The sequence below is a fragment of the Eulemur rufifrons genome, chromosome 7 (genome assembly GCF_041146395.1).
Source record: "Eulemur rufifrons isolate Redbay chromosome 7, OSU_ERuf_1, whole genome shotgun sequence".
NCBI lineage: Eukaryota > Metazoa > Chordata > Mammalia > Primates > Lemuridae > Eulemur > Eulemur rufifrons.
In genome coordinates this window covers 260,351,858-260,423,946 of record NC_090989.1, presented here as the reverse complement: position 1 = coordinate 260,423,946, position 72,089 = coordinate 260,351,858, and the positions used below count along the sequence as shown (strand labels likewise).

At 36.1% G+C, this 72,089-nt stretch overlaps 4 protein-coding genes across 4 annotated transcripts; 2 read left to right on the top strand and 2 right to left on the bottom strand.

Annotated features, from left to right (window-relative positions):
* The first annotated feature begins 2,990 nt into the window (after window positions 1–2,990).
* Window positions 2,991–3,947, top strand: LOC138387459 (olfactory receptor 13C9). The gene has a single exon (XM_069474509.1). It carries the CDS (start codon window positions 2,991–2,993, stop codon window positions 3,945–3,947), a length of 957 nt encoding a protein of 318 aa, XP_069330610.1.
* Window positions 3,948–23,481: 19,534 nt separating this feature from the next.
* LOC138385986 (olfactory receptor 13C2) lies at window positions 23,482–24,453 on the top strand. The gene has a single exon (XM_069472146.1). It carries the CDS (start codon window positions 23,482–23,484, stop codon window positions 24,451–24,453), a length of 972 nt encoding a protein of 323 aa, XP_069328247.1.
* Window positions 24,454–37,776: 13,323 nt separating this feature from the next.
* Window positions 37,777–38,712, bottom strand: LOC138385985 (olfactory receptor 13D1-like). Its single transcript, XM_069472145.1, has one exon. It carries the CDS (start codon window positions 38,710–38,712, stop codon window positions 37,777–37,779), a length of 936 nt encoding a protein of 311 aa, XP_069328246.1.
* A 15,814-nt stretch (window positions 38,713–54,526) lies between these two features.
* LOC138387458 (olfactory receptor 13C8) lies at window positions 54,527–55,489 on the bottom strand. The gene has a single exon (XM_069474508.1). The coding sequence runs from the start codon at window positions 55,487–55,489 to the stop codon at window positions 54,527–54,529; it is 963 nt and encodes a 320-aa protein (XP_069330609.1).
* Window positions 55,490–72,089: the final 16,600 nt, after the last annotated feature.

Below are 72,089 nucleotides of genomic sequence, written 5' to 3'. Positions count from 1 at the left end.
ACTTAATCTTGAGTACATCTTTGAATTTGTGAAAATGGAAATGAAGAAGAGCAATGAGTCTTTAGCTAATTGGAAGAACTTTGACTTATATTTGCATGAGTATTTTTGGGGTTTTGAATATTTAAATTTTTTGTTGTTGGTAATGCATTTGTATGGTGACTTTGGATGTAATATTTGGAAGATACACACACACATGCATTTAGATTTTAGATGAATGAACTGAAATAGCCCTCATTTTGAAATGTTAACCTCTGAGTTCCTTGTTTTAAATTACAGTGGATTTTTGATCTAATGATATAACACTATTCACTGTGAAGTGAGTAGTCTTTGGTATTGATTGATGTACATCCATCTCATATCAACGATGTGATGCAAAAGAGTAGGTTGAGTTGCATAAAAAGAGACCAGATACCTGAGGTCTGACTGATGAAATTTTTAAAGATACTCTTGTACGAAGGCGATACTGGGGACAGAGATGTAAAAGAATTTGAGAGAAGAACAAGTCAATAAAAGATGGAAGGAAACAAAAATAGTGCTAACCACATGTAATGTACTTTGTATGCATTTCTTTATTTATTCTCCCAAGAATCCCATACTAGAGCTATTAAAATCCCCTTGTTACAGGTGAGGATATTGAGACTCGGAGAAGTTAAGTAAATTGTCCAAGTTCATATAGCTAGTGACTGGCCAAGATAGGATTTAAATGTTCTTTGGATTAGACAAAATGGATTTGACATGATAATAACTATATGGTGGCATTGGAATGATTCTCACAGACCGCTTCTCAGTCGTCTTTTACCAGGGAATTGGGATTTGGGTGGCTTATTTATAACAGCATTAAAAAGGTGAATCTGGGACTCAGCTAAAAAAAGAAGCATGCTTCTTTAGGGTATAAAAGAATACCAAAGTATAAAGGGTGGGGTTGATGGAAATAAGGGTGAAATAGGATGAGAGAAGTACCTACTAACAGCCAAAGGCAGGTCTGGCTAATTAGAAACTGGCTGAAATAAGTTCAAAGGACTCCTTTTAGACCTTAAACTTGTGCCAGGTTTTTCAGTGAGACATAGTTTATGTGCTAAGTGCCTGTTTTTTTGCAGAAATTACATAATTACTTTTTGGAATACTTTCAATGGATTCTGTGTCCATGGACAAGGATACTGCTGGAAATTTGTGTGTGTGTGTAGGGGGTGATAAATGGCTATTTGTAAGGGAAAATTAAGAGATGGCTTGAGACTTTCTGAGGCAAGGTCTTTAGAGGCAAAATTCACCATTCCCGATTCCTGGGTGATAGCCGTGGATATTTCCCTGCAGAATCACCCAAAGTGAGAATGTCAGAAAATTTCCCGTTAGAAGATAAGTCTTTAGTCATAGGCTTTCTTTTGTGTCTTGTTCAATTGGACTTAGGTAGTAAAATGTCAGTTGAAAGGTATTTCTATTAGAGAAGGAGAAGACAAGCCACGGACTGGGAGACAATGTATCCCAGCAAATAACATACATAATAAAGGACTCGTATCCAGAAGATATGAAGAACACTCAAATCTCAACAAGAAAACAAACAACCCAATTAAGTTTTTTTTCTTCCAGGACAGGATCTCACTCTGTTTGCACAGGCTAGAGTGCAGTGGTATCATCATAGCTCACTGCAAACTCAAACTCCTGGGCTCAAGTTATCTTCCTGCCTCAGCCTCCTGAGTAGCTGAGACTACAGGCAGATGCCACCATGCCTGGCTAATTTTTTCTATTTGTTTTTTGCAGAGATGGGGTCTAACTATGTTGCTTAGACTGTCTTGAACTCCTGGCCACAGTGATCCTCCTGCCTCAGTCTCCCAACTAATTAAAATTTACAGGAGCTTTATTCATAATTGCCAAAGCCTAGACGTCCTTCAAAAGGTGAATGGATAAGGCAAAGTGAAGTACATCCATCCATGGAATATTATTGCACAGTCACAGCCTGAATGGATCTCGGAGGCTTTGTGCTAAGTGAAAGAAGCCCAACTCCAATGGCTCATATAATTCCATTTATATGACATTCTGGTAAAAGTAAACTGTAGGGACAGGACACATATTAGTGGTTGCCAGGATTTATGGGTAGGTGGAAGAGATTACTAAAAAATGCATAGCATGAAGGACTGTTTTGGGGTGATAGAAGAGTTTGGTATTCTGGTTAGGATGGTAGTTACATGAATCTATACATGTTTTTAAATTCACAGAACTGTACACTAAAGATAATAGTTTATGATATGTTATTTAATTGTATGGTAATTTTAAAAAGTAAAGTTAAAAGAAATTATCCTAGCCCCCACCAATAGAAAGGTGCTTGTACTTTAACAAGATTTCAGATTACAGAGCTTTATATGAATTGGACATGTTTTTTGGATAATCAGGTGCCCAATAAATGCTGGTTGGGTTCATTTCTGATTATTTTTCCTTCAGATTGACACATTCTTTCAGTGTTTGAATATATGTGGGTTATTGCTGAGTTCTCCTGACCTGGGAGCCAGGCTACCTTTTGAAAATAACCTACCAAATCTCTTATATAATACATTTTGTATTGCTTTTATAATTCATAGAAAAACTTTAGGTAAGTGTGGGCCACAATCATGCAGGCTTGAGTTTGAGCCTAAGCTGTGCTACATATTAGTTGTGACTTTAGGCTTAACTTTCTCACTTTAGGTTTCCTTATCTTTGAAATGATAATGTTGTGCGGTTTAAATGAGATAATGTATGGAAAAAATTACAAAGTTCCTGGTCCAGAGTGATTGATCAATACAATAGCTTTTCCCTCATACTTCTCTTCCTATGTTGTTTATTTCTTTTATTCCATTCCATTTTCTCCCTTCCTCATCTTTCCTATTTTGTTTTCTTCCTTAATCTTATTCGGTTCACGGCAAATTTTTATACTGATGCATTGGTAAAGTGGACTTACCATAGTAAATATTATGTGTATTTAAAAATTCTTTGACTTCTTACAGGCAAAATAGAATAGTAAAATGGAATGGGAAAACCAAACCATTCTGGTGGAATTTTTTCTGAAGGGGCTTTCTGGTTACCCAAGGCTTGAGCTACTCTTTTTTGTGCTAATCTTAATAATGTATGTGATCATCCTTCTGGGAAATGGTACTCTCATTATGATCAGCATCTTGGATTCTCACCTTCACACCCCTATGTACTTCTTCCTGGGCAACCTCTCTTTCTTGGACATCTGCTACACCACCACCTCCATTCCCTCTACGCTGGTGAGCTTCCTCTTAGAGAGAAAGACCATTTCCTTCTCTGGCTGTGCAGTGCAGATGTTCCTTGGTTTGGCCATGGGAACAACAGAGTGCGTGCTCCTGGGCATGATGGCCTTTGACCGCTATGTGGCCATCTGCAACCCTCTGAGATATCCCATCATCATGAGCAAGGATGCCTATGTGCCCATGGCAGCTGGGTCCTGGTTTGCAGGGGTTGTCAACTCTGCTGTACAAACTGCATTTGTGGTACAGTTGCCTTTCTGTAGGAATAGCGTCATTAATCATTTCTCCTGTGAAATTCTGGCTGTCATGAAGATGGCCTGTGCTGACATCTCAGGCAATGAGTTCATCATGCTCGTAGCCACAACATTGTTCACATTGATGCCACTGCTCTTGATTGTCATTTCTTACTCATTAATCATTTCTAGCATCCTCAAGATCCACTCCTCTGAAGGGAGAAGCAAAGCCTTCTCTACCTGCTCAGCCCATCTGACTGTGGTGATAATATTCTATGGGACCATCCTCTTCATGTACATGAAGCCCAAGTCTAAGGAGACACTTAATTCAGATGACTTGAATGCTACTGACAAACTTATATCCATGTTCTATGGGGTGATGACGCCCATAATGAATCCTTTAATCTACAGCCTCAGAAACAAAGATGTGAAAGAGGCAGTGAAACATCTACTGAGCAAAAGGTTCTTTAGCAAGTGAGTGGAAAATGTGCTGGATTATGAACACATTGGACATTGTGGAAACCTGAGACTTATATTAGAATTTTGGTTACTTTTACTGTTTTTTCAGCAGCTTCATATATTATGTTAAAATTTTTATAATTAGATATAGCATCTCAGAATTATTGCATGTTCACTACAGAGAATTTGCCAAGATACAAGACATTAAGATGAGGCAGAAAGAGAGGTTACCTGTTACTCTAATGCTAGAAGGTGGCCACTTTCTAACATTTTGAACAGTATCTTTCAAATTCTGTATTTTTTACTATATTAGAATTGGGTATAATGTACCTTTTTATGTTCACTTTTTTTTACATAATAATATTTCATAGGCAACATTTCTTTAAAAGTTTCACAATAAATCCTTCTATTGCTAAGAAAGCAAAACAGAAATCCCCCAAAAATATTGCACCCATTTTGTAGTGTGAGAACTTTGTGTTGTAGTTTCACATTAAACTCCAAATCTTTTTGAGCCATTACATTGTATTTTCTTGTTCAGTATTTAAACTTTTTTTTCTATGGAGCTCTAGGGATGCTGAGCTCTTGGAACTATGGAGGAAGTAAATAAATAGAGCTTAAGGGTGGGGCCTATGCAATCAATCAGGATATCCTAGCTTTATCTCCTTTCTTTGCTTCAGCTTATATGTTAGCTTTAGCATGCAGAATATTTTGAAAAATTAAAAATGGGCTTCAAAATCATTCTACTGGTCCAGATAATAACGTGGGCATGTGTTGTGTTCGGTGGAGTGTCATATCAGTGCCCATTTAGAAGAAGCCCGATTTCTTTCTATTCTGAGAGAATTCCAATACTTTTCCAAATCTTAGAAGAATATTTAAGCTCTTTATTTTTAGTGTGAATACCTGTATTCATGTTTTATCTCTGTTGCTAACTAGCTTTGTGATCTGAGGAAGCAGAGAATTGGATGGTAGATAGGCGGTGACATTATCTGTTTTTCTTGGTTTTCTCCTTAACTTTTACTCTATCTGAAGAACACTTCTAATTTACAGCCAAAGATGTATGAGAAAGTGTATTCAGGAATGAACCACATTCTAGGAAATCCATTTGACTGGATAAATTATATATTGATGGATCAGTGAATTTAGAGGATATTGGGCATAAACATATTTTACATAGACAAATAAGTTAAATGTTTGTGGACTCTTTGGGTAAAGTCATTCATTTTTATCTTCCCAAGTTCACTTTTTAATTTTAGTGGAAGGAATATCAAACAGTCACAAACTATATTTAATTATATCTAGTATTCATCATAGTTTTTTACAGATTAAATTTGATGGCAAGGGTTGAGACCATTGGTGTGTCAAATTCACACCCTAACAAAATAGGCTTTAAGAGCATATTAGTTCCCATGTACCAGATCATAGGACTTTTCCCCCCAAGAATTCCAGAAAGGTGGAAAACTCCTGGAAATCTGGCATTTTATGTTTGACATGTAGGCCATCTTGGATACTCAAATGCTAATTTTGTTTTTCTTCACAGCTTAAGTCCAACCACTTCCATAAACTCTCTGGGATGACTGATTTAGTTCCGAGTTTTATATCAGATTTATACATTTTTGATGAAAAATTAAAACAGGTAGAAATTGTAAAGTCTAAATTTCTCCTCACAGGAGAAAACAGGAGATTTTTTCTCTTACAGGATTGTAGAATTAAGGTCTGAAGAAAAGAAAAGCATGATACCTGTCTTGATGTATTCATGTGTTCAAATTTTTGGGGAAAATACACAATCATTACAATACTGATGTAATGCCTTATTTTAATACTTGAGCCTCTAGAGAGTTTTTCATTCAGAAAATTTATTTGGAAAGCTTATGGAGGATGATTTTCTTGTTGTTAGCAATTATTTTTGACTTGGGAATATAGATAAACTTATTTGGTACACCAGGTGTATATCTGTGTGTGTGTGTGTGTGTGTGTGTGTGTGTGGTGTATAGGGTGTATATATGTTGTGTGTGTGTGTTCCTGTGTGACGCTTCTACTAAATTGCAAAATCTGCAAAGGTAAAGATTTCTCTATATCTCCCACTTCTCTACTCCACTGCACTCAACTTAGAACATAATATATAGAATATGATTCAATATACATTTTAAATCCATGAGTGGGAAAACTATATGAAAGGAGGTACAACAGGAGAGAAGCACATACCTTTATATTTCACTCAAGTCCCCAAACAGGTTCATGGTTAGGAATTAAGAGCAGAGATATGGCAAAAGAACCAAAATTACATATCTTTTCACCCAACAAATTATTTCATCTTTTCAGTACACTTTTATGCCTGCCCAATTTCCAAATACTCTGAAGCTTTAGATCATGTTAGCTTTTCATGGTCCTGGAGGCTTCTGAAATGGATACTTAAAAATATAGCAATATATTGATTATCAGCTAACTCACATACATCATTTACTAAAATCCAGTGATGTGGGCAATAGTGTCACTATCTCATAGATGAGGCTACAAAGTTTAGGGAGTTAATGTCTCTTTGAAAACCTTTTACCAGTTTTTCCATCCAGAAATGTCTTTCTCAAGGACCTAGGAGCCATCCCTTTGGAAGGTAATAAGCAAGATAGTTCCCATATCTCCTAGGTCTTGTGGGAGACTAAGAGCCTAACTTCAGTGGGTGCCTTGCTCCAAGTTGTAAAATGTTCCCGTCTTGAAGATAGGAGAAAGTTTATTTTACCTTTGGGTAAAGCCAATTAGCTTTTAAAAACTATCTAGCACTTGTTTCAGGAGAGTTGAGATCAGAGGACATTCTGGCCTTTCTCCCTTATTACAATAGACTTTCTTACTGTTTAGCTTTGTCTGGTGCAATTTTTGCCTTCACAAAGCTTTTTTGATGTTTTGGTATATAATTTTCTTAATTTTCTTCATATCTTCATAACTTTGAAGATATGCAATCTGCTTTAGTGGAATGAGTAATATCTTTACAACTTCCCATATCCTTTTAAATTCAAAACTTTAGAAATGAAACAATATTGACTTTGCCTCTGAAAAATTAAAGGATGCATGCTCTTAGGTAACTACTTTTGCTCTTTCTTTCCATGTAGTTGTTGGTATTATAGTCAAATTTCAATTTTATTTTACGCAAATTTTATTTCAAGATTTACAGTAATTATATTTTTTGTTTTAGTTGCAATTCTACAATTATTTCTGAGTTTAGCTATATTCTAAGTTTATTACTAGTCTTTTCACATGACGATTTCCCCATAGAACATATATATATATGAGGATCTAAATACTTGAGAAAGTTTTCTTGCTTTCACATTGAAAAATACTGGACTGACATAGAATTCTTGAGTTACCACTTTTTCTGGTCCTCCCTTGGTACATAAGTCATTCACAGTAAGGCATCCAATATTACTGAAATGGGGTCTAATGCCATCTTGATGTTTTTTATTCTTTTGTAAGGTAATTTCTTCTTTTTATTTGGGTTCTTCTGCTTAGATATTTGAAGGTTTCCTTTTTTTTTTTTTTTTTAATCCCCTGGTACTTCATTTATTTATCAAGATGTGCCTTGTTTTTTGGTACTCTATTAATTTTTTTTTCTTGTAACATGTTGAACTATTTTTTTGAATTCAATTGAATTAAATTCAACAAATATTTATTGAATACCCTCTAGCTGCTTAGGATATATACATCAGTGAATGAAATACAGACCCTTGCCTCTGTGGAATATACATTCTTGCAAGGGAGATGGCCAATAAATAATACCATAGTGAGTGAATAAATAAGTAAGTAAATAAATATTTGGTAAGTTAGAAAGCACTAGGATCGATGGAAAAAGAAACCATGGAGCAGGATAAAGGAGGCTGAAATTGCTGGAGGTGGGAGAGATAAAGTTGCTGTATTAAAAAGTATAGTCAGATAACTTAGTTTTCAAATCAACAAAAGTAATGAAAGACAAAGAGGGTCACTATATAATGGTGAAGGGTACAGTTCAACAAGAAGACATAACAATTCTAAATATGTATGCACCCAACTTAGGTGTCCCCAGATTCATAAAGCAAACCCTACTTGATCTAAACAAAATGATAAACAGCAACACCATAATAGCTGGACACTTCAACACTCCGCTGACAGCACAGGATAGATCCTCCAAACAGAAAATAAACAAAGAAATAATGCACTTAAATAGAACTCTAGAACAAATGGACCTGACTGACATTTACAGGAAATTCTATCCAAGATCCACTGAATGTACGTTTTTCTCTTCAGCTCATGGGACATTCTCTAAGATTGACCATATCCTAGGACACAAAGCATGTCTTAAAAAATTTTAAAAAATGGAAATCATACCATGCATCTTCTCAGATCACAATGGAATAAAAGTAGAAATCAATCCTAACAGAAACTCTCATTTCTCCACAAAGTCGTGGAAGCTAAACAACCTTCTCCTGAATGATTATTTCATAAATGAGGATATCAAGATGGAAATTAAAAGATTCTTTGAACTAATTGACAAAGGAGACACAAGTTATCAAAATCTGTGGGACACAGCTAAAGCAGTCCTAAGAGGAAAGTTTATTTCCATAAATGCCTATATCGAAAAGACAGAAAGATCACAAATAGACAACCCAATAAATTGATTCAAAGAGCTGGAGAAAGAAGAACGGACCGACCCCAAACCCAGCAGAAGAAGTGAAATTAATAAGATCAAATCGGAACTAAATGAAATTGACAGCAAGAAAACTATACAGAAGATTAGTAAAATAAAAAGTTGGTTATTTGAAAAGATAAAATTGACATGCCATTGGCTAGACTAATGAGGAGCATAAAAGAAAAATCTCTAATAAGCTCCATCAGGAACATGAAAGGAGAAATTAAAACTGATGCCATGGAGATACAAGATATCATCTATGAATGCTACAAAAACCTTTATGCACACAAACTGGAAAATGTGGAGGATATGGACAAATGTTTAGAAACACCCAGCCTCCCTAGGCTCAACCAGGAAGAAATAGAATTCCTGAACAGACTAATATCAAGAACTGAAATTGAAACAGCAATAAAAAACCTTCCTAAAAAGAAAAGTCCCAGACCAGATGGTTTCAATCCCGAATTTTACCACACCTACAAGGAAGAACTGGTGCCTATCCTGCAGAAATTATTCCACAATATCGAGAAAGATGGAATCCTTCCCAACACATTTTTATGAAGCCAACATAAATAATCCAGGTACCAAAACCAGGAAAGAATGCAACAAATAAAGAAAACTACAGACCAATATCCGTTATGAATATAGATGCAAAAATTCTCAACAAAATCCTAGCACACCAAATCTAGGTGCTTATCAAGAAAATAATCCATCACGACCATCTGGGCTTCATCCCAGAGATGCAGGGATGTTTCAACATATGTAAATCTATAAATGTAATTCACCACATAAATAGAAGCAAAAACAAAGACCATATGATCCTCTCAATAGATGCAGAAAAAGCATTTGACAAAATTCAACACCCTTTTATGATAAGAATGCTTAACAAAATAGGTATAGACGGGGCCTACCTAAAAATGATACAAGCCATATATAGCAAACTCACAGCCAACATCATACTGAATGGGGAAAAATTGAAAGCATTCCTACTTAGAACTGGAACCAGACAAGGCTGCCCACTATCTCCACTTCTATTCAACATAGTGCTGGAAGTCCTTGCTAGAGCAATTAGGCAAGAGAGCGGAATTAAGGGTGTCCAAATGGGGACAGAAGAGATCCAACTCTCACTCTTTGCTGATGACACGATATTATATCTAGAAAACCGCAAGTAGTCAACCAAGAGGACTCCTGGGATTGATAAATGAATTCAGTAAAGTCTCAGGATACAAAAGCAATACACACAAATCAGAGACATTCATATACGCCAATAACAGTCAAACTGAGAACCAAATCAAAGACTCAATACCCTTCACAATAGCAACAAAGAAAATAAAGTACCTAGGGATATATTTAACTAAGGAGGTAAAAGACTTCTACAGGGAGAACTATGAAACACTGAGAAAGGAAATAGCAGAGGATGCAAACAGGTGGAAAACCATACCATGCTCGTGGGTTGGCAGAATCAACATCATTAAATGTCTATACTACCCAAAGTGATCTACAGATTCAATGCAATCCCTATTAAATTACCAACATCATTTTTCACAGATGTAGAAACAATAATTTTACACTTCATATGGAACCAGAGAAGACCTGTTTAGCAAAAGCAATTCTAGACAATAAGAACATAATGGGAAGTATTAATTTACCAGAATTCAAACTATACTACAAGGCAATAGTTATTAAATCAGCCTGGTATTGGCACAAGAACAGAGTCACTGACGAGTGGAACAGAAATGAGAACTCAGATATAAAACCATCCTCATAGAGCCATCTAATCTTTGACAAAGCAGACAAAAACATACACTGGGGAAAAGAATCCTTATTCAATAAATAGTGCTGGGAAAACTGGATAGCCACAGGTAGAAGACTGAAGCAGGCCCCACACTTTTCACCTCTCACAAAAATCAACTCACGGTGGGTAACAGACTTAAACCTAAGTTATGAAACTATTAGAATTCTAGAAGAAAATATGGGAAAAATTCTTATAGACATTTGCCTAGGCAAAGAATTTATGAGGAAGACCCCAAAGGCAATCACATCAACAACCAAAATGAATAAATGGGACCTGATCAAATTAAAAAGCTTCTGCACAGCCAGAGAAACTGTCACGAGAGCAAACAGACAACCTACAGAATGGGAGAAAATTTTCGCATGCTGCACATCCAATAAAGGGCTGATAACTAGAATCTATTTAGAATTCAGGAAAATCAGCAAGAAAAAAAACAAACAGCCCTATTAAATGTGGGCAAAGGACATGAACAGAAACTTTTCAAAAGAAGACAGAAGAATGGCCAATAAACATATGAAAAAATGTTCAATATCGCTAAGCATTAGGGAAATGCAAATCAAAACCACAATAAAAAAAGGAGATATAAAAATGGCTAACAAATATATGAAAAAGTGTTCAACATCTCTAATCATCAGGGAAATGCAAATCAAAACCACAATGAAATATCACTTAACTCCAGTGAGAATGGCCTTTATCAAAAAGTCCCAAAACTATACATGTTGGCGTGGGTGTGGAGAGATAGGTACACTCATACACTGCTGGTGGGACTGTAAACTAGTGCAGCCCCTATGGAAAGCAATGTGGAGATACCTTAAACAGATTCAAGTCTACCTACCATTCGATCCAGCAATCCCATTATTGGGCATCTACCCAGAAGAACAAAAGTCATTCTATAAAAAAGACACCTGCACTTGAATGTTTATAGCAGCACAATTCACAATCGCAAAGATGTGGAAACAACCCAAATGCCCATCAATGCATGAATGGATTAGCAAAATGTGGTATATGTATACCATGGAATATTACTCAGCTATTAGAAATAATGGCGATATGGCATCTCTTTGGTTCTCCTGGAGAGAGCTGGAACCCATTCTATTAAGTGAAGTATCCCAAGAATGGAAAAATAAGCACCACATGTACTCACCAGCAAACTGGTTTCCCTGAGTGCACATTTGGGAATAACACCAATTGGGTATCGGACAGAGGTCGGGGCTGGGTGGAAGGGATGGGTGTATACCTACTTGTTGAGTGCGATGCGCACTGCCTGGGGAATGGACACGCTTGAAGTTCTGACTGGGGGGGATGGGGTGGGGGGATGGGAGGGGTGCACACCTACATGATGAGTGTGATGTGCACTGTCTAGGGAATGGACACAACTGAAGCTCAGACTCGGGAGGATGGGGAGACATGGGCAATGTATATAGCCTGATCTTTTGTACCCCCATAATGAGCTGAAAAACAAACAAACAAACAAAATTGACTCTATGTTTCATATATTCAGAAATCAAGGTGTCAGGAAAAAGAAGAATAAAAATAAAGGTAAATTATAAAGTTATTTTTATTTTTAAAATTAATGTATTGTTATAATTGATGCAAATTTTGTAGGATATAAATCATGCATTTCAAATGTACATTTCAATGATTTTTAAAAAATAAATTTACCAAATTTGTTTATCAAAAAAAAAAAAAAAAAACCACAATGACATATCACTTATCTCTTGTGAGAATAGCCTTTATCAAAAAGTCCCAAAACAATAAATGTTGGCTTGGATGCGGAGAGACAGGAACACTCATACACTGCTGGTGGAACTGGAAACTAGTGCAACCCCTGTGGAAAGTAATACGGAGATACCTTAAACAGATTCAAGTAGACCTACCATTTGATCCAGCAATCTCATTATTGGGCATCTACCCAAAAGAACAAAAGTCATTCTATAAAAAAGACACCTGCACCACAATGTTTATAGCAGCACAATTCACAATTGCAAAGATGTAGAAAAACCCAAGTGCCCATCAATACATTAGTGGATTAATAAAATGTGGTATATGTATGCCATGGTGTACTACTCAGCTATAAGAAATAATGGTGATATAGCACCTCTTGTATTTTCATGGATAGAGCCAGAACCCATTCTACTAAGTGAAGTATCTCAAGAATGGAAAAATAAGCACCACATGTACTCACCAGCAAATTGGTCTCACTGATCATCACCTAAGAGCACATTTAGGAATAACATTAATCCGGTGTCTGGCAGATGTGGGGGGTGGAGGGAATGGGTGTATACATACATAACGAGTGCGATGCGCACCGTCTGGGGGATGGACACGCTTGAAGCTCTGATCAGGAGTGGGAGGGCAAGGGCAATATACGTAACCTAAACCTTTGTACCCCCATAATATGCTGAAATTAAAAAAAAAGTATAGTCAGCATAGACCTCATTTTCAAGGTGACATTTGAGCAAAGCATGTAATAAAACAAACGTTCAGGTATAGGGATTTGTGAGGAGAAAGTGTTCTAGGCAGAAAGAAAGCTGTGACAAGCCTCTATAAAAGGACTGCCCCTGATGTATTTGAGAACTTCCAAAAAGGTCGAAATGGCTGAAGCTGAGAGAACAAGGGGCATAACTGACATCAGAGATGTGACGGGACTGGGCAGAGTGTGTACGGGAGCCAGATCAGGTACATTCAAGTCTGTTATTTCATAGTGTTTTCTCGTACAAATTCTTTGATATTTTCCAATATATTTTGTTTGGTTTTTTAGAACTATAGTTGCTGTGTTGGATAGCCATTATTCTTCATATCAATGTTTGTTATAGTCACTCTAATCTCTTTGACCTTTTATAGTATGCATTCTGTATGATTTTCTCAAGTCAAATTTATACACTACTTATGCTCATAGGGAGATAATTCTGGGTAACACTGAATCCTAATCTATATTTTGAATCCTCAGTAAATAAGTATCATAAAAGCTGACATTTAGATTTAATAAAATATGAAAACTTTGGGGTATGCTGCCCCTTTGTTCTTATGATAAGAGAAAAACAAAAGTGAATGAAACTTTTTATTTTGTAGTTATAAAATAAGCAAGTGCTCATTGTTTTAGAAAAAATTAAATGCCATGAAGTAACCCTAATTATATTTACATTAAAAATAACTTGGATTCTGTTATTAAATGTAAATTATATAAAATATATATTAATAAATGGGGCATTTTGGTAGGGCATTTTGTAGCTTTTATTTACAATAAAGAGATATTCATTTCTTCATTGTGAATTTAGATTCTTCTATACTTGTATGTTTTGACTGCCTTTTGAAAAAATATGAGTGTGCATGTGTGTGTGTGCGTGTGTGATCTTTTAAGAAGTTGCTCACTGGAGGTCAGAAGAAGATTCTTAAAATGGCTGAACGACTCTTGCTAGAGGAAGGAATATGAACGTGGGACTTTTGGACAGTCTTCTTAAATAGTACAGCCTGTCTCAGTTAGGACTGGAAAATTGAGGGAAAAGTATATAACCAAATTTAGTATCAGAAACAACAGATGGGATAAGGAGAATACTTTGATGTGCCACCCAGATATCCCTTAAATAAAGAATATATTGCTCCGGCTGCAGGTGGTGCTGAGGGCACACGACAATTGGCAGTCAACCTGTTCATTGTCTCTTCCAAAGTCACACCCTTGGAGCTTTTCTCGAAGGTTGGTGCTACTACTGTCAGTGTTCTTCCTCTTTTAACAACCTGATTAACTTCAGTGCTTCCCTGTTTTAAGACTTGGTTTGATTCTTATCAATTGTGATCAAAAATCTTTCATGGACACAGAGCATATAGTTTCTAAAGATCTTTGTGAAAGAATTAAGTGATATATGCCTTTCAGAAGTGGTTTTCAGTATATTTCATACATTTGGGATGAAAGTTGAGATGCATTTAATGATTTCCTTGATCATTGGCTGAAGCTGTTGTTGGGCCTTCATCTCAGGTCAACCTTCTTTCTGCTCAATCTAACTTTCTTCTCTTCCCTTCTACAGATGTTGATCCCAAGGGCACTCATTGATAAAAACATTTTCCATGTATCTCAGGGTCTTCTTCCCAGATAAAATCTGTGACGGGAAAACTGACTTTGATTTTGCTAGAGTCCATTCCTAAATAGTAGTGGTACTCATATTTGTGCCTCCCATCCTCTGTGTATCCCTTTTATGCAAGAGTAAATTCCTATCTCCTAAAAGTAGAAGGCAGAACTCACATCCTTTGCAGCTAGTATAGACACGTGACTGTGTTCCATTAGTCAAACTCGTTCACAAGAGATTTCTAATCCAGAGTGAGTAATTTGGGGACACAGGCTATGTGCAGAAGTCTCATTGGGTTGGAGTTTTTATGGTGTTAATGGTTGCAAAGTCAAGTTCCTGACACTAAACCTAATGAACTTGTGCTGGAGGCGATAGTGTTTGAAATGTATTTGAGATGTTGGCATTTAATTCTCCATGGCAACAGCAGTGGTGGTTTCATCATCAGCTCAGGTTCTGTAGTAAAGTTTTAGGCCTTGTTCCTGAACATTAGCCTGTCTCTTTGGCACCCACTATTATTTTCAAATTCCCAACAGATATTAATCTTTGAGATTTGGGAACAATAAATTGGAATTCCAATGAATTCTTGGAAATTCCCTCAATCATCAGTAATTGTTAAAATGCTTCCAAAAACAACAATAGCAACAACAAAACTTCCAATATTCTTTCTGTATTTTACTCATTGTGGTAGACAGAATTCTGTGATGGCCTCCAAGATTCCTGCTTCCTGGTGTACACACCCTATATAGTTCTCTCCCTTTGAGTATGAGCAGGGCTTGTGAATATCATGGGATATTACTCCCCATGATTATGTTACATTATATGGCAGAAGGGATTTTTCAAATATAATTAAGGTCAAGGAAACCAATTTTCTGGTGAGTACATGTGATGCTTGTTTTTCCATTCTTGGGATACTTCACTTAATATAATGGGTTCCAACTCTCTCCAGGAGAACCATAGAGATGTTGTATCTTCATCATTCCTTATAGCTGAGTAGTATTCCATGGTATACATATACCACAGTTTACTAATCCAATCATGTATTGATGGGCATTTGGGTTGTTTCCACATCTTTGCTATTGTGAATTGTGCTGCTATAAACATTTGGGTACACGTGCCTTTGTTACAGAATGACCTTTTTTCCTTTGGGTATATGCCCAGTAATGGGATTGCTGGGTCAAATGGCAGGTCTACTTGAATCTGTTTAAGATACCTCCATAATGCTTTCCACAGAGGTTGCACTAGTTTGCAGTCCCACCAGCAGTGTATTAGTGTTCCTGTCTCTCCACACCCACGCCAACATGTGTTGTTTTGGGTTTTTTTGATAAAGGCCATTCTCACTGGGGTTAAGTGATATCTCATTGTGGTTTTGATTTGCATTTCCCTGATGATTAGAGATGTTGAACACTTTTTCATATGTTTGTTAGCCATTTTTATATCTTCTTTTGAAAAATTTCTATTCATGTCCTTTGCCCACTTTTTGATAGGGTTGCTTGATTTTTTCTTGCTGATTTTCCTGAGTTCTAAATAGATTCTTGTTATCAGTTCATCACCTAAATACAAACCTGGGAACGACACCAATTGGACATCAGACTGAGGTGGGGGGTGGGGGAGGGGATGGGGGTATGCCTACACAATGAGTGCATTGCGCACCGTTTGGGGAGTGGTAACACTTGAAGGTGCTGACTCGGGAAAGGGGGGGTGGGGGAAAAAATATGAAACTATTGTTTTTAACTTGCACTGTTCACTTAATAATTTATCATGAATATTTCCCACATTATTTCATATCATTGTACAAGAAATAATGTATACATTATGAGGACATACTGTATCTAACAAGATATACTGTTAGACTCTTTGATTCTGTAAAAAAAAAAAAAAAAAAAAAAAAAAATAAACAAAGAGTTCTCTTATGAACTAAAAAAAAAAAAAAAAAAAAAAACAAATATAATTAAGGTCCCTAACCAGTTGGCTTTGAGTTAATCAAAAAGATTATCCTAGGTGGACCTGGCCCAACCAAGTGAACTCTTAAAAAAGCCAGAGAGATTATAACTGAGAGACTCTTGCTGCCTTTGAAGAAGTAAGCTGCTAGGTTATGAGATGACCGTTTGGTTGGAACTTGAGGTGGGCTCCTAGAAGCTGAGCATAACCATTGGCTGACAGCCAGCAAGAAAATGGGGACTTTAGTTCTATGATACAACTGAATTCTTCCAATAATTTAAATGAATTTGGCAGGGGACCCGATGGTCCAGGTGAGAACACAATATAACCAACACCTTGATTTCATCCTTGTAAGACCCTGACCAGAGAATCCATCTACTTTGTACCTGGATTTCTGACTCATGGAAGTTGTGTGATAATGTATTTGCATTATTTTGTGTCACTAAGTTATTACAATTTATTATATGACTATAGAAAACTAATATTCTCCACTTTTTAGATATTCAGCATTATCTAAAAGCTGATAATCCTGGTTATCTAAAAAGTGGAGAAATCATTAAAAATGGTTTAATCATTAAAGTATCAATTTTAATAGTATTTACAAAGTACTATAGCCTTCACTGAATATTCAAACACTTGAAAATGCTCAAATAATATTAACATTTTGATTTATCAGGTTAGCATACTGTAGAGATTATGTGTCAAAATTGCAGATTTAGATTTATTTTGCTCTCTGGCTTATTTCTTGAAATGTTAACAAAGTATTAGGATTTGCACAAAGTATACTATAAATATAAACTTACTAAATTTGCGTGCAAGAATAGCTTACTGTTAGTAGCAGCCAGGGCCATGAACATGCAACAACTTAAACATGGCAACAACTACCCCTTGTGTTAGTTTCCTCCTCTTGCTTTTAACTTCATGCCAGTGGGTTCTTTCAAACCACTGTTGTCACACTGTCATTCTCAACAGAGAATTATAAACCTTTTTGTTTTTTCTCAGTTTCTCAATTTTTCTTGAGATTTGTGATTTGGAAAACAAACTTCTTGAGAATGCTGGGTAGGAATTCCTGCATGGGGACATTCCCATACTGTAATTTAATGAATTTCCTTTCTGTTTAAATCATCCAGAAGGTATGCTGTTGTTTGGAACTAAGAGCCCTGACTGATACACATGGCATATGAGGCCCTCCTTTCTTTGGTTCCTGTTTAGTTTCATTTTCCACCAACCCCCAGTTGCTTTTTCATTTATGTTCCTGTGATGCTGAGTTATTTCAGTTTTCTGTCTTCATCATGCCATTTCTTGTCTTACACCATTTGTGTTACTGTTTGCTTTTCCTGGAATGCCCTTCCCTATATTATTTGCCTCTCAAATTCTCATTCACAGTTTAAGAGTCAGTTCAGCTACAACCTTTCCTGGAAATTATTTCTTGATTCTAAGTTACTTGGCACACTAAGACATCATTTTTATCACAGCATTTACCACTTTTTACTGAAACCATCTGATTACATGGATTTTTTTTTTTTCTCCCTACCTATAAGATTCTTGGAGGTAAGGACTGTGTCTTAGGCATTTTTATATTCACGTAGATTCTTGCTATGAATTTCACAGAGTAGGTGTACTGTAAATTTTATGTAAACAGAAGTGATTTAAAAATATAAAACACCCAGTAGAAAAATAAGTAGAGGGTATAAGTATATAACTTACATAAAAGAAAATATAGCTCTTTATAACACACAAAAAGTTAAATATCTCTGAAATTAAAAATTCTGTTTAATAGTGACATACCATTTTTAAGCCCTTTATATTAGATGAAAAGTCTAAACTTTTGGCAGCAACCATTGTTTGTAAGAGCAAGATAAAATTGGCAACACCATAACACTGGTGGGAGCATAAATTAGTATTATCCTTTAGATTCATAAAAATCTTCATTCATTTTGACCCAGTCATTTCACTTCTAGAATCCTATTTGAAATTATTTTGTTAAAAATAAATTTCAAAAATAAAAGAAAGAAGGAAAAAAAATCATTCAGAAATATCCAGCCTTAAGTTGACTCAGTTTACACATGGGAGACAGGGGCAAACGATTTTAGCTTAAGTTATTATGTTGTTTTATAATGTAAGATCAGGCTCCTTTCTGAACTTTGGTTATCAGTATGTTATTCAATTATAATTTATTTTTGGCTGACTTTTTTATACCTTTATATTAATATATTGCTTGAGAATATCTTTATTTTTCTTACCTTGCCTTTTTTTCCTTCTTTCTCTCCCTACTGCTTTCTTTCCCTCCCTACTTCTTTCTTTCCCTCCCTCCCTTCCTTCTATCCTTTGATTCTTTGTTTACAGTATGCATTACTGTTAGAATCAATGACAGTATAGACCCTCCTTGACTGATGATGGAGTTAGGTCCCAACAAACTCATTGTTAGTTGAAAATACCCTGTTGAAAATGCATTTAATATACCTAACTTACTGAACATCATAGCTTAGCCTAGCCTATCTTAAATGTGTTCAGAAGACTTACATTAGCCTACAGTTGGGCAAAATCATCTAACCCAGAGCCTATTTTATAGTAAAGTGCTGAATATCCCATGTAATTCATTGAATACTGTACTGAAAGTGAAAAACAGGATGGTTGTGTGGGTACTTGAAGTATGGCTTCTACTGAATGTGGATCACTTTTACACCGTCGTAAGGACTATCTGTAAACACATGTTTATTCGAAGAGTCAGCTTTCACTATAAGCTAAATCTATAAAGTGAATGGAAAATGTATGTGTACAGGAAATAATTATACTTTCAAAATGGAGTGTGTGTGTGAGAGAGAGACAGAGAAAATTCAGCTGGGGAAATTTTGATGCCAATATAGGAGTTCCCTTCTGATTTTGTTTATGAAGTAGAGTAATAGGTCTTCTGTAATTAGGTCTTCAGGGCTTTATTTCTGAAGTTTGATAAGTTTTATACATATTTCATCTCTGAGGCTATTTAAAGTTGTGCATAGAGGTTTGTTTGTAGGAGTCCTTAAGAGCAGAACATTTAAATTGTTTCCTAAAGCCCGAAGAAGATTCTTTAGGAATTTGTGGGTCTCCACAATGGAGTAGTATTTCAACCTGGTCTTCAGGGGCAAATATAATTTTCTCTATTCCTAAAATTCATTGGTAAATATTAATTTTCTTCCTATTTTTAAACTAGAGGAATTTAACAATACTTTCTCTGAAGTAGAGGAATTTAATGATATCTTATTCTAATAATCACATCCATAACACCATGTTTCTATAAATGTCAACTAGTCAATGAATTTCTATGACAAAATGATTACACACCGGTGCATGCCTCTTTGGAGATTCAGTTAATAATCAGGAGCTATGAAGATTGGCTGCAAGTAGAAAAGTAAGGCAAAGATATCTGTTGCTGTTTCAGCCTAGAAAGAGAAGCAACCTCTGGTTTGGAGGTAAGTTACTGAAAAAAACAAGAAACAAATTTATTAACCATAAGCAGGACTTGGATTAAATCAGTTTGAAGATGATAGTTTTTCTCACTAGGGAGAGAATTTGAGTATTGGAAATGGAATTTAAGAGTGTGTTTACTGGGATATAGTAGGGAAAAACAAAACAAAACAAAACAAAATTATGGGACTGAAAGAGCAGTTCTGCATGCAAAGACAATTGTTCAACAAAGTGAAAGGAATTTGCCCAACACATATAAATTACTCTTTGTCAGTGTGTAGGTTTTTAGTGCATTACAAAGTATTTGGACACTGTGTCATCTACTGAGGCTAATTGAAGCTCACTTCACAGTAGATAGCAGACTATGTGTTATTTAGTACAGAATTCATAATAAACAAATCTTTAACTGTGGTTCCCTAAGAATAACTCAGGTCCTTTGGTTCAGTCAACTGTGAACCAGTTGAACTGTGTGCTAGGTACTGTGCTAGGGACTCTATACAGAGACAACATGTGAGGAGAACATGATGACCAATTTGGAAAATTTTAAAAAACTAAATATAATCTCCCGGGATCTGAAAAAGATAATATGCCAAAGGAATGCACAGTCAGAAAGAGCCAGCTTAGACATTATCCTTGACTGTTTGCATGTAAAATTTATGACTATTTTGAATATTTGCTTTTCTATCATAATTGTAGTAGTGGGTAATTTTCTTTTTTATGTTAAGAGGCTTGCTAAAGATAAAATAGTCAAAAATCTTAGTCAAAAAATATCAGGTGTTTTCAATCTAGAAATACTGGTACCTTATTACAATCTTAGTTTTTTATGGAGTGAATTGAAATCTATAAAAGACATATCTTTTGGATGATTTTTCCCTTCCGCCACCTAATTCACTGGCATCCACAAGATTGGAGTGAATCTTTTCTCCCATTTTGTACGTTGTCTGTATACTCTTTTGATTACTACTTTTGCTGTGTAGAATCTTTTTAGTTTATTTAAGTCTCATTTGTTTATTTTTGTTTTTGCTGCCTTTGCTTTTGGGGTCTTTGTCATAATTTTTTTGGGTAGGCCATTGTCCAGAAGAGTTTTTCCTTGGTTTTCCTCCAAAATTTTTATGGTCCAGATCTTACATATAAGTCCATCTTGAGTTAAATTTTGTATATAGTGAGAGGTAGGGATCCAGTTTCATTCTGCATATGGCTATTTCATTTTCCCAGCACCATTGATTGAGTAGGGTGTCCTTTCCCCAGTGCATGTTTTTGTATGCTTTGTTGAAGATCAGCTGGTTGTGGGCTATGCTTTTATTTCTGGATTTTCTATTCTGTTCTATTGATACACGTATCTACTTTTATGCCAGTGACATGCTGTTTTGGTTACTATATCCTTATAATATGTTATTTATGAGTAGTATACTTTAAAACAAAGTGAAAAAGAGAAGTTAAAAAGATGTACAAAGAGATAGCAGGCAAAAGCAAACTAAAAGAAGGCAGGAGTATAATATCAATATCATAAAAGTAGAATTAAATTTTAAAGTGCCAAAGAAGATAAAGATATATCAGTTAAAATTTATGAAGAAAATATATTAACTAAAAAACTGTATAAACTAAATACACAGAAGCTAAACATGTAAAGCAAAATGATCCTAGATATACAAGAATAATTTGATTATAAATATTTATATGGAATTGATCCAATTGAGGTGGCAGAAAATAAGTAATTATTTGGAAGATTTTAATAATATATTTAATATACTTGATTATGTGTATACATGTATACATGTTTTGTGTGTGTATATGAAACCATTTATCTTTCCCAAGGAGAAATCATTTTTTGTTAACATTTACAACATACATCATGTAATTGGCTCCCCCAAAGTCCATAGCTAGAGAATTATAGGTCATGTTATCTTATCATAATAAAATAAAATTGAAAATAAATAATGAAAATGGAACAAAAATACCTAATCACTAAATAAGGAAGAAACACACATCTAGATAACTCTTGGATGAAAGAGGAAATTAAAAGAAAAATAAAAAATCATCTAGAAATCAATGAAAAGATTGTTTCTCCAAAAGATCTAAATCTATAATAAAACAAAGCATTCTTTAAGTGCCTTAATTAGAGCTAGAGATAGAGGAGAAAGATGAAATATTAAGAAATTAAAAATAAAGAAATTTTTCTTTTTAGTTCATGAAATCAGAAAAATAAATCCAAATATGCTTAAAGAAATTTATGAAGACAGAAACTTAAGTTAATGAAACAGAGAAAAAAGTGAAGAGGATAAATCTATTCTAATGCTGCTTTTGTTTTTTTAAAAAGACCCATAATATAAGTAAGACGTATAATATTTGACTTGTGCATCAAATAATGAAAAAAAATTAGACAGGAAAAGTAATAAGAAATGAGAGAACTTCTCATATAAGAGAGAACACAAAAATCATAAGGATTAAATGCAACTCTGCAACAAAACATTTGTTGTTACAGAAATTAATAATTTTCTAGCAAAATATGAAGTGTCAAACTGTACTCAAATCATCATATTGAAATCTTCTTTCTGATTAATCACACTTTTTGTCTGATTTTTTTTTTGAAATGTTAGTTCTGTCAATCAGATTACAAGGCATTCTAGCCTGTGAGCCAAATCCTCTTTGCAAAATGAATGTTAAGTGCATAATTCTGCAGTTATACTGTTTGGATTTAGGTCCTGGATTCATTATTTATTTAGCTGCATGAAATTGACCTTAAGCAAAGTACTTGACTTTTCTGTGCCTTATTTCCTCCCTTTACATAACAGGGATGGTGATGTTAATAATAACAGTAGTTACTTCATATGGTTGCTTTTCAGTCTAAATTAGGTAAAGCACGAAGAAAACAATGAGTAGAGGATTGGCACAGAGTACGAACTGTTAGTCATTACTTTGTCTTTGATTTTTGCTCATTTATCCAAAAAATGTTATTGCACGTTTGCCTCTGTGTCTGCTCTATTCTAATCTTGGAACTGTGAAAATAAACAAGAGTAAGTACCTGCCCTTATGAAGTTTCCATCCTATTGGGCCAAACAGACAATAAACATAACAGTAAGATTTCAAGGAGTGATAAGAGCATTGATCTATTCTGTGGTGATTTATAACCAATAAAAATGGTTTATTGTTCAGTTACACATAATACGATGCTCATTTTTCTTATAGCCTCCAGTTTACATATGTGATGATAAATAAGACAAAAAGCTCAGGTTTCAGCAAAGAAGATTTAGATTTGCGTCTTGGCTCTGCTATATACTGTATATACACACATATATATATACTGTTTACCTCTGCTCAAATTTACATAAAATTTCTGCTCTGATTTATTTGTCTGTAAAATGTGGATGATAATAGCTCTCTCCTAGAACTGTGATAAGATTAAATTAATTAAAGTGTATATTGGGTATAGCATGAAACATGTTAGTTTCTTCTTCCCTTGCCTCTCTCCATTCATACCTTCCGTCTTTTCTGTCTACTTTTCTTTACTGCCTCCCTTATTTCTTTGCTCTTCTCCTTTTTTTTTTTTTTTATTTTGTTGTTTCTCTGGAAGTATGGTACTTGTGCATTGGTACATGTTTGAAAGTAATCATAGTAAAATACATATTGGTATTAAAATGCTTTGTCTTACAGGTAAAAAAGAGACAGTAAAATGGAATGGGAAAACCAAACCATTCTGGTGGAATTTTTTCTGAAGGGGCTTTCTAGTTACCCAAGGCTTGAGTTACTCTTTTTTGTGCTGATCCTAGCAATGTATGTGATCATCCTTCTGGGAAATGGTACTCTCATTTTAATCAGCATCTTGGACTCTCACCTTCACACCCCTATGTACTTCTTCCTGGGCAACCTCTCTTTCTTGGACATCTGCTACACCACCACCTCCATTCCCTCTACGCTGGTGAGCTTCCTCTCAGAGAGAAAGACCATTTCCTTCTCTGGCTGTGCAGTGCAGATGTTCCTTGGCTTGGCCATGGGAACAACAGAGTGCGTGCTCCTGGGCATGATGGCCTTTGACCGCTATGTGGCCATCTGCAACCCTCTGAGATATCCCATCATCATGAGCAAGGATGCCTATGTGCCCATGGCAGCTGGGTCCTGGATTATAGGTGTTGTCAACTCTGCCGTACAAACAGTATTTGTAGTACAGTTGCCTTTCTGCAGGAATAATGTCATCAATCATTTCTCCTGTGAAATTCTGGCTGTGATGAAATTGGCCTGTGCTGACATCTCAGGCAATGAGTTCATCATGCTCATGGCCACGACATTGTTCATATTGACACCTTTGTTATTAATCATTATCTCTTATACATTAATCATTGCCAGCATCCTCAAAATTCATTCTTCTGAGGGGAGAAGCAAAGTCTTCTCTACTTGCTCAGCCCATTTGACTGTGGTGATAATATTCTATGGGACCATCCTCTTCATGTACATGAAGCCCAAGTCGAAAGAGACACTTAATTCAGATCACTTGGATGCTACTGACAAACTTATATCCATGTTCTACGGGGTGATGACGCCCATGATGAATCCTTTAATCTATAGTCTTAGGAACAAGGATGTGAAGGAAGCAGTAAAACACTTACTAAGAAGAAAAGTTTTAAAAAACTTTTTAAAAAGTAAATGAAAAAAGAAGAAAAGTTTTTAAAAAGTAAATGAGGGCCGGGCGCGGTGGCTCACGCCTGTAATCCTAGCACTCTGGGAGGCCGAGGCGGGTGGATCGCTTGAGGTCAGGAGTTCGAGACCAGCCTGAGCAAGAGCGAGACCCTGTCTCTACTAAAAAAATAGAAAGACATTATATGGACAACTAAAAAATCTATATAGAAAAAATTAGTCGGGCATAGTGGCGCATGCCTGTAGTCCCAGCTACTCGGGAGGCTGAGGCAGTAGGATCGCTTAAGCCCAGGAGTTTGAGGTTGCTGTGAGCTAAGCTGACGCCACGGCACTCACTCTAGCCTGGGCAACAAAGTGAGACTCTGTCTCAACAAAAAAAAAAAATAAATAAAAAAAAATAAAAAGTAAATGAGAAAGGGGCAAGTAATTTTATAATCACAATGTGGAAATCAGATAGAAAAACTAAAACAAATAGCTTCTTGAAGCTGTTTCAAATTCATTTCTCAAAGCCCTAAAGCTCCAACATATTCTGATGCAGTACGTAAGAAAAATAAGTAAATAAATACATTTCAGTGTTTTGGGAGTCAGTGATTATGGTTTTTTTGTTGTTTGTTTTTTCTTCTTGTTTTTGTTTATGAAGAGCTTGACCATGAGGGCAAGTAGAGTGATAGTGTAATAGAGAGGGAGATTTCCAGATGAGAGAAAAGCCTTGTTTTCCCTTCATTTTTGATAAAATTATTTTCAAAAACCAATTTCATACTTCTTTACTTTCTTTGCAAGACAGAATGAAATCTAGTTTTACATTTTTTATGACTTAGTTAAAATTATGGATTTCTAATTCTATCATTACTAAAATAATTTACTAGAAGTCCATTTAAATAAATAATACTGATTGTTTTCTGTGCATGTAGCTACATACTCCTAAGCTTAGCACCTTTAGTCCAAGGACAGTGTGATATCTATCCCAGATTGTTTCCCTAGCCTGGATCCATGAACTTAGGTCTAAGTCCTTGAGAGTGATCAGGTGCAGGCCAAAGTTTACACAGTTGTTGTGAGCCAGGGCCAAGACAGTACTGTTTTGGGATACTGATGACAAAATATAAAGCCCACTGTTTTGGGAAACACCTTGTGGATTTGGAATATGATGGCACTAAGGGACTCAACCATGGAATAGTAACCATATATCTTTATTTGATCGTAACTATTCTAATTAACACCAATTGCCCTGGTGTAATTATTAATAGTTCTCTCTTTCACTATTAAAATTGACCCAGTTTGGATGATCTAATATTGGTCACCCTAAAGAGTAGGGCAGCAGCAGCATCAGATTCCAGGGACATGGCAGGATGCATACCTGTTTGTTGGTGATGTGTGACTGTAATATTTTTTGCTGAAATCCCCATGGGTCATAAAAAGTATTACTTTAGACAGATAATGACTTGTGTCTATAGTCTGCCTGGTCCCCATGAAAAGTACTGGCCTGAAATATACAATTTGTCAAGCATTTAGCTACTATTAAGTTTTGGTAGAATGTTTAATAATGGACACCCTTGAAGCTCTGACTTGGGTGGTGCAAAGGCAATGTATGTAACCTAAACATTTGTATCCCTGTAATATGCTGAAATAAAAAAAAATAAAAAAATTAATAGAGTCGTACTTACTGAAGAGCAGAAGTATGCTCATTTTTTAATGTTTGGATACAGTTAGAAGGGATATAGTCTTATTGTTAATAACACTGATTCAATGAGTATAGATCAGAGCAGTTTCTCATCTTCTCTGAAAATATAAACAGCTTCGTTTTCAAGTATATTTTTTCACCTTAAGTTTTCAAATAAGCTTTATGGTATAGTTTCCATTACTGGGCTCCAGGCAGAATGAAGCTTGAAACATACAGTCTTCAGGACAATTGACCTTGGTGTATGCTAAAATGTATTAAGCTTTCTACTGAGGTCTGGGCCTCCATCACCTTGGCACAAGTAATTCTGTCTTAGAATCTGCTCATATTGCAGTTCTATTGGCCGAGAGACTATATTATAGTGATGTTTCCCACAATTTACCTTGAAATTTTTAATTTGCTTTATATTATTTGAGAAACATTTCTATCTCTAGTAAAGAAGAGTACAGGTGATTATTGTCTTCTTCCTCTCTAAGTATTTGACTCTATATCAAATACTTAGGGCTAGGAGCTCATCATCTTTGATTCTTAATTCAACTAGTTTCTTTAATTCCACAAGTAAGATTGTATATGTAAATGACAAGTTGAGAAGTCTTTAGGTTTTTATGTTGGCACAGAGAACTATATTGAAAATTTATTCATTTTAACATATATCGAAAACTTGCCAGGTACAGGGTAGCCATGTGTTATGAAAAATCTTGAATGCAAGTTTTTACTTTGCTAGCACTGTATGGAACAGGTTCTTGAGAAGCTCACAGTCCAGTGATGAAAGGGATGGGGGTGTTCACATATGGGTATAGTTCAGTGTGATATACTTGAATAACATAAGTATATACGAAGAATGAAGCCCTACTTAAGAAATTTGCACACAGTTTTTCTTTTCACTCAATAAACATTTATTGAGTATCTATTAGGTGCTTCAAGTTATATTTGAGATTTAATGAAATAAAGAAAGTAAATATTTAGTAAGAAATCTTATTTTAGTAGATGCTTTAAAGGATCAAAGATGAATCCTAGTAAAAGAAATTATACATAACTTCTAAGAGAAGTATGTATGTGTTGTATGATGTAACCATATAAATCAATAATCAAAATGATTATAGCAGAACTAAACCTGTTATATATGATTTTGTGAATTTTAGGCATAGGGTAAGCATCACCTATAGATATGTATTTCATTTTCCAGTAATTCACTGAGAATCTAAGTCTGTCAATTTGTGAAGAGGAACTACTGAAGAAATCTAGGAGTCAGAATAAAGTTTGATATCAGTTGTTTTCTAATCCTGTCTCACTGGACTTGTCTTTAGTATTAGGAATTGTTATTCTATTTTTGGAGCTCCCCCATTTGGTTTCTGTAATCACATCATATTTGAGTTATTCTATACCTCTATTTTGAAGGAACAGAGGATGTTCTTTCTCTACCCTACCATATTATTTTGGGATTTCCCAGAAATCTAGCCTTTCTTGACTTTTTTCTCTGCATGATATTCCTGGGTAATCATAAGTATGCAATCACCATTTCAAGTATCACCTATATGCAGGCAAATAACAGCTATGTTTTCTACTTCCTAAACCTCCTGTGATCTAGATCTGTATAACCTAACTGGTCACTCATCATCTCCTTCATGATATCTCACAGTTACCTTAAAGTCAACATGTTTCACTCCTAGAAACCAAGGATACTTCACTTAATAGAATGGGTTCCAACTCTCTCCAGGAGAACAAAAGAGATTCTATATCCCAAGAATGGAAAAATAAGCACCACATGTACTCACCAGCAAATTGGTTTCCCTGATCATCACCTAAGTGCACATTTGGGAATAACACCAATTGGGTATCAGGCAGAGGTGGGGGTTGGGGGGAGGGGATGGGTGTATACTTACAAGATGAGTGCGATGCGCACTGTCTGGGGAATGGACACGCTTGAAGCTCTGACTGGGGGCGGGGTGGGGCATGGGCAATATACATAACCTGAACTTTTGTACCCCCATAATAAGCTGAAATAAAATAAAAAAATTTATTTTTGTAAATTAGCATTTATATTTAAAAAAAAAAAGAAACCAAGGAATTACTGGAATTCCTGTTCTCTCTCCATACTGCATCTTGCATAGGGTTCTGAAGATTTGATGAAAATATACAATGGACATTAGAGGTGAGCATGAAGGGTATTTCAGGTAGACAAACTGTATATTAAACACATAAAAATATAAGATGGCAAAGTATGAGGAACCACAAGTTGATTGCTATTTTGGAGTAGAAAGTGTGTGTGGAGGTGAGAGGTGGAGTGTTGGCAGATGAGGTTGGAGAAACAAGCAGCAATGAGAATGTGAGGTCTGTGTATTTGATACTTCATTTGAATTCTACCTTGTGGTACAATGGTTTTTAAACACATCTCCATGTGTGATCAGTTGTAAGATATGTTGTAAGTAATTTGATTCAAATAATAAAATACTAAACTTTAAAAATGATTATCTTTTTAAGAAAAGCTGTGTTCAAGATCATTTCCATATTCAAAATTTCCTTGTTGAGAATAGAAATCAGGTAGTGTTATAGGGATTGGGCTCTTGCCTATTTCCTATCCTCATTTTTTTTTATATTCCTTAGTATGCAGCCTATCCATCTGTCATATTAAATAATTTAGAACTTTATGAAGTGCAAACAAAGAACTTCTCATACAACTTTTGCCAAAAAAACAGCTCTTTTCCTAGTTAACCTCCCCTGGTCCTTAACCTGATTAGGTCCAAAGCTTCTTTGGATTAAACTAAGCCTTAGAGGGTCTCACTGAACAGCTGCCCCAAACATAGTTAGGGTTATTACTCTGTGTTTGCCTACTACCCTGAGGCATAAAATATATCATGGTATTGGAATTGTTTATTTACTTGACTATGTCCTATATTTGATGGTGAGTTGCCTGAGAGCAGCAGATTTTGTGTACTTCAGCTCTAGATCTTCAGTGCCCTATAGTGTATTCAATAAATATTGGATAAATGAATGAATAGTTAATGTGACATTGCCAATAACATTGACATAACAATGACCCTCCTAAAGTACCCCTAACAAAAACTCCCTGAAAGTTGATAGAATTTAAATTTTTATTTTGTTGCTGCTGTGATTGCCTTAGGGGTCTTATTCATAAATTCTTTGCCTAGGCCAATGTCTGTAAGTCTTTCCTACATTTTCTTCTAGAATTCTAATAGTTTCTGACCTAAGGTTTAAGTCTGTTAACCACCGTGATTTGATTTTTGTGAGGGGTGAGAGCTGTGTGTCCTGTTTTAGTCTTCTACATGTGGATATCCAGTTTTCCCAGCACCATTTATTAAATAAGGAATCTTTTCCCCTGATCAAATTAAAAAGCTTCTGCACAGCCAAAGAAACAGTCACGAGAGTAAACAGACAACCTACAGAATGGGAAAAAATTTTCGCATACTACATATCAGATAAAGGACTGATAACAAGAATCTATTTAGAACTCAGGAAAATCAGTAAGAATAAATCGAACAACCCTATCAAAAAGTGGGCAAAGGACATGAATAGAAATTTTTCAAAAGAAGATATAAAAATGGCTAACAAACATATGAAAAAGTGTTCAACATCTCTAATCATCAGGGAAATGCAAATCAAAAACCACAATGAGATATCACTTAACTCCAGTGAGAACGGCCTTTATCAAAAAGTCCCAAAACTATACATGTTGGTGTGGGTGTGGAGAGATAGGTACACTCATACACTGCTGGTGGGACTGTAAACTAGTGCAGCCCCTATGGAAAGCAATGTGGAGATACCTTAAACAGATTCAAGTCGACCTACCATTTGATCCAGCAATCCCATTACTGGGCATCTACCCAGAAGAACAAAAGTCATTCTATAAAAAAGACACCTGCACCCGAATGTTTATAGCAGCACAATTCACAATCGCAAAGATGTGGAAACAACCCAAATGCCCATCAATTCATGAATGGATTAGCAAAATGTGGTATATGTATACCATGGAATATTACTCAGCTATTAGAAATAATGGCGATATGGCATCTCTTTGGTTCTCCTGGAGAGAGCTGGAACCCATTCTATTAAGTGAAGTATCCCAAGAATGGAAAAATAAGCACCACATGTACTCACCAGCAAACTGGTTTCCCTGAGTGCACATTTGGGAATAACACCAATTGAGTATCGGACAGAGGTCGGGGCTGGGTGGAAGGGATGGGTGTATACCTACTTGTTGAGTGCGATGCGCACTGCCTGGGGAATGGACACGCTTGAATTTCTGACTGGGGTGGGGTGGGGTGGGGGAGGGGAGGAGTACACACCTATATGATGAGTGTGATGTGCACTGTCTAGGGAATGGACACAATTGAAGCTCAGACTCAGGGGGATGGGGAGGCATGGGCAATGTATATAGCCTGATCTTTTGTACCCCCTTAATGAGCTGAAAAACAAACAAAAAAAAAGACATAAAAAAAATTTTAAATATACACAATGAAATTCTATTCACTACAACAGATGAACAAGAAGGAATAAAATGGTCCAGCCAAATTGGCAAGTCATTCCAAATTTTATTTTCCTGGGACTGACTCACTCCCCCAAAGTTGAGATCATCACATTTATGCTGTGTCTGCTAATGTATCTGATCACCTTGCTGGGTAATATTATTTTGATCTCTGTCAGCATCTTTGATTCCCACCTGCACACACCCAAATACTTCTTCCCCAGCAATCTCTCCTTTCTGGACATCTGGTACACCTCCCCTCTCCCTCCAATGCTGACAAACTTTGTTTCAGGGGAAAAACACCATCTTCTTTTCAGGATGTGCCACTCAAATGTAGCTGGGGGTGGAAATTTAGTTCCCACTGACACCTAGGGTGTGTGTGCGTGATGGGGAAGAGGACTGACTAGCTTCTTTTTGCAAAGCTTCATTCTGCCTTCTGCTGGGTGGGGTACCCCACTAACATTAGCAAGGTGGAAGTGAAAGCTGAACTTCCTGCTCAGCCCATCAACACCACCTAGGTGGGAGAATCAGTCACCTTTTACTGTTGGGCAGGGAGTAGAAGTTTAGCTCTCTGCTTGGCTCCACTGACACCACAATTTGATGGTATATATTTTGTTTTCAGTTTTGATGGATGTTATCACTGGATATAGAATACTAACTTGGCAAAATATATCTTTTATTAACACTTTAAATGTACCAATATGTTGGTTTATTCTGACTTTCATTGTTCCTAATGCAAAAATCATCTGTAATTCACATGTCCTCTCTGTTATTTTTCCTCTCTGCTTTTTATCTGTTTACATATATTCTCTGCCCCATACTCTCTTTCCTCTCTATCTGGAACTCTAATTATAGTCATGGAAGACCCTTTGATATTTTCCATATGTCTACCATGCTCTATGGTTACTTTTAATTCTTTTTTTTATCTTTCAGTTAGATAATTTGTATTGATTTTTTATTCACCTATCCTTCCTAGTGCCATTCCCAGTCTGCAATGTACTCCATCCAATAAATCCTTAGTTTCATATATTCTATTTTTAAGTTTTAAACTGTTCATTGGGTCCTTTTAAAGATCTTTTTAAGAGATTACATTTTTATATTGAATTTTTCCAGCTTTTTAACCATTTTGTCCATCATTTCCCATAATTTGCATAACATATTTATCATAATTATTTTAAAGATTTGTCGGCTAATTCCCAAAGACCACCTGTCAAGTAGCTAGGAAGATTTGTCATCCTCTAGAATTTAGAGCTTCTAGAATCTTTGTACCCAGTTCTTTCTTATACCTTAAGCATATATTTTTAGTTTATTCATTTTTTTCCTTGTTACACGACCTACTGTCTCTTCTGGTGTTTTATATCTTATCTTAAGTAAAACCCCTATCCCCAGTATCCCAGCATTTCTTGATGTCATTTAGCACAATGCAGAGGATATTATAAGGAAGAATGGTTCCTGACAGCTTGATTGATCTTGAACTGCTTACAAATTGGGGCAGTAGAATGTAAAAAGATTGAGAGACAAGGAGGGTTTCAGTTTAAACATGTTGTGTCTCAGTTGAGTATGTATCATGTAGGAGGGTTTCCAGATAGGTATTTGAAGATGCAAGAATTGAGTTGGAGAGATAATAGCAGATGATTTTGGCTGGGTTGGTGGGGGTTACTCATGACTAGATATAAGGTCAGAGAATGACATTAGCTGTGGAGAGCAGTGAACTTAATAAGTAGCCTTCAGGTCCACCATATTTTAGGGTGAAATTGAAAAGTACAATCACCAAAGGAAGAGTGGAAGCAGCCTTATGGCAGGAGGAGGTGGGCATTCTGCATACTCTGTGCACATGCAGGAAAAATTTGAGGCTGAGTTTCTAGAAGATGTTAACTGACCTTTTTTAATTCTAAGAATAAGAGTTTTCTGTTTCTGAGTCTCTACAGAAATATAGAGAAGAGAGTAGCAGAAGATGAAGTAGCTCTTTCCAGATGGTTTGATTTTTTCACTGAGGCATGATATAAGGTCTTCTATTGAAAGACAGTGATCAGAAAAGGACTAAGCACAGCATGGGAACCCAGCATATGTAGAAAGGCTTTGGACTATCTACTGACCAGAATGGATAAAGATTCAGCAAGCAATATGCATGAGGTTCTCAGAGAAGCAGTAGAAGCACAAGTAAAGAATAACAGTAATATTTTTAGTGATCTGAGTAAGCCAGCTCATATTACTCTCTTGCAATGCTGAGAATTGAGGAGAATTAACTTGGGAATGGGGAGCATGAGGGCATCTTAGGCAAAGTGCTGGGAGATCATATGTACATACACACACAGACATATATATATATACATATATATATATTTTTTCATTTAATTTAAGCTTGTTCTCATTTCAACATCAAAAAAACCTATGAAATAAATATATTCATTATTATCATATATAACAGGAATCAGAGGTTAGTAAAATACTTCCAGTCATATAGACTATTAAATATCTTTTTTTTTTTAATTTTTATTTTTTGTTTGTTTTTCAGCTCATTATGGGGGTACAAAAGATCAGGCTATATACATTGCCCATGCCTCCCCATCCCCCCGAGTCTGAGCTTCAATTGTGTCCATTCCCTAGACAGTGCACATCACACTCATCATGTAGGTGTGCACCCCTCCCCTCCCCCTACCCCATCCCCCCTAGTCAGAACTTCAAGTGTGTCCATTCCCCAGGCAGTGCGCATCGCACTCATCAAGTAGGTATACACCCATCCCTTCCACCCAGCCCCGACCTCTGTCCGATACCCAATTGGTGTTATTCCCAAATGTGCACTCAGGGAAACCAGTTTGCTGGTGAGTACATGTGGTGCTTATTTTTCCATTCTTGGGATACTTCACTTAATAGAATGGGTTCCAGCTCTCTCTAGGAGAACCAAAGAGATGCCATATCGTCATTATTTCTAATAGCTGAGTAATATTCCATGGTATACATATACCACATTTTGCTAGACTATTAAATATCTTGAATTCAAATCCACATCCTTCTGATACAAAATTGTCTCTTAGTTTACCACAACATAGTATTCCTCACCTCATGAGTTTGCTGCTGATAAGCCCGTTACTTTCATTTTAGAAGTCTCCTTGGAAAGAAGGAGAACTGAATTCGTTTTGCCTGGGTGACCACAGCTCCTATGTATCTGCATTTCTAAATCATGACAGTGTATTAGTCAGGGTTATCCAGGGAAACAGAACCTATAGATTTCATATATTTATATATACATACATATTCATATATATGAAGAAATATATATATATAAATTTATAAGGTATTGACTTATGCAATTATAGAGGCTGAAAATCCCATTATCTGCCATCTGCAAGCTGGAGACCCAGGAAAGCTAGTGGTGAAGTTCAAAGGCCTGAGAGCCAGAGAGTCAATGGTGTAGATTCCAGTCCAGGTCTGAAGGCCTCAGAGCCAGGAGTGCTGAGGTTAGGAAAAGATTGATGTCTCAGCACAAGCAGTCAGGCAGAGTTAATGCAATTTTCCTTTTCCTTTTTGTTCTATTCAGACTCTCAATGGATTGAATGATGCCCACCCACAATGGGGAAGTGCATCTGCTTTACTCAGTTAACCAATTCAAATGGTAATCTCTTCTGGAAACATCCTCATGGTTACACCCAGAAGTAATGTTTAACCAGCTATCTGGGCATCCCATGGCCTAGGCAAGTTGACACATAAAATTAACCACCAAAGAGTACCATACAGTTCACAATAACAAGTCATAATTTACTTCTTTCTCATCATCGTATCAGATCTTGATTTTTGTAATGCTCCTGACACAAAAGTACCTGTTACAAGGTAATACTCTGGTAGAGGGAGCCCTTTATTAAGGAAATCATTAAATGAAGAATCTGTTTCTGGTGGCAATCCGTAACATTACAGTAGGATAGAGTTAACTTGTGGTAAGATGATAATTAAAAAGAATAGCTAATTTTTATTGAATTCTTATTCTTATAGACTTGATACTATTACTAGAAATAATCTGAAATTTACAGAAAAAATACATTAAAAAATCTTTTCTTCCTTCAATTATTTCAGATGCATTGCCAGTACAATGCTCCATCAGTCTTGATTGATTTAGTGTGTTATTTTTACAAACAAGGGCATCCTCTTACATGACCACGATACAACCATTAGAATTGGGAAATTAGTTTTGATACATTACTCACATGTGATCTCTAGACCTCAATCAATTTTAGCCAATTGTTTTAATACTATCTTTCAGAGTAAAATAATCCAGTTCAAATCTTATGTTGCATTGTGTGGTTATGTCTCTTTAGTCTCCTTCAGTCTATAACAGTTTCATCTTTCCTTCACTGTTATGTTTTGACCTTTTTGAAGATTACAATCCATATGTGTTGTAGAATGTCCTTTAATTTGGGTTATGCTAATGTTTCCCCATGATTGCATATTTGGCAGGAGTACCACAAAAGTATTGCTGTATTCTTCTCTTTGCATACTATCAAGGAGCCCATGATTCAATTTGCCCTATTGCTAGCAAAATTAACTTTGGGAATTTAATGAAGATGGTATCTGCTACCACAAAATTACTTTTTTCCCTTTATACTTAATAAGTGTTATTATCTTGTTCCTCATCAAACTTTCAATTTATTCATTGCTTTATGTCACTATGGACTCATGGTGTCTTAAGTGGGTTCTAATAATTTAATATCACCATTTATTCTAATGCTCATATTGTTCCTGATTTTCCCAGTGGGAACACTTCAAAATTGGCTTATATATTCTTTTGACATACATGCCACAATTTTTGAGCACTTTTATGCTGGCATAAGAAAGTTACAGCAAGATATTCCAGGCCCATCTTGATCTCTCCCTGTACAATTTCTAGAACTAGCCCTGGTTCCTTTTAGTGGAGATCTGTATTTAGAAAGCAAGATCTGGTACTAGGTGTACAATGGTTATTGGCATGTCACTGCTTCCAGGCCCTACTGGTGAATCTAGGAAGTATACACATTTATATTTGTATTAATTTCTATACCTATATCTTGCTTTCATTTCCCTATTTATCTTCCTTTATGTATATCACTTTCTGTCTACGTCTATTGAAAACCTTGTATTCACACTGATACCTCCAATTCTAATTCAACACAGTAGGGTTTATTCTAGTTTTCTTCCTTTCCATATTTGTAATTCTCTCTGTGACAGTGAGACACGTGGCTGTTTTATATCTAATATGTTTACTTGTTACTTTCTGTATCCCCTTGTGTTTTACCAATTTTCCATTTCTTTTGCTTCAAACTCTGCCATGAGGATGTCCTCTTCACCCCACTGTCCCCACAGACATTCCCCTCAGCTTGCTTGGGTTTTGAGACTTCACGCAAGGTTGATCTGGTTCTGACACACCTTGACTTTTCTCCCCTCCTCAGTTGTGCCCTTGTCATTCCATTGAGGTCTTTAGGGATTTCCTGTTCACCCCTCTCAGACTTCGGCACTCACATTCTGAATCTTTCACCCTGTGGATGCTTTCCTCACCCCATTAGGGCTTTGACAGCTCACTCTGAGCCATCTGCCTCACTCTCCCCCTGGTGAGCAGACATTTTCCATACCCCATTTGTGTTCTAATATCTTCTTCCAGTCTGCCTTTCTTTGCAGCCTTCTTTGTAGTCTCTTTTTGGGAGATCCGCAACCAGGAGTTGGGATCCACACCCCTGTCTTGTGTGTATGTGCCTTTTATTCTGCTTGGGCTCTGACAGCCCAAACTGAGCCATTCTTCCATGTTGGTATCTCCCTTACTCCACCCAGGCTCCAAAATATCATGCTGTGAAGAGCAAGTAAAGGTGCTGTCCTCAACACTGTTGGGTTACTAGAACGTTTGCTGGTGGATGGTGAGCATAGATGTCCTCCTCTCCCAGCTCAGGCTATGACACTGTGCCAGGCAGCTCAACTATATATTATACAGATATATGATATTTACAAAAAGTACAACTACATATTATAACTGACTTGCTATTTCAAGGGTTTTTATAATGAAAGGAAAATATTCAAAATAAGATTATCTATTGCCTCTGAAAGAGTGAAATTATGAGTGTCCTTTAAGAATTTATATAATTGATATATTTTTTCAGCAATTGCATATTGGAGAATGACATACACTGGTTTTGTCTAACTTAGCTCAAGTGAACTCTTCAGATTTTTCAATATTTATCTTCCTTTATTTTTTCCTAATTTTAAAAATTAGCTGTTATTTTACCAAAATATTTTAGAATTGTCATTTGGTAAATGAAATAATACATAAATTCCAGTTCTCTTATCTCCGTGTATTAAATGAGATACTTGAACCATATTTTACTATCCTTTTAAATTTTTAATCAATTAATTAAACAGTAAATTACTGCCAACTGTTTTTAATTAGCTTGACATTAGACTTTATACAGAGAACAGTGAGCCATTGGGATGATTTGAGAAGCTAACAAATGATTATAATAGAAAAGGAAAATTGCTGTAGTGGAGATAAAGGTTAGGGCAGCACAGAGGAGGGAATAATTAACTTGGGGAAAATTTTGGATGGTGTTGTAGAGGATAGAACACTTGACCTGTCTTCTATGAAATTGTTAGGATTTCACCAGAAAAGGAGAAATGTGAAAATGCACATGAAATAGCATATACTATTGTCATTAGGTATGAAAGAACATGACATAATTAGGTAATGACACAGTAATTGGAACACAGCATGTGCGAAGGGATTGGAGGATGGTCAGGGAAGGAAGGTGAAATACATAGTTGTGTATGGAGGTTGGGGCCCGATCAATTCCCTGGATAAAAGAAAAAGCAAGAATAAAACAACAAGGAAAAAAACTGTGAAACAGTTTTCCAAAAGAGAGGGCTGAAAAACCATGTTTTGTTAAGCAGACATATGGGCTGGATTTTCTTAGAGAGTCTCAATTAAAATATTTTTATTATTTATAAAAGTTTACTCTTACTTTTTAGATCACTTGTCCCTACGTTTTTATGAGATCACAGTCATTTTCATACAGTGATCTAACCTGTTAATGTTCAAATTTCTTTCTAACTCTGAAATTCTGTGACTCCATATATATGACGTTTCTTTTGTTCTGTTTATCTTTAAAATCCGTGCCTTAAATTTGTGAGCTTATATTGTGCAGAAACTCAAAAGTGTCAGCGTGTTCTCATTTCCTGCAGAACCAGTGTCTGCCCATCAATTTTCTCATAGCTCCATGCACCTCTGTATTCCTCAGGCTGTAGATGATAGGATTGAGCATGGGGGTGACCACACCATAGAACAGGGCAATCAGCTTATCAAAAGTAGAATCTTTGGACTTCAGCTTCATGTACATGAAGAGGATTGTCCCATAAAACACAATCACTACTGTCATGTGGGCTGAGCAGGTAGAAAAAGCCTTTTTCCTTCCTTCAGCTGACTTGATTCTTAGTACAGTAGAAAGGATGAAAACGTAGGAGATACAAATCAGCAGTAATGGAGAAAACAAAAATATGACATTGCCCAACATTATAATAATCTCATTCAAGGAAATATCTGTGCAAGCCAGCTTGACAAAGGCCAGTATTTCACAAACAAAGTGATTAATGACATTTTTTCCACAGAAGGGCAACCGCACTGCAAGAATAGTCTCTGTCAATGCGTTGAGAAAGCCTAGTCCCCAGGAGAGAGCCGCCATCTGAACACAAAGGGCCTTGTTTACGATGATGGGGTATCTCAGAGGGTTGCAGATTGCCACATAACGGTCATACGCCATCACTGCTAGGAGCACACACTCTGTGGATCCCATAGTGTAAGAGACGGACATTTGAACAACACATCTAGTGAAGGAGATGGTTTTTTTCTCAGATAGGAAGTGGATCAGCATTGAAGGGATAAAAGAGGATGTGTACCAGATGTCTAGAAAGGAGAGATTGCCAAGGAAGAAGTACATGGGAGTGTGGAGGCGGGCGTCCAGGAGAGTCAGGGTGATCAGAGTGCTGTTCCCCAGGAGGATTACCAGGTACATCACCAAGCACAGCACAAAAAGAAGTTTTTCAGCTCTTGGGTACTCAGAAAGTCCCTGCAGTATGAACTCAATCTCTGTCCAATTGGTCCTTCCCATTTATACCTGGAGTTTAATGAGTCTGTACAATATTATCATATGAAGTGAGAGATAATTGGGATGGGAGGGACAAGTGTGTCAGAACTAGGTGGAGTGAGTGTTGGTAACAGAGGTGAGTTTAGATTTTGGGACTCATCTGCTAGCTCATAAGGCAGTGATTGAAGGCACATAGTAATTACACTGGTAGCTTATTAAAAATGCAGGCTTCTGTATTTCATTTCCTGAGATTGTGATGCACAAGGTCTGAGGCAGAGAAGAACATTTGCGTTTTTAACAAACATCTGTTATTTCTAATACAGTTGATCCACAGACCCCACTTTGAAAAATCAATATTTTGGAGAAAGCATGCATTAATCTGTTCAACAAAGATTTATGTATTTTATTTCATACCATGCCAATCATTAACAATACCATTGATATAGGGTCTTATAGTTTACAAATATTGTCACACAATTTATCATCAGTATAATTCTCTGAGGAAAAATTAAGACTAGAGAGAAACTTATATAAAATTATATTAAATGAGGGAGCTGCTATGCAAATCTTCATTTTCTGACTTTAAATCTCACTATTAAAAAATACACTTCATAGCCCTCCCAAAATTATGCAAGTTGTCTAAGGTGTGGGAATCAGGAATCTCTGTCATATATATATGTATTATATTATATATATAATATATATGTTATATATATATTATATATATATAAAATACATTACTCTCCAGGTGATTTTTAATGTGCAACTGAGGAAGAGACCCATTCATCTTGTGGAGTGCTTCCAAACTTTATTATTCTTACAAATCACCTGGGGAATTTTGTTAGAGATTCTGATTTAGTAGATCTGAGGTGAGTTCTGAAATCCACATTTATTAGTATTTTCCCAGGTAATGCTGATAATGCTTGTCTGCAGAACACACTTAAGTAGCAAGGTCTTTAGACCATCTGCCTCCAATAGTCTTGGAAAGTATTGATGCTTCAAATAGCAATTGGAGAGTAGACAATTTAATCATTATTAAAGAGATGTTTATAATTCTATTGGCTATGAAAGCAAGCACTCTCATCCAACTCAAGCTGCACCCTATTTTGGAGGCATACATTACAAAGAGGGTAGGATGTGATGGGTAGGCCAGCATACACTCTTTTTTGGTATTAAGATTGGAATTTGCCTATAACTGCATGTATCAACCTAATATGAATCTGCCAGTGAAATTGTGAAATTCTCTGAAAGTCTATGTGGAAGATTTTTCAGGGAAGATAAGATTTGGGTAGAATGCTCACTCTTCTCTTTTCTGGGAACAGCTGCTAAAAGTCGATTCCTATTTGGCAATTAATTTCAGAAAATAATTATGGTGTACATTTAGTATCCTAATGGCCCTGAGATAGTTGCTGCCATAAAAATTTCACTTGTTGGGAGAATTGGTTAGCCACTTGTAGAAGACTGAAACAGGACCCACAGCTTTCACCTCTCACAAAAATCAAATCACGGTGGATAACAGACTTAAACCTTAGGCGTGATACAATCAGAATTCTAGAAGAAAATGTAGAAAAGACTCTTACAGACATTGGCCTAGGCAAAGAATTTATGAAGAAGACCCCCAAGGCAATCACAGCAGCAACAAAAATAAATGAATGGGACATGATTAAATTTAAAAGCTTCTGCACAGCCAAAGAAACAGTCCAGAGAATAAACAGACCACCTACAGAATGGGAAAAAATTTTTGCATACTACGCATCAGATAAAGGACTGATAACAAGAATCTATTTAGAACTCAGGAAAATCAGCAAGAAAAAATCAAGCAACCCTATCAAAAAGTGGGCAAATGACATGAATAGAAACTTCTCGAAAGAAGATATAAGAATGGCTAACAAACATATGAAAAAATGCTCAACATCCCTAATCATCAGAGAAATGCAAATCAAAACCACAATGAGATATCACTTAACCCCAATGAGAATGGCCTTTATCAAAAAAACCCAAAACAACACATGTTGGCGTGGGTGTGGAGAGACAGGAACACTCATACACTGCTGGTGGGACTGCAAACTAGTGCAACCCCTGTGGAAAGCATTATGGAGGTATCTTAAACAGATTCAAGTAGACCTGCCATTTGACCCAGCAATCCCATTACTGGGCATATACCCAAAGGAAAAAAGGTCATTCTTTAACAAAGACACATGTACCCGAATGTTTATAGCAGCACAATTCACAATAACAAAGATGTGGAAACAACCCAAGTGCCCATCAATACATGATTGGATTAGTAAGCTGTGGTATATGTATACCATGGAATATTACTCAGCTATAAGGAATAATGAAGATACGACATCTCTATGGTTCTCCTGGAGAGAGTTGGAACCCATTATATTAAGTGAAGTATCCCAAGAATGGAAAAACAAGCATCACATGTACTCACCAGAAAATTGGTTTCCCTGATCATCACCTAAATACAAATCTGGGAACGACACCAATTGGATATCAGACTGAGGTGGGGGGTGGGGGAGGGGATGGGGGTATGCCTACACAATGAGTGCATTGCGCACCGTTTGGGGAGTGGTAACACTTGAAGGTGCTGACTCGGGAGGGGGGGGTGGGGAAGGGAGGGATATATACCTACACGATGGGTGCAATGCGCACGACCTGGGGAACAGACACGCCTGGAGCTCTGACTTGGGGGGAAAGGCGGTACATGGGCAACGTATGTAACCTGCAATTCTGTATCCCCCATAACAAGATGAAATAAAAAAAAAAAAAATTTCACTTGTAAATATAGAGAAATCACCAACTTGCTTTCATACTTTCAAATGAAAAACAATAACAATATAGAGTAAATTATTTGCATTACTCTTGCAATGCTAGTAAAACTTTTAAGAAGCAATCAACAAACACTGTTGAATGGCATTATGTCTGAAAGTTTTTCTGCATTTAGGTTTACGTCCCGAACATGGATTCCCAGAATCTATTTGGGAACAGGAAATAAAGATTGTTAAGACTCTGGATAATTTCAAATATATTGCTTTCTATGGGACTTGTAGTGTCAAATAATTCCATATTTACCAGATCTTTGTTATTATTGTATATTATCTTTGAAAACAGCTTTTTGTTCTTGTCTAATGCAAGGGGAATTGTTAAATAATCATAGCACATGTACCTGATGGGCCATTATTGCTCCTATTAATATATTTATGGGGAATTTGTATGAACACAAAAGTGATATTTAATTTATGTTTAAATGATCAAGTGAAAACAGAAACAAAAAACAGTGTATGGCATTTTTTTGCAAAACCAAAATCTAAACCAAGATAACCTAGACAGCATAGAAAGGCTGGAAAGAAATATCCAAAATGTTAATGGTTATTTTAGATAGGTTTTTTCCTACTTTTCTGAATTATCCAAATTTCTAAAATAAACATACATAAAGAAAAAATATAATCAAATTAAAAAACTCTGAGGCAGATGTTTATGTTAGAAAGATGAACTCAGAGTACAAAATGTTAAAACAGTTTAAATAGTACAGGGATTGTCTTAGGAGTCTAGAGATTGCACACTGTGGATGAGTTGCCTTTTCTAGTTATCCACGGGAATCCACTATTTCTTTGTATTGGACCTAAAACATTAACAATCCCTGCACTCAAACCATTTGCTTCTGAAAAGTGACACTAGCACTGCAAGCGTAATGCAAAGATACTATCCACACTCAAAACCTTCCAGGTAACAGTCTTTATTGTTTTCAGGAAGTACGTTAAAATAAAGAACTTGAGTTCCTGATTTAATCATATAATCTCAAAAGAGATGGCAAGCTATAGATGCCTAGAACAGAATTGTTGGTAAAAGATGAAATGCATATTTGTAAAAGGCTCTAATCTAGCCTGAATCCTAGCCATCTTCTAAAGTACTAATTTTTTTCACTGAAAAACATGTAACATCCATACCATGAATACTCACTAGGGGAAACAATCCTGTAATCTTCTCTAGCTCTTCTAAAGAGATCAAGTAAGACCATTGACGTTGAGCAAAATTTAGTGGGCATGCCAACTCTCAGTTTATAGATTTTGTAAACTCTAATCCTTAACTAATATACCAAGTGGAAAGACAGATTATTTTAGCTCACAAAGGGAAGGGTAATTGACAATATGTGAGCTCTTAGTATGTATTTGGCACTTCATATAATTTTTATCATTTAATTTTCAAAGTAAATGAAATACTACTGTGACTTGTTTACAGATGAGAAAATTAATTTGAGATTTAAAGGTTAAGGAGAAATTTCAATATGTCATAGTGGTAAGTGCCAGAACTATGATTTAAACTCTTCTCTTTATGATTCCCAAATTCCCATCATTTTTACCACTATTACCACAATGTTTACTTATTTATACAGAATAAAAATTTTATAACACTGTAATTTAATTAGATGCATTGACCTTTCAACCAGGGTCCATGTTACAATTATGTACATAAAGGATACATTTGCCTCTTTTGAAAACTACTTATAAAGATATTATCCACAATAATGAATTCAAACAAAAACTACCCAAAATTCCTTTCCGGTATATTTGGGGAATTAAGGTCTAGTATAGTGGAATTTGATTTATTATATTAATGAAAACTAAAAAAAAAAAATCTTAATACTTTTTCTTTTGCCTTGGCTGCCTGGGGTTCAAACTAACACTTATAATTACTTCTCCCTTCTCTTTCATATTATTTGTTTCTAATTCTATTTTTACCATAAACACTTGTAGTTATGTTTTATCATACCCTTATTGGACATATTTTATATATGAATAATATGTAAATCACCATGTACTCTTTCTTCAGATGACTGGTACTTGAGACTCTAGTGAACCACATTAAATATAATAGTCATTAGCCTACTATTCATAAGGTTTATTACATTGCAAGGAACTGTTTTCCTCATATGAATTAATCATATCTTAAAAGAGATTTCAGACCATGGGACTATATTGGAATTAAGAAGAAAAAAATTAAGTAAAATATCCTGGTGTAGCAGATGGTGCCTGGGTTTTTGTATTTTTTTCATTTACATATATATTTATATTTTTTAAAAGCACAGGCGATGACCACATTAACTCAAAAATCTTCATATATATTGTTAGGATGTTTTCATTTTGAAATAATTACAATAAAATCTCTCTTTATCTTACCTCCTTACTGGATTTTAATATCACCCACACTATTCCATGCTATTAAGTAAAAGGAAATATTCCCAGAATTTGAATTTCATTTACATTTTTCAGATGAGATCAAAAGATTCTCAATTTGGAAGACAGTGGCTCCTCTTTCCTAAAAAAAAAAAAAGAAAACATATATTAAAAAGAATAGCCACAATAGGGCAATTTCTCTGTATATGTATCTTCTTAAGAGCGTGTCAAGGAAATAAAACATTAAGCATAATGGATAATGATGCAACTCTAGTTTTTCCACAATTTGTCCTTAAGTCGACACTTACTCAAGGGAGACTCACCTTCTTTTAAAAGAGGTAAATTCAGCACTTATTTTTATAAACTTCTTCAGTCCCTAAGGTTGTAAGTCAAAAACTTAGGATTCCTTAGGGTTAAAGTCCCTGGCTTCTCTGTATTCCAGAGACCCAATTATCTGGACCTAAGGAAACCTCCCTCCCCCAGCCATACATTTCTTGTAGTATTCACTGAATATGTCTATATTTGATGGCTTTATCATAAATTGGGGCTGGAGTCAGAAAGTCCAAAAGTTCTCAGAAAAGTTAAACTTTCCTTAAGGATTTCTTTCTCTTTTTACTGCATTAGTAATACTAGGTTAACACCATAGAATCCTGAATTTCACCTAGAACTCTTTGTTTTTTTTCTTTTTGTTAACTCTAGACAACATACATTTTTTCTTTATACTAATATAATTGCAGCAAAGATGAATTTTAATTGGCATTTGCCATTTATATCAATAATTTTCTGTGATTTTTAATAGTCCTTATAATCTTTTTTTTAATATTTAGAGAATATTTCATTTAAGTGAAATTACTATAATATGGTCTACAATTTTTGTATTGTTGGACATTTTAATTTGTTTTTAATTTTTTGAGATTTTTATATACTGAGAGCTTGTTCTCCCTTTCCTTCCTGGCCGTGTGGCAGCTACAGCTACATCACCTTGAAGTTGGCCCAAGTTTGGGGCATAGCTTAGTGTTAAACTCTCAAAATAACACTGGTTGTGGACTTGCAATCAAGAAGGGCGGGGCCCTTTTCAGTTGAGCAGCCTGGGCAAGGAACCGTGGGCAGGATGGTCTGCTCACATCTCAGTCTCGCAGGGGCCTATAGCAGGGCAGTGAGAATTGTCCCACATGTGTGTAGAAGAGCTTGGCTCTTGTTACCTTGGACCTGTGACCATAGCGGGTAGGGCACTTCCCAGGCAGGCTGTGTTGGAGGAGACTGTGGGGACCGCAGTTCTCATGAGACTTGGTCTCACAGCAGCCTGTTGCAGGGTGGTGGGTATTGACCTACATATATTTTGGAAAGCCTGGTTTCCCTGTCCCTCCCCATGTGAGCAGCAGCTGCAGCCTAGTCAGCCCAAACATGGTCTGAAGGCATGGTGCAGCCCAGTGTTAAACTCTCAAAATGATGCCTTGGGTCTGCAACCAGGGAGGCTCGGGCCCCACCCCGGTAAGCAGTGTTGGCAAGAAAACAGAAAATGCTATGCGCTCATGTCTGTCTTAACAGCAGCTTGTAGCAGGGCAGTGGGGACCTTTCCAGGATGGGTGGGAGTGCTTGGGCTCCTCCATCCCTTCTCAGAGCTGCACAGGGGCTGTAGGCACATCTGCAGTTCCTGGTATCTAGGCTTCTCCAGTGGCCCTGGCTCAAGCTGCCCCAGGCTCTGATGCCTGTGAGATTCTGTGTGGGTTCCTTTTATGGAGCAACATCTCTGTGCAATTGCCAGGCAGCTCCTTATGTTAGGCCTGAGATCCATATGTGTCAGGGGGTTCTCTTGTAACCAAGATCCTAAAAGCTCATCCCAGAGTGTGGACCCCTGGGGGCTTTTCTCTTACTGTTTCCCCACATCCAAGAGCTTCTCCTCCTTCTTGGCCAGTACCTGGCCAGGCCAGGCCTGCCCTGATCCCACTCCTTACCCACTTTTGGTGCCTCCTGTCACTTCTCTGGTAAATCTTAGTGTTCTCTCCTATACAATCTGTTCAAAATGTGAGAATCTGCTTACTCTTCTGGTTCCTCTCCATAGAGGACACACATACTACCTATGTAGTTGGCCATTTTGATGTGAAGGGCTGCGTCTGGCTTTTATAGCAATGGAGTGCTTTGGAGTCGGAAACATGGGTTAGGACTCCAGTTTCCTGACTGTGGCTTAGTGACCCTCTAGTAAGCTATTTAAGCTATAAAATGAGTGGTGTAACTATCTTGCAGTACTGTTACATGATAAAGTTTAAAGAGTCATTATCGTGATTTTTGGCATTTAATTGAAACTCCATAAAAGACAGCTAACATTATTATATTTGATTATAAATCAGTGAATCTGAGTATAGTTTGCCTAATGCTGATGCCATCCTAATCACTTTCAATTGGTTTTGGTAAATAAAACAGGTGTGAAAGCATTTTGCTTCATTATGAAGCTATATAAATCAATAGAAAGAATATTAAAATGGATCACTGTCACCAAAGAATGGAATCTATTCCTTGATGAGTTGAGGAAAGTATGGATTGCTTCTATGAGATAAAATTATAAACTTTATTGACTTGATTGCATAAAGTCTTAGCAAGTCATTTAAGATAATTCTATCTAAATTAGAAGAGACTCATTTTTTTTGATAAATGTGTTTGAGTCAGTTTAGTTCAGCAGGCTCATTAGCAAACACAAAGATGAGTAATGCACAGCTCTGACAAGTCTTGAGTTTCTGCTTAATATGGCACTATTGTCAAACTCGTAGAAGTAGAAGGTAGAATGGTGTTTGCCAGGGCCTGGAGGGGGAGGGTAGGAAAAATGAGAAGAGACTGATCAAAGGGTAGAAATTTTCAGTTATAAGATGAACAAGTTCTGGATATCTATTGTACAGTATGGGTAGTGATAGATGTATTAATTAATTTGATTGTGCTAATCATTATACAATGCATACACATATCGAATCATCACATTGTATACTTTGGATATATTTAATCCTTATTTGACAATTAAATATTTAAAAATCAAAGCCAAAATAAAATAAAATGACATTTTTGCAACAACCTCCTAAATGGTCTCTCAGCATCCACTACTATTGCCTTTTTTCAGTATACTCTCCAGACAGTAGCATGGGAGATCTTCTTAAAATGTGATACGTATCAAACCACTACTCTGCTTATTAGTATGTTATATCAGCTGGGTTTCTGCTCTGGTTGTCATCTATGTCTTGTTAATTTTTTTTTTTTAAATATCATCCCTTGCCGGGGCCCAGTTTCACATTCATACTAAACTGGGAAATGACCACAACTTGATATCTTGTGAAGACACTCTTCTAGACAGTGAAATTTGTCTCACAATGAGAGAAAATGCTGCAATACATGTTCAAGATTTTCATGTGCAGCACGGGTAGAAAATATTTAGGAGAAACAAGGCTCATACTTTCAAGAGTCAGGGCTGTCATTCTAGCAACATTCACTACTACGTCCTTGAGCCTCGGCTCCATAAAGACATGAGCTCTTTCAAACCACTCCCATGCTCATCTTTGGGCATTTCCTCTGTAGCCAGGGCTGAGCTAGAAGCATCCTGCTTCTCCTAGAGCTCTGTGTGGAGTGGGGTGAGTGAGGAGCATGGTATGGCAGAAACACTGCAGTTGGTACGTCAGCACAGCCCAATTCTCTTCTCACTGCAGATGCCTATGTCCAGTGCTACCAAATGTAAAAGGGACATATATGGATAATAGTTTAGTTGTGCTTATTGCTAGGTAATGGTGAAAATGACCTCTTTATCTGCGTTCTCAAATGACATCACAAATTTGAGCAATCATGAAAAATCCCCAAAAAACGGTAAACCAACTTGATCAACCCTTGTTCATATTTGTGCTATATTCAATATAAATATATTCTCAATGGATTATCTCATGGGCGGCTAATCATATCGCTGCTGTTGGAAAGCTTGGACATCCCATCTTAAAATTTCTGTGAAAGATGCTCATATAACTAGATTCACATCAACAGTCTGTTATTTCAGGGTGGTCATGATTATTCCACAGTGATTCTGAATCAGTATGATGGATAGTCATATTACAAAAGTGCACTGTTAGTATGATCACTTATTTACCATTCTTTGTTTATTTTCTGTTCATCATCTTACTGAGCTCCTACTTTGTGCCATCTTTAAATGTCATTATAGATCATGTTAATCAGAATTATGGAAAAATATTAATACTTAATACCATCCTAGGTACTGTGGGGTTGTCCTATAGCATTCTACCCTATGATTGTCCTGGATTTGTGTGAACCCTGAAAGAGAAAGAAATCTCCACTCAAAAGTTGGAACCATTCTATTTCCACGCTACTCTCATTATTTTTTTTTAAAAATTACAACATTAATTATGTGGCCCGGAATTAATTTCCCAAGATGAAAATGAACCACTTGCAAAATTTAATGTATTCTGGGGATCACAAACTCAAATATTTTCACTGCTATATAATTAATGTTATTTTAGTAAAACAGACTGGATAAAAAGCAACATGGAAGGGTGAGGACTGTGGAAAATCTCTTTGATTCCATGTGGCTAAACAAAATGCATGTGCTCTCATATTCCCTTTCTTACCAGTTTATCACTGTGACTCTGTATTTTTATTGGAGCATGTGTTCTTTGCCCTAATTACACTTTCTGAATGACTTGCTGATGGCAATGCATAGAGGACTACTTCCTTTTCCCAGCATAAAGGGATTACACTTTTAGAATTTTCCACATGATGATCTTGTACTTTTTTTTTCATGTTCAGTTATAACTTAGGAGAAATCAATCTCCTAGGAACAGTCTCAGATTCCCTCCACAAAACTTGTGGAGGGAAGAGTGTTGTTAAAAAGTTACAAGTTTACTTTAACAAGCTTGACTTTAGACTGTTAGGCATGTGGGATCCCATCCCTAAGTAACCTATTTGTACCTTGGTCTCCAAGAGAAGTAGGTCAGTCAACTTTTAATGATGTCCTCTGAGATGTAGTTACCTGCTCAGGTGTAAATATTAGAGTGTGTTTTATATTCCTGTGGGAGGAGATTACCAAGGTAGGAGATAACAAGTAGAAAAGAAATAATATCTTCCTATGTTGGTTGGCCTCTTTGGAAGCACCATGTTTTACACGGTTAAAGGTCATATAGAACTGAAAATTGTCATTATCTATTTGCTAAAGCGATGAATAGGGAAGTCTTGACAGGTCTTTTAGCAGTCCAAAAAATGGAGCTATATGGTGGGATAATGGGAAGTGTATGGATTTTTGAGTCTCTTTAATAGTGTTCCAATCCCCACCATGCCACTTCATAGCTGTGTGAACTAGGGTAGTTCATATAACTTTTTAGACTCCACATTTCTTATTGTATAAAATCATTTATATCTTCAGGTTTTTATTAGGATTAAATGTGTCTGTGACATAAGTGATATTTAATGTGTTTTATTCCTGAGCTACAGAAAACATTAGTCACTGAAGTGGTTGCTTCAATTTTAATTAATTTGCCACAGGGAAAAGATTTCTTCCTTCCTTTTCCAACTTCTCTGGAAACCTCATGGATGTTGTTCAGAGTTAGTAAAAAAATTTTCCTATCTGGGCTCAGGAAAATAATTCCTCTTTTATCTTTGTTTAGAGTCCTACTGATCCTATGACAACATTGGACTTACCACTGGTGACTCTCCAATCTGCCCTAGAGGAGCCATTCTTGAACTCATTGGGTGGGAATCCCTCTTATCCATAGTAGTATATCTGAGATCTTTGCTGTCAGTATCTCCAGTTTCCTTTCTTAGAGTTAGTATATTCCCTTTTAGGCATTTTTGAGGCTCTCCATTTTGTGATCTCTGTGACTCTATGTAGCCAAGCCTCTCTTTCTGCCCTTTGGGCAGCCTACCACTTGCCTCTCTTTTCAGTGGTTGTTCTTCTTTCTTCCCTAAAAAGTGGAGTGAGGTTAGTAATGGTTGCTCTGCTTTTCTCAAACACTGCGAACACATTACCTATAATATTTGCATCAAGAATCACACCATCTCTGGCATCAAGTTGAATGTCCATCAGTCTTTCAGTTTGCATCTCCATATACTGGCTGGATTCCATCCACCTGGTGATTCACTATCACCCCAAGTAAACCTGTTTATAATTGAACTCACCCTATTCCTCTAGCTCCTTGGTTTGTTGAAATAAGCACCTTTTCTCTAGAGTGAGAGAAGTGTTGTAAATGTGGATAAGTGAGCTAATACATTTAATCTTTACTATAAACTTAAAAAACTGGGGTTTAGAGAGGTTGAATCTCTTGTGTAGGCTATAGATTAGTAAGGTAGTTGTGGAAGGGAGATTCCAATCTAAACAGTTTGACTGCATATCCATCCTCCTAACCACTAAATTTTTCTGCCTTCTTTAATGAACCAAAAATTCATGAACCCTTTCATCTTCCCTAAAGTGCATAACCATGCTGAAAACCTGTGACTTTAGGTTTATTCAGCAATTTTCTTGTTGGTTAAAGCCCTTGGTCCTCGTGCTTACTGTCCACTACCTGAGAATACAGGGGTATCCATGAATTTCTCGGGGGGATGATGCAACCAATCAGAATGGACACTAATTATAAACAACCAATACAGCTATACCAGTGGCTACACTCTCAGGACTGGTTTTATAAGTTTTTTATTGTAATTTTATTTTATTTTTTTGGTTTTAATATTTTCTCTGACCTTGTATGCAAGGGATGATATTTAGCTGGCACACATTAATTACTGTGGTCACATTGGTTGTTTATGGCAGGAATTCATTCTGATTTATTGGAACATTTGCTGTAGAAGTTAAATATTTTGAATATTACTGCTACTCAGTCATTAGAAGTGTGTTTTAATTGTCCCAGGTTATAGAACTTTTTAATTAATTACCTTTAATTGTATATAGGAAAGAGAATGTAGACTGGTTAATATTGTTTTTTTGAAATTTGCTGATTCTTTCAGCCTAACATAATATCAATTTTTGCATATATTCCAACGTGTCCTTTAGAAGAACATGTATTTTATAATAGCTGGGTTGTTAAGCTTATTAATGTGTTTTTCCGAATCTCTTTCATCCTTATAAATAATTGTTTATTCTTTTAGTGCTTGAGAGGGATATGTAGTTATATTCAGTTTTCCTTTATATATTGATGCTATCTTATTAGGGGAATAAAGCTTAGAATTATGCATCTTCCTGGTTAAGTGAACTTTTATCATAATACAACTACCTCTTTTACTTCTAATAATGCTTTTTTGATATTAAATTCACTTCGTCACATATTAATATAGCAACATTAGCTTTTGGTTATTACTTATCTACTATATTTTTTCTATCTTTTAATTTAAACCCTTAAACTTTTTTCACACGTTAGATATAGTTCTTGTAAACATGTAGATTAAAATAAAATAAAAAGTTGCATATCCTTTTAAAATAAAAGGTTATTCATCTAATATAATATTATTTTTAAAACTATGAGTTTAGTTCATTTACTTTGATTATTGTTATTATGAGTGTGAACTCTAAGGGCAATTTGCTTCTGTATGTGCTTAGTGATTTGCGATTGTAAATTCAATTTTTCTATGGGAATCCTGCATAATTAAATTGAAGGTGACATCCTCCAGAAAGCATTTGATCTGCTTTTGCTGGGAATAAGGAAGTGGGACTGACATGAAACCATAAGGGCTGCTGCTAGTCCATATGTTGCATGTGTGAATATTGGAAAATGTGCCTCATCTTAAGACACTTGATCTCTAGCTTTTGAGAAATTACTATTGATATTACTAGAACAAGACACTTTTCTGCCATTTCCCTGAAAATTGTTATGATAAATATTCAAGTCTATGCCTTCTAGGTTGTAAATAGCATATTCCTAAATGTGGTGCAATTACGTAAAGTACATCTTGTAAAACCATCCATAGTGATCCTGAAAACTCTCTTTTCCCCATTAGAGGGTTGAGGTCTAAAGGAGGAGTCCCAGGTTCAAATCTTCAAATTTGTATAAGGCTTAAGACCCATTTGCACAGCTGATACTGGTATTTCCCATCAGGCTAATCCTATGGCTACTGCTTTCTTGCTGGTCTTTCAGCTTTGTTTCATCTCATAGCTTCTTCCCTTATTTGAGGCATGTGTATGTTTGTGTGTCAGAATCGGCTTGGTTAGGATGGTTTAGGATGCCCTAACAAACAGCCTCTAAACCTCTATGGTTTAGCACAATAAAGGCTTACTTATTGATCCTGCTACATGTACAATGTGTCGTAAGCAGCAAGGAAGCTCTGACCAAGTAACTTAAGAGCTTAGGGTACTGGAGGCTCCATCTTGAAATGTACTTTTCCACCTGGCAAGGGGAAGAGAGAGTGGCTGGATCACTCACTGGCAAATGAATGTTTCTATCTGGAAATGATAAATATCACTTGCACTAGAATTTCACTGGTCAAACCAAAGAAAATTTGGCTCAGCTTCAAGGGCAATGGTAATGTTTCTGTGTTCCTGGAAGGAGAACCAGAATGTTCAGTAAATAGCACTAATCACTAACACAGGACATTAAATAGGGGATTTCTTAAAGAAAGCATTCACTTTTTGTAATGCCAAATACATATCAATAAGTAAGTTTCATTTGGTGTCCAATAGTAATACAGCAAAAGAGACCCTATTTTTTATAGGGATTAGGTCTTGCTATGTTGCCCAGACTGTTCTCAAACTCCTGGACTCAGGTGACCCTCCTGCCTCGGTTTCCCAAAGTGCTGGGATTATGGGTGTGAGCCAACATACCTGGCCTCTCTCTTCTTTACTGCTACTTCGATTATGTGTACATTGGTACACTATAGTGTCTCACATTTCTCTGAGGTTCAGATTATCATATAATGATTATATGATTATTATGATTATGCCAACTTAGAGTATACTAAGGATACTTTCATAGTCTACATTTTAGAAATAAGAAAGCAACTGCAGAAGAAATGCCTAGTACTTTCTATTATTTAGTTGTGTATGGAAATAGTGGTCAGACACATATTGCTTATGCTCCATCTGATTTGCTACATTTCCCAAGCAGAGAACTTTATATATCATTGAAAATACATATGAATATGTCTTTTATAAAGATACCTCAAGAGAAACTAAAAACTTTACAGGGCTTTTAATTTAACAGAAGGAAAAGCCAAATGACAGACTCAAACCTCTGTGGATATGTTGCTGATAGAGTACTGATTCTGAATTTGGAGAAAAATAGATACATCTAAAACCAATATTGGAAGCAGCTAATTGTCCTGGTGAAGAACCATAGCTGGGGTGATGTTGGTGGTAGGAACAGGAAGCAAATAGGAAGGGGCAAGTCGCTTATTTTCATCCAACCTATCATTCTCCCTCTAGCAATTCTTTTGGCAGAATCTAACAAAAGCTAGATAACAAAGGAGAAATGTGATTTTCAGTGTCCCAATTCTGACTGACAAAGCAGAACATAGAAAGGTAGTTTTGAAGCTGAGAGATAATAGTTTAATAGCATCCATTATTTCCTAACAAATAAGGATGAAAATCTTATGCCAACTCAAAGATTTATGATCTATTAAAGCACACCCAACACTACAAATAATAGAATAGCCAATGTTTATTGGGCATTTAGGATGTTCCAGGCATTATTAAATACAATGCCTGAGTTAACTTATTTAATATTATGCAATTACAATAATTACCTGCTAATAAGACAGGAAAGTGTTATGGGCTTACTGCTACAATTTAGAAGTAGCCGTAGTCTTTTACTTTAGATTTGTGTTTTATATTTTAACTACCACAGACTCCTCAAAGAGCTGGGTAAGGGAGTGCTTTCCTCTGTTGACCATATCTGACTCAATTCCCTCAATGGAAGTGTGGCTTCTATTCCTCACGTGGATGCTGCTCCATATAGCTGCACTCTTCAGTAAATAGAGATCATTTCAATCTGGGGCCATCTCTACTATCTTATCTCCCAGTGCCCAAAACCCTGTAGCTCCTCAGTCCATTGAGCAAATTGACTCAATCTCTTCTACCTCTTTTTATCTTCATATTGGAATTTTCATCAGTCATTAGTTCTGTCTAGTTTTTCTGCTACTTAGGAGCTGCATGATCCAATGCAGAGTAGAAAAGAAGTCCTCATTGAGCACTTATTATATGCTAGCTTCTGTTATAAGTTTTCTGGATGCTATAGGGCAATAAAAAGATCCTATCCTCAGGGAGCTTATATGTATGGTGGACACAAACAGTAAATAAATGACCAAATTAAAAGTTAATATATAATATATCATGTGCTGATTAATATTTACTTTGCATACTAATTAATAACATAATTACCAAGGTTACAAAGTGCTTTGCAGAATACCTTTTGCCTTTATTATTTTCTAATGGTTTAAGAGTGATTTTTTTTTTTTTTGGCTGGGGCTTCCTTAGAAATTTTTAAGTTTTGCATTTCCATAGTTATATGTTTTAAAACCAAGAGCATGTTTTATTTCTATAGTTAGAACAAGAAACTAATATTAACAATTGCAACCAAAATATTTCTGTCATATGGTTTTGAATGCCACATAGTGAATTTGTTTTCACCTGGTAATTTTCTCTTCTGAATTTTGTGTCTGCAGCAGCTTTGAAGTTTGAATCACATAATATAAATCAGTATTCATATTCCATTGGAAAAGCTTTTCCTACATAGCATGTTCTTAACAGCAGCCTTTACATCCTTGTTTCGCAGACTATAGATGAGAGGATTAAGCATCGGGGTCATCACTCCATAAAAGAGGGAGATGAGAGCCTCAATGATGTCTTGGTTTTTTGGATCAACCAAGGTTTTAGACTTGGGCTTTGCATACATGAAGAAGATGGTTCCATAGAATATAATCACCACTGTCAGGTGGGCTGAGCAGGTAGAGAAGGCCTTACGTTTTCCTTCAGCGGAAGGGATCCTCAGAATGGTGGCAATAATAAAAATGTAAGAGATGGAAATAACTAGGAATGGAATAACCAAGACAACCAGGTTTGACCCTGCCATGCTGATCACGTTGATTGAAATATCAGCACAAGCCAGTTTCAGGACAGCCAGAATTTCACAGACAAAATGGCTAATGACATTGTTAGCACAGAATGGTAACTGCATTGCCAGAGATGTCTGTACTACTGAGTCAACAAGCCCAGTGACCCAGGACGCAGCGGCCATGGGCACATAGGCAGCCTTGCTCATGATAACAGGATATCTCAGTGGGTAGCAGATGGCTACATAGCGGTCAAGTGCCATCATGCCCAGGAGCACGCATTCTGTGGCCCCCATGGCAAAGGAGAGGAACATTTGCACCATACATCCAGAGAAGGAAACCCTTTTCCTTACTGTCAGAAAGCTGTCAAGAATTAATGGGGCAGAGGAACTTGTGTAACAAATGTCCAAGAAGGAAAGATTACAGAGGAAGAAATACATGGGGGTGTGCAGGTGAGAGTCATAGATGATAACTGAGATAAGGACTCCATTTCCAAGCAGAATAATCAGGTACATCCACAAAACTAGCACAAAGAAAGTCATCTGGAGCTTTGGGTGGTCAGAAAGCCCCACCAGTACAAATTCTGTCAACATGGAATCATTGGTCTTTTCCATATTACATATACCCTTTCTTCAACAGAAATCTATGCGTGATAAAACAGGAATCTGTTAATACACTGTCTGCAAGAGCTACTTCTTTCAAGAATCGTATTCTGTGTTACTGTAGTTCTGTATTTAGATGCAACAATATAACTCTGGGGAAATTTTCTTACTGTAAATTCAGGCCACTAGAGCAGGAATCCTAACCTGACTTTCTCAAGGTTAAGAGAAAATACATTTGATATAGGACCCTTGGATCCCAAAGTATTTTATTGCCATTATATTGCCAAATTCTGCCTCTTAACCCATTGGTTGCAACTCAGCAGCCTACAGCCTGGATTTAGCAGACAGATGTGTTTTGTTTGGCAGTGATTGTCTGCACTGTGTTTAAATTTGAATTAGAGACCAACATTCTAATCAGGAGATATGGTATAGCAATCTGTGCTTTTAGCTTGTCTTCAAATAAATTAGAATGTTTGAAAATATTGGACCTGTTTCCATCATGGAGCTCAGTTATAAGTGACTCATTGGATTTGAAGCATGTCTCTTCATTCTACCAGAGTATTCTTCTCACTCTCATCTCTTGTCACTGGAGGTGAATATAAGTTGCCAATTAACAGGTTATTCTCAGTTGGTCTCAATCGTTTATATTACCTGACAGGATTTTATATGTGCAGGCGGTCCCTGGGTTACAGATGACTTGACTTACGGAATTCCGTACTCATGAATAGGCTCCCAAGGCTCCTGATAAGGATAATTTATAATTAAATAATTAAATTAGTATTTCAGTAACTAGTTTCTTCCATGCATGTAAGCAGTTCATTGGCACTGTATCTTTACGTTAGCAGTTAGTCTCATTGTTTATATGGTCACTTACACACAGTATCACTGACATCTTAACTTTTTAATTTGATTGTGTGAGTCTGTGTTTACGCTTACAACCATGCCTCCAAAGCAAAAGTCCACCACAAGTCCAGATGAGCCTGCAGCACAGAGAAACGTGATTACAATGGAAATAAAAGTAGAGATAATTAAGTGTTTGGAGAAAGGCCAGATGCTATCATTCACTGGGAAAGTATTAGGCTGTAATCGCTTGACTATCAGAACAATTATAAAGTATAAGCAAGAATAATGAAACATGTGAAAGGCAGTTCTCCAATGAAAGCATCAGTTATTACTAAGCAGTATAGTGGATTAATTATTGAAATGGAAAAGTTATTGATTTTGTAAGAAGATAAATGAATCATAACATTCGTATTAGCCTAGCATTTATGCAACATTAGGTGAATGTTAACACTTAATATTCTTTTTCTGAAATTTATTCTATCTCCTATCTAAACTTTTTGTATGAGTTTCTTTTTATGTTCTGTTTGTTTAAATTAAAGAACACAATAGTTGCTGTCACTTATCATTACAGTACAGGGGAATTATTATAGTATTATACTGTATTATTATTACCACATGTGAGCCATTATAGTACTGCCATTATTATTATTATTATTACTACCATACATGCGCTGTTTATCAGGAATCCAAGTTACATACAAATCTGACCCAAAGACATTCTTAGGTACATATCTTGTCCATAACCTGGGGACCACCTGTATTTGAAACCTTGATCCATGGTTGTTGGGCTAACTTATCCATTAGGCACAGTAGGCCTGCCATATTGTGAGGAGCCTAGGAAAATGTTTTGATTTCTTTTAAAATCTGAAGAAAACTGAACTTCTAAGTTTTAATACATAATGTATTTGTCTTTATATGAATGCAAAAGTAAAATGTAACTTTTAATTTTTTAAAGGCCCCTTGAAGGCAAAGTGTGCCTAGAGCCGACTAAAGTCATGATGTAGCCCTGGGTGGCTGAGTATCTTTTTAAAACTTGGTCTGGTCTGCTGGTGGTACAGTAGTGTTTATATATCTGCATATCATCTCTTTAAGGAGAGCAACCTCATTGAGAAAAGGAACATATCTTTATATTGTTCCAGTATCTTCCTCAACATGATGAGGAAGTATGTGTTGAAGATATAAGAATGGCTAACAAATATATGAAAAAATGCTCAACATCCCTAATCATCAGAGAAATGCAAATCAAAACCACAATGAGATATCACTTAACCCCAATGAGAATGGCCTTTATCAAAAAAACCCAAAACAACACATGTTGGCGTGGGTGTGGAGAGATAGGAACACTCATACACTGCTGGTGGGACTGCAAACTAGTGCAACCCCTGTGGAAAGCATTATGGAGGTATCTTAAACAGATTCAAGTAGACCTGCCATTTGACCCAGCAATCCCATTACTGGGCATATACCCAAAGGAAAAAAGGTCATTCTGTAACAAAGACACCTGTACCTGAATGTTTATAGCAGCACAATTCACAATAGCAAAGATGTGGAAACAACCCAAATGCCCATCAATACATGATTGGATTAGTAAGCTATGGTATATGTATGCCATGGAATATTACTCAGCTATAAGGAATAATGAAGATACGACATCTCTATGGTTCTCCTGGAGAGAGTTGGAACCCATTATATTAAGTGAAGTATCCCAAGAATGGAAAAACAAGCATCACATGTACTCACCAGAAAATTGGTTTCCCTGAACATCACCTAAATACACATCTGGGAATGACACCAATCGGATATCAGACTGAGGTGGGGGGTGGGGGAGGGGATGGGGGTATGCCTACACAATGAGTGCATTGCGCACTGTTTGGGGAATGGTAACGCTTGAAGGTGCTGACTCGGGAAGGGGGGGTGGGGAAGGGAGGGATATATACCTACACGATGGGTGCAACGCGCACTACCTGGGGAACAGACACGCCTGGAGCTCTGACTTGGGGGGAAAGGCGGTACATGGGCAACCTATGTAACCTGCAATTCTGTATCCCCCATAACAATAAGATGAAATAAAAAAAAATATTTTTTTAAAAATGGAAATGAATTGAAAGTATTTACAAAGCCAGTTTTATCACTGGCTTTGATAAAAAGATGAAATGTGTATTGTAGTCTTCACCTAATTTGTTTATTAATATTTTCACCTCATGCAAGACTATCACTTAAGAATCAACTGCACTAACAGTGCTTTTCTACAAAATATATACATTGAACTAGACCAGTGATATACAAACATCATTTTTTACCAAATAAAATTTATATAGCATTGTAATATATAAAACAAACAAAAAGAGTTTTCTATCTAAAGTTACTCTGATATCAGGGCAGAAGAAAGCACTGTCTTCTTATTCTTATTTTCTCTTCCTCCCTCAATTAAATTTAAGTGGATTTCCAAGGATTACAGTTTAAAAACCACTAATGTAATACCTAAGAAATAATACTAATAGTCTGCATTTTTAATCAGTTAATCAATAGCAATAGTAATAGTAATTTATGTATTAATTATTCTATGCCGGATACATTTCTAAATGCTTTTATTCAAAACAACGCAAAGAAGGTAGGGGCTATTATTTTATTAGCTATGGAGTATCCTTCCCTAAACATTTGGTGAACATCAGTAGTAATTAATGGTATGAACAGACTGAAGAAAAAAGTAATTATTTCAAGAGATGCAGAAAACATATTTGGTAAACTTCAGTTCATAATTTTTATATAAACTATCGGAAGTTTGCAAGCAGAAGGTTGCTTTATAAACTTGAAAGAGAACTATATACCAAAAACCTATATCAAATTGCTATTTGCTAATAATTAATGGAGATAGTTTATACATTCTTATTAAGATCTAGAATAAGATAAAAATGTCCATTCTTGAAGTTACTGTTTAACACACACTTGCTAGTCCTGGTTAAAATTATAGACAATAAAATGGCCAAGGTAGAGACAAAAAGAACTAAAAAATTTAGAAGATCTTCTGAGAAAAAATTAGTAAGACTTCTGGCTGTAAGAACAATGGAAAAACTGACAGTTCTCTCTATGTTAGCAATAAATAATTAGAAAACATAATAGAAATAAATGTAATAAAAGTAAAAAAAATATAAAGTATCTGGTTTTAGTTTGATAAGGCATGCACAAGACCTTTACAGAAATCCTCTAAAAATTGTAAGAAGGGACATAATAGAATATGAATAATTGAAAAGTTATAACAGGTTAATTGTTAGGATAAGGATAACAAGGCTGCCACTTCTGTCTCAAATTAGTCTATACATTCAATTGAATCCATTAATAATTTAGCTGGATTTTTTGACGAATATGTGTACCCATTCTAACATTTATATGGAAGAATACAAGTATACAGCTTGCACATTTTTGTAAAAGAAAAATAAGGGGGAATATCCATATTTAAAATATACTACAAAACCACAGTAATCAAAATAGTATGATAATGATGCAGGGATATTTAAATAGTCCATTGGAAAAGAAAAGAGACCTTGGATATAGACATGTGTCTATACGGGAACTTGGTATATCATGAAGCAGTCAATGCAAAGCAATCGTGAAGTGACAGTTCAGTAGATTAAGTTACACCTACTAAACATGGAAAAAAGATAAAATTAGATCCTTGGATTACCATACATAAAAGTGGAAACCAGATAAATTAAAGATTTAAAGGTAAACAAATGAAATTATTAAATCAATAAAAGACAATATAGAATATCTTTGCGAACTAAAAGTGGAGGAGTATACTTTAAAAACAAAACCCAAATGATATATGGGTTTTGAAGTATGAAGCAAAACTTGATGGTTTTAATTACATCAAAATAAAGGGTTTTTTTTTTTTTTAGAGGAGAACATCAGGGATAAGGTTAACAGACTATAGGAGATAGAGCATCTAAAACTGACAAGGGGCTAATATCTAAAATATATAAAAATAAAAACCTCTTGATAATTAAAAAAATAAAGCTTTAAGCCAGCAGAAAGTTAAAAGGTATGAATCAATGATTTACAGCAGCAGTTTCCTAAATGACTGACACATATATGAAGAGATGCTCAAACTTAGAAAATCTGAAAAATTCTTATTAAATGTTTGTAATCAACATTTTATTAAAATCTTATAGTAGAAAACCTCAAAAATACTCATTAGTGTTCCAAAATGCTCATTTAAACAGCAATGAGATACCACTCATCTTCATTAGAAAAGTGAATGTTACTAAATGTCGGCAAGCATGGCAGGCAGGTAGAATTCTGGTGGGACTGTACCCTGTATAGGGGAAAGCTCTTTGGCTTTATGAATATTGGGCAGGGCCTAGTGATTCCCATCCTGGAAATGTGTCCTAGATAAATTATTTCCCAGGACTATAAGGGGACAAGCATGAGGATTCTCATCATTGCCTTGTTTGTGGCAAAAGGACGTTAGAGGCCATGTTGCTGTCCATCATTAGAGTAAGAGTTCTGACACACGCGGGCATGTGTGCACAGTGGAACAGTTTGCAGTAGTTAGAAGCAAGAGAACTCGACATAACAACATAAATACATTCCTAGAAAAGTACTCAAAAGGTAAGCAATATTGCAACTTATGGGACAATAAAATTTATATAAATTAAAAATACATATTTTTCCTGGACACATAAATTTTTAAAGACATAATTGTGGGTTGGGAAAGAGAATAGTAGTGGAATCAGTGATTATGAGAGAAAATAGTCTTCATAAAGACTGAGGAAAATAATGTACAGAATAGAAAATAAAATACAGAGGAGAATGGTTAACTAAAGCCTGAGTTTAAAAAGAAACAGACAAAAACACTTGAAAAAATTGAAGAGAATATTATAGGGCATATGCCAATGAAAGAGCTTTGGTAAGAAATGTAGTTTTAATAGCAGGGACTAACGTAAGTGTAAAATTAGAGGAAAATTGACTTCTGACACCGTAAAACAACACATAATGAATGGGGGAAAAAAGACTGAGGCACTTAACAGAAGAAAAAAAATATGTTACAGCTTAGTTAGACCAAACATTTTAAAAATAAAGTTTTTAATCTAGCTAAAGGGGAAAAAAAAGTCAAAGAGTGGTTGGTCAAAAATGGAGGGAGGAGAATGAAAGGAAGGTGCAGTGGGGTCAGTGGGATGCGGTGTTTATGCAAGAGATTTAAGTCTTGTGGTCCCACTGGAAAGGCTATCCTTAGTGTGGAGGTAGATGAATCTGGCATTTGTATTAGCCTGATCCCGCTAAATATGTCATTTATGTAAGTAACTCTCTTGATTTGACTTGGTGTTCCCTCTCTGATGATAAGCCGGCATCTGAGTACCTTGCATGTAAAGAACTAGTGTCCTGACTTGATTTCTAAGTGTCTTCTCCCCATGGGCCTTTCTGTTTCTCATTGTAAAGCTTGGCCCTCTGCCTTCTAGTGTGAGCTAGTCTGAATCTACCTCTGTGAATGAGATCCAGTCTCTTCTTGCCTTAACAAATCAATTTTGAGTCTGTGGGATAAAGGGACAGAATGTGAACCTTGGTAAAAGCACTACAGCATTGTTACATGGTGAGGTGTGTTGGGAGGAAACCAGCTGGCTTTCCCTGGAGAAGCCTCTGAATCGCTACACATGTTTTATTCAAACTCCCAGAGTAAGTACAGTCGGGCTGACTTCAGAGAAGGGGAGATCATCTGACAGAAGGTTAGTATAAGACTTCATCATATTAATTGAACTTGGTCTTGATGAAGTAAGGAGGAATAGTCTGACATAACGGATTGAAGCCAAAATGCATCAGTGGGCCATATAGACAAACACAAAAATGTATAAAATATTACAATAGTAAATAGAGTGCAATAGTAAAAAAAAAAAAAAGTGGAGCTCCAGTTTGCTGATTTGTGATGTCTATTAAATATAGTGTTAAGGAATTCTAATTTATTCTCCAGGCAATTGGGAGCCATTGGAGTTTTGACCAGGGATATTAAGTAAGAATGAGAACACACACACAAGATTATTATTATTGTATGGACATTCTTTAGGTTCATGCACTTTTCTCACCAGTATTCAACTGTGACCTCTGGTCTGTAGGTCTGTAATTATTTTTCAGGGCAGGGTGATCATTGACTCCTTCTTTGGCTTGTAGAGAACCTGACTCAAAATTCTTCTTCTTTTGGAAATAGACACATAGTAGTTCATTTTAGGTCAAATTAAAAAAAAAAAAGGTTCTGTTTTTCTTGTCAAGAAGACATTCTTCCCATTCCCTCTGAGTTGTCAGCTTAGTTCTGTAATAGTCAGCAGAAACTTAAGTGTGTAAGTTTGAAGTAAAGGCCAAAGCTTTGTTGGGTCCTTCAGAGCTAGGTGATTTCTTTAGCTATTAAACTAAATGAAAGTCATTGTATTAGTTGCCTCATTCTGCCTTGGTTTTCTAGTTTCTTTCACTTCTGCATGTGAAAGCCACTTCACCAGGAGCCCAGAGAAAAAGAAAAAGTCCTAGTTAACAAGTTAAAAGGATTGATGCCTATTATTGGGAATAATAGGAACCTAACCCTTCTTGCCTTTTTTTTTTTTTTTTTTTTTAAGAAAAGCCTTTGTCTCTCCCCTCTTCCTGAAAATTTCTGTTCTAGAAGTAGTAAGACATATTCATTTTGTTTTCAGATTTCCTCTAGAGGTCCCAGGGTGGATTGTACATTATAAGCAATAGTAGTCAAATGTGCATGAGCTGAAAAGAAACTTGACTACACCTCTTATAAGCTTTGAGGCATTATGCTAAATTTCTAGCTGCTTTCAGCTCCTGTGTGCCCAAGTATATATTGGGACTAAAGAGGCTAATTAGCATGGTTGGAGTTTAACTGTTATCACATGGCTAAGTTTATGGTAGAGAATTACAACTAAAAGAGTATGAGACTCAAAATTACATTTTTAGGCAAAGAATAAATAAAGGATGAAGAAGCACTGATCACAGTAATTCTTGTCCATGGAGCTTCCAGAAAGTGTTAATGAAAGAGGTAGTTTACATTCATTCATATTTACAAAGAATTATATGAAATTTGAATTACATTCACATTGAGATACAGGAATAATATTTTTGTCTTATATAATTTGAATTCAACAATTATTTTGAATATGACCAAGCAAGTGATATGATATCTCATCTATTTTTAAAATCTTTTCAAACATAGTGGTCATTGCAACTGCTGAAGATGGTCAAATTGTAGTATTGCAGTTCCACACATTTGGGACAGAGAATTAATTTTCTTCAGCAGATTGTAGGCCCAATAACAGTGTTCAAATTGTTTGGCTACTGAAGAAAATGAGAGATAACATACCTGTTTTGCAATGATGTTTCTAGGTTAGAGCACCAGACAGAGGAATCTAATGTTCTCATTCTGTCTGTTATAGGGAGTGGAGAAGAGGCAGAATAAATGGTTTTGAAGAGGCAGATGACATTGAAAAAGAACACTGAACCTCATTTGAGAGTACGTAGGTTGGAAACTCAAAGATTTGGAACCTCCTTTTTTCTCTTTTTTAAATGAGGTCAATTCCTACCTAAGAGTTTTTATTGTGAATATTATCCAGACAATGGTCTAAAATATAATGCAAATCTCTATGACACTCAATGATGACAATGAGATAGAGGGAAAAAATAGATATATTCAGTTAAAACATATAAAATTGATACCTTATGCGTAGTTTGAGAAACAATACTTACAAAATAACAAGATGGAATATGATGTCATTTATGTACTTCTGAGCTTGAGGAATGGTTTCCTTTCCTTGATTTGAGATCAGTCTTCCTTAACAGCTGTTTTACTTTACAGCGTCAAGAAATGCTCCCCATCTTATGTAACAATTTTCAGGATAAAGTGGGGGGATAGAAGTGAGAATTAGATATGAAGCAGCATGCTGTGGTTATTTTCTTCAAGTTTCCACTTACCTGTAGTTTACTCCTCAGGTAAAACTGATAGATGAGGCTATCTAAAATCTTCTGACTCTCAGGTGCAGGGTTTCTAGTTCAATCTTGGAAAAAAAAGATATAAGATGATCCATAGGTTCTTGGGACCTTTGTGGTGACCTAAGTGCTTCTCTACATTTTGAACTCCAGATACATCCTCTGAAGGACCGGCCATTAATGCAGCAAGGAAATTTAAATTCTTTTTGGGGTGATCTAGGGAGGGGTCCAATATTTGCAACAAATTGAAGGTAGGAACATAAACATGGAGGATTAAAAACTTTCTAAAACTCCAGGGAGAATGTTGTCAGACCCAATTATCTGATATAATTGGTTCATTCTTATTCTAATACAATTCAAATAAGAAACGTATTGCTGTTTATGTTACAACAAGATTTTGAGACTAACATAAACAGAAAATGTTTTAGTAAGTATTTTTTTTTATTTTGTGGAGTTATTTGAAAACTTGCCATGATTAATGGCATGTTGTCCTCACTTGCATAGTGCTTTCAAATATCCAATGGGGTTCTCAGGGTGCTACCACCATGAGTTAATACAATAATTCCCATTATACAGATGTAGAGCTGGAGACTCTGGAAGTCAAATTATTTTGCTGAAGGTTGTCCAGCCAGCTCATGAGAGAGTAAAGAAGACCTCAGATCAGCCTTTGTGACTCCAGCTCTTGTTTGCAGCTCTGCCCCGTCTCTCACCGATAAGAGCCTGCAATGAGATTTTGGAGTATTGCATTCACATTCCCCAATGAGTGCAGGACAGTTAGATTGGAAAGAATGCAAACAATAGAAGGCGGCAATTACATATCAATAAAAACTTAAAACTGAGCTTTATTTCCTCTCTAGACAAAAGTCAGAATTGAAGCAAGTGGAATATAACCTCTTATTGAAAACAATTCTTCTTTGACTTTAATACCAAAGGTTTACACTTTAACTCACCTTTGATACAAAAATGAGTCCTCTTTTCTCAAAATTTTTCTAAAAAAGCTTCATCTGACAAACCCATTTTTCCAAACTGGTAATTTCTATTTTAACCTGCAACATATTTCTTCTTTAGTTCACTCCACATGCAGTTAACTTATGCTGTTCAGGCACCTGCCATCCAATGCCAAAGAGAAATATTAATAGGTAACAACAACTGAGTGAGGGATTGGGCGTTTTTTCCATGCACTTCACATGTGTTCAATCCTTATTACGATCTTATGAGATATGTGCTATTACTAGCTTCATTTTATAGATTGGTAACTAAGGAATGAAAATGATTTTTATTGTCCAAGGGTGTAGAGGTTGTGAGTGGTGGGAGCTGGGATTCATTTCAGATAGTCTGGTACCAGAGTCTATGCACTTTAACCACTGTAAATACGCCAACAAAACAATAGGATTACAAGTAGTAGAGGTATAAGGGTGTCCTTGCATGGTTGTATCATTAGACGTTACTAAATGGCACTGGAATTGGCTGAAGAGTAGATACCAGTGATGGTGCAAAAACTCACCTATATTTATATCAATATGTCTAAATGTTTATATATCCATATGTGCAGATATATAGGTAAGACTCCAAATTGAAGACTTAATGACACTACTTATTCACCTAAGATACCAATTATTAGAACCTGATATCTCCCCTGTATTATATCCATTGTACCTAGACCCACCACACACATGTGTGTAGAAAAAAATGATCAGGCCAGAAGATGAAAGAGTCAAGGAAGTGTTCTCCCTTATGAGGAGTGCACAATGAGTGGTGAGAGGCATTTCACGACTGTTCCTGTGAAAGAGTGGGAATGCTGTTTGTTCCAACATGCCAAGTGAGGGAGTCTACAAGAGAGCCTCTTGAGTTTTTGGGTGCCTGCAAGGAAGAAGAGTCTGGCACCTGACCTGATGAATGGAGGCCTGCTGAGCTCTTGAGGCTGCAGACTAGCAGAGGAGCTAGTCTAGAAGAGGGAGGAAGGCTGGTATTCCTGGCCAAATCTGCCTGAGATATTCACACAGGATCAGAAAGTGTGATAAAAGCAGTGATTCAGGAAATAAAATCAGTTCTTACTGTTCTCCAATGAGCTGAAACTCCTTAAATCTACTATAGTTTTTTAATTTTTTAATTTAAATCCATTTGGGCTCTAGAGTTCTTGTTTTGTTAAATGTATTTTAATATATTATCACAATCATCAATTTTAGTGTAAATTTATCAAACTAGCCCATCAAGCTAGATCCTGTTTCCTTTTGACAGATACTCCTGATTCTTTGAGACTTCCTTACGTTCTGGAACAAAGTGTTTCAAATTCATCTAGTACTTCTACATCCCAAGCTCTACAATCAGTCATTTCTCTAAGTGGCCTTGATTTCTTTTACTGGAGAGCACATTTAGAAACTAAGACCTGAGTACTACGTATGCTTATTGCTACCAGGATATTATTCCTTTTAGGCCCTCTCAGCAATCACTACTATGAAACAGATTTATGCGTATACATATATACACACAACACACATTTGTTTTAGTATCTGTATACCTATTTTAATATCCATGTTCATCCTGAGAGTTTATATTTATATATCCAATTTTAATCCAAAATAAAAGTTTTTACTCTATCCTTCTTTTTACATTTTTAACTTCTCTCTCTCCAGAAATAAGAAAACTGATTCCAAGCAGCGAAAATTATTTACTTTCTTAGTTAATCCTAGAAAACATAGAGAAAGTTTCAAATTACTAATATATGTTATGGAGAAAAACTGTGAGCTTCCCCCCACCTCCCATTTTTATTGCTAACCAACTCCTTTTGTGCTTGGCATATTCTTTCTTTAGCTAAGTGAAGAAATTGCCAGGTCATGCCAAGTCTGAAAGGAATGAAATCCATTCTTTCTAGTTTTGGTAGCTGGATATTTTCTTTCTTAGCTCTTATCGGTGATTTTTATATTACACTTACTAGAGAGCTTCTTTTGGCTCTTATTTTCCCATTTTTTGGTTTTTTTCCATGCTGTCACCAGTGTATCCAGGATCCTTCACTGGCCTTTGTTAGTTGTAATTGTTGCCTGTGATATGTGTATGCACCAAGTTTCTCTAAAGGGACTGAAAACTACTTAGTGGCAGAAAACTTCCTTTTTTACTTTTCTGTATCACTATCTTAAGATGTGCCTTAGGCCCAGTGGACACTCAGAATATTTACATGTGTGCAGAAGAACAGTTTTGCCATGGACACTTAGTTCTTCAAATGCTGCTCTATATTTTGCACAATATAGACATACGTGAAATTATATGTTTCTTTAGTATTTATGCTCCATGTACACTATAGATACCTCCAGTTGTTCCCCTTCTCGCATTCTTGAATATGCCATGCCATTTCCATTTAATAGGGACCACTTGGGTGCATTTCTCTCCCTGTTGGAATGCTCTTCCTGCATAACCCATGATATGGTACAAATTTCTATTCTCAAATTATTTCTACATACTTCCAGAACAGAAGATGCCTAAATTCATGCTGGGCATGACAATGATTGTCTTTTAAAAGGCATAAAGCTGGAACTTCCTATGGTAATTGTCTGTGCCCAAATCCCAATGGTTGCCCAATGGTAACGGGATTTGGCCAAAACCTCCAATCAGTGTGATTGTATGTTGACACTTTTAATAGTATTTGAGAATTGGGGTTTTAAGATTCCAAAGGCATAGACAGGGTAGTGGTTCTTTGAAGCTCCATGAGTAACTGCTGTTATTCAGAGGCTCGTTCAAATTTACCTTTCCCCATGAAAGGAGAAATCACAACCGATGCTACAGAGATACAAGATATCATCTATGAATTCTACAAAAATCTTTATGCACACAAACTGGAGAATGTGGAGGAAATGGACAAATTTTTAGAAACACATAGTCTTCCCAGGCTCAACCAGGAAGAAATAGAGTACCTGAACAGACCAATATCAAGAACTGAAATCGAAACAGCAATAAAAAACCTTCCCAAAAAGAAAAGCCCTGGTCCAGATGGGTTCACACCTGAATTTTACCATACATACAAAGAAGAACTGGTGCCCATCCTACATAAACTATTCTCCAATATTGAGAAGGATGGAGTTCTCCCCAACACGTTCTACCAAGCCAATATAACATTAATACCAAAACCTGGAAAGGACACAACAAAAATAGAGAACTACAGACCAATTCCCCTCATGAATATAGATGCAAAAATTTTCAATAAAATACTAGCAAATCGAATCCAAGTACTTATCAAAAAAGTAATCCACCACGACCAAGTGGGCTTCATCCCCGAGATGCAGGGGTGGTTCAACATACGTAAATCTATAAATGTAATTCACCACATAAATAGAAGCAAAAACAAAAACCATATGATACTCTCATTAGATGCAGAAAAAGCATTTGACAAAATTCAACACCCTTTTATGATAAAAACGCTTAACAAAATAGGCATTGATGGAACCTACCTAAAAATGATACAAGCCATATATGACAAACCCACAGCCAACATCATACTGAATGGGGAAAAACTGAAAGCATTCCCACTTAGAACTGGAACCAGACAGGGCTGCCCATTGTCTCCATTACTTTTCAACATAGTATTGGAAGTCCTTGCGAGAGCTATCAGGCAAGAGAGCAGAATCAAGGGAGTCCAAATAGGGAAGGAAGAGATCAAACTCTCACTTTTTGCAGATGATATGATGTTATATCTGGAAAACCCCCAGGATTCAACCAAGAGACTCCTGGAATTGATTAACGAATACAGCAAAGTCTCAGGCTACAAAATTAATATACACAAATCAGAGGCATTTATATATGCCAATAACAGTCCATCGGAAAACCAAATTAAAGACTCAATACCCTTCAAAATAGCAACAAAGAAAATAAAATATCTAGGTATATATCTAACTAAAGAGGTAAAGGACCTCTATAAGGAAAACTATGAAACACTGAGAAAAGAAATAGCAGAACTTGCAAATAGATGGAAAAATATACCATGCTCGTGGATCGGAAGAATCAACATTGTTAAAATGTCTATACTACCCAAAGTGATCTACAGATTCAATGCAATCCCTATTAAATTACCAACATCATTCTTTACAGACATACAGAAAATAATTATACACTTTGTATGGAATCAAAGAAGACCCCGTATAGCAAAAGCAATTTTAAGCAACAAAAACAAAATGGGAGGTATTAATTTGCCAGACCTCAAACTATACTACAAGGCCGTGGTTCTTAAAACAGCCTGGTATTGGCACAAGTGCAGGGACACAGACCAGTGGAACACAACAGAAAATCCAAATATAGAACCATCCTCATATAGTCACCTAATTTTTGACAAAGCGGGAAAGAATATACTCTGGGGACAAGAATCCCTATTCAACAAATGGTGCTGGGAGAATTGGTTAGCCACTTGTAGAAGACTGAAACAGGACCCACAGCTTTCACCTCTCACAAAAATCAAATCACAGTGGATAACAGACTTAAACCTTAGGCGTGATACAATCAGAATTCTAGAAGAAAATGTAGGAAAGACTCTTACAGACATTGGCCTAGGCAAAGAATTTATGAAGAAGACCCCCAAGGCCATCACAGCAGCAACAAAAATAAATGAATGGGACATGATTAAATTAAAAAGTTTCTGCACAGCCAAAGAAACAGTCCAGAGAATAAACAGACCACCTACAGAATGGGAAAAAAATTTTGCATACTACGCATCAGATAAAGGACTGATAACAAGAATCTATTTAGAACTCAGCAAAATCAGCAAGAAAAAATCAAGCAACCCTATCAAAAAGTGGGCAAAGGACATGAATAGAAATTTTTCAAAAGAAGATATAAAAATGGCTAACTAACATATGAAAAAGTGTTCAACATCTCTAATCATCAGAGAAATGCAAATCAAAACCACAATGAGATATCACTTAACCCCATTGAGAATGGCCTTTATCAAAAAAACCCAAAACAACACATGTTGGCGTGGGTGTGGAGAGACAGGAACACTAATACACTGCTGGTGGGACTGCAAACTAGTGCAACCCCTGTGGAAAGCATTATGGAGGTATCTTAAACAGATTCTAGTAGACCTGCCATTTGACCCAGCAATCCCATTACTGGGCATATACCCAAAGGAAAAAAGGTCATTCTGTAACAAAGGCAAGTGTACCCAAATGTTTATAGCAGCACAATTCACAATAGCAAAGATGTGGAAACAACCCAAATGCCCATCAATACATGATTGGATTAGTAAACTGTGGTATATGTATACCATGGAATATTACTCAGCTATAAGGAATGATGAAGATACGACGTCTCTATGGTTCTCCTGGAGAGAGTTGGAACCCATTATATTAAGTGAAGTATCCCAAGAATGGAAAAACAAGCATCACATGTACTCACCAGAAAATTGGTTTCCCTGATCATCACCTAAATACAAATCTGGAAACGACACCAATTGGACATCAGACTGAGGTGGGGGGTGGGGGAGGGGATGGGGGTATGCCTACACAATGAGTGCATTGCGCACCGTTTGGGGAGTGGTAACACTTGAAGGTGCTGACTCGGGAAAGGGGGGGTGGGGAAAAAAATATGAAACTATTGTTTAAAAAAAAAAAAACAAACAAACAAATTTACCTTTCCCCATCTCCTGTCAGCTATATATAACATATGATTTCTCCATAAATCAAACAACCCAATCAATTTTGTGGCCTCTTGTTTTGATTTTGGAGCTCACAGAATAAAAACTTATTTTTGAATGTTTGAAGAATGCCTTCTAGTGACTCTAGTCCAAACAATTCCTTAAAAAATTATTGCTTATGTTTGGCCCTGTATTTTAGCAAGTTCAATCAACCATTCCCTGGGGATTACATTAGTTACCATCATTTGTAATTCAGTCTTAGTTTGATATTCAGATTAAGATATCATTACATCATCAAAATAATTAATAACAATAATTTCCAATTGGATATAATCAGTCTTCTCACCAGAGTGTGGCAATAAACAAAACAATTTAAATGTCCTCTGGGAGCATAGTAATTATTCATTGGCATTCATTCTTACTGGCTTTGGATTTCTTCTGAAATAGAAACAGAAGAGAAATAGATCACAAAATAACAATCTCTCTGGCTTGATGTGCATCTTGAATTGTTAGACATGGCTGAGGCTGTGGCAGTAAGCACATTATTTAGTACCCAGTAGTTGACAGTTAACCTCCAGGAGCCATTAGCTACAGGCCATATTGAATGATTACACAAGGAAATTGTGAGTACTAATTACACATGTCCTTAATTAAAGCCAAAGTTTCTTGCTGAATCCCAGGTATTCTACATTAACCACTTGCGTGTATACAGATAATTCTAAAGGCTCCCATGTAGCATGCTCTATTACAGAATGAAGAGAAGATTTACATGGTCTAATGATTTGGGTAAGGGAAGTGTCCTCCGTTCATACATAAGATACATTCCAGAAATACTTTCTGGTAAAGGTAATACAACAAATGTATGTAACTTTCATTTTTAAATTCACATTTTAAGCTTTGTTTTTACTTTTAATCTTTCTACAGTTGTATCATTCTATCCCCCCACGTTAATTATGTTGCACTTTAACTATTTATTAGCAGGTTTCGTTAACAGTACATTCAGCATCAGTGTCTAGAAATTCCAGTGAAGTCCCTATACCATCTCTAGGTAATTTTATGTACCAATTCAGAATGTTTTGAGTCCCTTGCTGGCGTTGAATCAAGAGAACCTGGCCATACCCTCACTCAGAATCAAAATTCCGTCCTTCATCTCATACCATTTTAATCAGAACTGGTTCTGAAAGGGATTGC

Excerpts from the sequence above, each read along its gene's own strand:
- LOC138385986 (XM_069472146.1), top strand. The coding sequence starts at position 23,482 with ATGGAATGGGAAAACCAAACCATTCTGGTGGAATTTTTTCTGAAGGGG.
- LOC138387458 (XM_069474508.1), bottom strand. The coding sequence starts at position 55,489 with ATGGAAAAGACCAATGATTCCATGTTGACAGAATTTGTACTGGTGGGG.
- LOC138387459 (XM_069474509.1), top strand. The coding sequence starts at position 2,991 with ATGGAATGGGAAAACCAAACCATTCTGGTGGAATTTTTTCTGAAGGGG.
- LOC138385985 (XM_069472145.1), bottom strand. The coding sequence starts at position 38,712 with ATGGGAAGGACCAATTGGACAGAGATTGAGTTCATACTGCAGGGACTT.